The sequence below is a fragment of the Neofelis nebulosa genome, chromosome 6, assembly GCF_028018385.1.
Source record: "Neofelis nebulosa isolate mNeoNeb1 chromosome 6, mNeoNeb1.pri, whole genome shotgun sequence".
Classification (NCBI taxonomy): Eukaryota; Metazoa; Chordata; class Mammalia; order Carnivora; family Felidae; genus Neofelis; species Neofelis nebulosa.
The window spans coordinates 118,460,474-118,521,657 of record NC_080787.1 but is presented as its reverse complement, the minus strand read 5'-3'; the positions used below and the strand labels follow the sequence as shown (position 1 = coordinate 118,521,657).

The following is a 61,184-nucleotide window of genomic DNA, read 5'->3' as shown; positions in this document are numbered from 1 at the left end:
CAAATGTCCTGGCAGTATTAAGAAAAGGTGCAACAGGGCACTGGGGTGGCTCAGTCAATTAAGCGTTTCATTCCTGGTTTCTGCTCAGGTCGTAATCTCGTGGTTCATGAGTTTGAGGCCCGTGTAGGGCTCTGCGCTGATGTTCAGAGCCTACTTGGGATTCTTTCTCCCTCCCTCTCTCTGCCTCTCCCCTGCTCTTGCTCTCTCTCTCCCAAAATAAATAAACTTAAAAAAAAAAGAGAGAGAGAGAGAAGAAATGATGCAACTATTTCAGGAATTTTTATACTGCATATGCCAGAGATGGAGCTCTGGAAATGATTGATTCTGAAAAAAGTGTGTTCTTTATTTTCTGTAGTCCCTTCTGAGTGCTTTGAGTTGAGTTGCTTAAATATGTACATTAACAAACAAGACGCATTAAGTGATTATCAAAGGCTGGCAAATAGCATTTGTTCCTCTCTGAGGTTATCCAACATAATGTACCTTGAAAGTCCACAAGTCAGCTCTTTTAAGTTCATGTCGAAAGTACCTGCCTTAACCTATGCGTTGAAAATTAAGAGGGTGTGAGGGGCAGAAAGAAGCATATCAGTTTGCCTACTGGCCTCAAATGATTTCGTAAGGAAAGGGAATTTAAGAGTTTGTTTTTTGAAATATACCTGATAGAGTCTATTATTTCTTAAAGTCAGAAAACTCCACTTAGCATCTACTTTATAATTCCCTTTCTTGTTTTTCATGAACATGTGCAACTTTTGCACAATCCATCTCATTTCCTCTGTATCATTAACTCCCGGATAAGGAAAATAGACCTCAACTTTTTAAATTTTTGTTAATGTTTATTTATTTTTGAGAGAGAGACAGAGAGAGCATGAGTCGGGGGAGGGCGGAGAAAGAGGGAGACACAGAATCCAAAGCAGGCTCCGGGCTCTGAGCTGTCATCACAGAGCCTGATGCAGGGCTCGAACTCACAAACTGTGAGATCATGACCTGAGCTGAAGTCGGGCGCTTAACTGACTGAGCCACCCAGGCACCCTCACATACCTCAACTTTTTAAATAGAACAACTTAGGTGTCAGCTTCAGTCAGTCATTTAGAACTTCAGAGGGAGAAGTTAACAAGTCAGCAAAATTAATTTACTCTGGATTTTAGGTGACTCCCAGGAATCTGAGCTCCTATACCTTCTGAAAGGAATTGCATATCTGCTGAGGCACCAGGGCCACTGCATGGAGGGTCTTAGCATTACTCTAACTGCTTAGATTCCATGTAGGGAGAAAAGCCACAGTGAAGCAGCCAAAGGAGGTATTGACGGAAATTAAGGATCCCTCAGCCTTGGATGTCACAAATCTTGAGGTGAGAAAGCTTTTCAAGAGAACAAACTCATGTCCTCACCTTAGAGGGAATATAATTTGCTCATAAGTAGCTATTTGTTTGAAGTACTGATATTTGTAGAAAGTGGATAGATTCAGACAAGCAGGGTAAACTCAGAATAGATAAGAATGAAGTCATGGGAGTTTTCCTGTGCAAAATATTTCAATGGCAACAACATCAACAAAAGAATATAGTGTCAGGGCAAGCACAGCCTTGTGGGTACTGTGTTTTTGTCTCATGTGGACTTATTGAGAGGCCTTGGTGTGGGCCATGGGTCTGGGGGCTCCAGAGAGTGCTCTGATTGGGTAGGGGCAGGGCTGCACTGAACTGGGGCTTTTGGCCTCTCTGTCTATACCCTTATCTTTAGATTTTTTTACTGTAGCCTTCCCACACCATGATGTCACATTTCTTTCCACCCGGGCACCCACCCATAGAGCATCCTGTTCTGATCTTCCCTCTGTCTCCCCACTCCATGTCTTGTGAAACGGATTCTCTTCCCAGGCTGCAGTCAAAGCTTACCTATATTTATTTGTTCCTTCCAGTAGCTTCTGTGTTCTAGCTCTTCTTTTATGTGCCAAGATGTGACTAGCCAAGATGTAACTGCTTCTTCTGTCAATGAAATTTTATTAGACAGTCACAAACGGGAAATATAGTGCTACCACCTAATGATGATACATTGAACATTTGTGGTAGAAGATATATGTGGGCTAGCAACTCTCGGAGAAGGCGGGGGACTTATTGCTGTATCTTTAAATTATACTGGCTAAATGGCCTCTCTCAGCCCCCACAGTATTGCTAGAACTTCCTTCCAGAGAGAAGTGACTCAGGGCAGCCCTCTTGTGGTGGACCAATGTTCCCAAGGTTCTTTTCTAGAATAAGAGGTAGCCCTAGAATAAGAAGTAGTACTTTTATTATTTAGATTTTGTTGTCTTCATTATCAAAATCTCCTAGCTCAAGAATCTGGAAATAATATAATGAGATGCTAAAAACTAATTTTGAGAACAGTAAGCAAGATCTATCTCTAGTTTTAAATAGCCCATACTTCTAAAATGTTTTTGTGTTTTGTTTCTTCAGAATACAGACCAGTACTTAAAAAGAACAGATAGTTTAAAACTGTTTTTTTTTTAATATTTCTGTCATCTGGAAATGCTTGTGCATAAGCCCCATGACAGATCTGCTTGGCTAAAAACGCTGTTGACATGCCACCAGCCCTCAGAAAGAAGAGAGAGCCAGCATCCCATGATTCCAGAGGGAAGACATCCAGCACTGGGGAAATAAGCACATTCACTGAAACACAACAATCTAAATATGTAACTTTCATGGGTAATAAATACTCTGTGTGTGACTCTCATAATTTTATAAACCAAAACAGACTCTTGTATAAGTATCAAAATTATATTTCTATCACTAACACAAAATCCAAACTCTGTCATTCTAGGACTAAAATAATACAGGACCAAATTTGACAGAATTAGCTGTGGAACTTTAAAAAATTAAGAAACCTTGGCCTCATCACTGGATGACCTGATTCCAAAAATCTGAGGGCAAGTTCCAGCTTTCATAACTTTTTTTTTTATATATAATTCTCTGAGTGATTGCAGTGTCCAGTAAGTCTGGAAGTGCCACAAGTTTGTGGTCACCTTGATGGAACGGGGACCACCAGGAGAGGCTCTTTGCTTTCATTTGTAAGTTTATTTCAAGGTCGTGGGCTGCTCAGAATGTGGACAGTCAATGCCACAGGTTACATTTCAGGAATCTTCAGTGTTGACCAAGCTTGCTGCAAACAAGGATTTATCTCATTCTTCTTCTGGGCCTTAGGGTCCGACAGTATACCTGGCACAGAGTTGGTGCTCACAGATATTTGTTACACGGAATGCTAATTGGAGTGCCCAAGACCTCTCCCTAGAAATGGAAGATAATTTAAGAGTCAAGAGAGTCCTGCTAAGCAACTGAGACCCTATATCATAAAGTATTATGAAAATTGCAAAACGTGCATTATTCTAAAGGAAAGGATTATTTTAAATATGACATCTGTAAGAGCATCTAAATTTTAATATGCATTAGAATGGGTTCAGTTTTGTTTTTTTTTTTAATGTTTATTTTTGACAGAGAAACAAAGCATATGGGGGGAGGGGCAGAGAGAGAGGGAAACACAGAATCCGAAGCAGGCTCCAGGCTCCGAGCTGTCAGCACAAAGCCCAACGTGGGGCTCGAACTCACAGACTGCAACATCATGACCTGAGCCAAAGTCGGACGCTCAACCGACTGAGCCACCCAGGCGCCCCGAGTTCAGTTTCTCAAAGTCACCACTTTTCCAATTTTTTCCATCTCCTTGCCAAGGAAAGTAGAAACACAGTACCCTTTCAACTGGTAGATATGGTTCAAGAAGAAAAGAAAAAGAACAGAAAAACTACACAAGCAAGAAGTCAGAAGCCACCCAGCCTCATACACAACCATAGTTGTCACAGCATAAAGAGACTAAATAAATAACTACTTTGTGATGCTTCAAAATCATCACTTAGATGCAAACTATAAATTAAATGTGTACTGGCCTGCTAAAGGCAAAATTGGAGCGTCTATTTCCAGATTTCCTTCAACCACTAAATGAAAATCCATTTGTCTTTGCATTTTGACCCAAGATTTATATTATCTCAAGACACAGCCTCTTTAGACAAGCTGTCATCAAGGTAAATACTCTGCTATTTGATTCCTGTGTGGTATTTGGAAGATGGAATGTCATCTCCCTCATATGGACTTAACAGAAAACTGCACTTAAAAGTTGACAAGGCCAGAATTCAACCTCTCATGCCCCAACCCCCTATCCCTGGGTTCTGTTCCCTTCCCTTGAACTCCATGGAATTTTAAACTTCAAGGCACTCCACCAAGAATGAGAAGACCAGAATTCTATTCCTGGCTTTGCTAGTAAGTGGCTCTGTGACCTTAAGCAGATGACCTAACATCAGAGCCTCTTTCCTCAGCTATAAAATGAGAGGGTTGACTAGATGATTTCAGAGGTTCTTTCTGGCTCTAGAATTCTCTAAATGTAGAAACACCTTCAACTAGAAACATTTGTGTACTCAATATTCCTTTTAAACCCTTTCCAAAATGTTTTAGTTTGTGGCCTAATATCATTATGCATGTAGACCTTTTCAAATCCTTTTCAGGATTCTCTTTTATGTTTCTTGAAGCAGCTCATGTTGCTGCATTTACTTTACATTAAATATTATGTTATACATGTCCTTATCCCTTAGCTATACTTTGAATTAGGATCAGTATGTCACCAGATATGCATGATTCTTCCAAATTCTCTTCAATATACAGAGCAATTATTTGGGCCAATTTCATATTTGAAGGTGTAAATATTGAAATGGTTTAAAGTAATCTAGAGTATACAACAAATTGCATTTTTGCCATAATGTTTTCAGCCATTCTGATAGCTGCTTGAAAAAGTCAGGCACTTCAAGATACCTGAATATCATTAAAGGGCTGAATATACCAGCATCGGTCTTTTTAATCCATTCGTTTTACATACATACCAGTAGGAATGTTTCTCAAAGTTTTCTTAAAAGTTTTTAGTGGAAAGATTCAAAAGCACCTGCACTGAATATTTATTGCCTTTGTATGCTTTCATCTTCTGGGTATATAATACAGCATGGAAATTGAAGCTACTACATACAAAAAAATTATTCAACAAAAGGGTTGGTAAATACTAGAATAAGTGATATACCTGGAGTGAAATTCTTGTCAGTGTCTCTCCCTAGTTTTTGATTCTGTGTAATTTAAGGTCGGTTTTACCATGAAAAGAAGTAGATAGAAGCACCTGCAATAAATAATTATTGGGGCTTCCATGGAAGGGGGGCATTTGAATAGGTACTATTGAGTGATACTATAGAGTATAGCCCAACATCATTTCTCCCATACTTAGCTGCATATTATCTGAAGTTCTGATAGGATTTAGAAAAGTCTTGATTCAATTCACAAAGGACTCATGGAAATTAAGAGGTTTGGAATGGAAGAGAGTGTAGGGGGAACAATGTTATTAGATAATTCTGTAGAGGTCCTTTGGGGCAATCCTTTGCCCCACCCCAGGATTATCCTCCTGTCCTGGTAAGGTTAGAGGCAGAAATAAACCAACTTTTTTTGTGTGCTTGGCACTAAAAGTGTCCCCTCATACTCTTACAACAACCTCATGAAGTAAATATAATTATCCCTTTACAGACGAAACACACTTGAAAATTCACACAGATAAGTGGTGGCAATAGAATTGAAAGCAAGACCTCTGTGGCAAAATTCTCGCATCTCCAGTTAGAAAAACCAGTTCTGGGGAGCCTGGGGGCTCAGTCTGTAGGCATCTCACTCTTGATCTCAGTTCGGGTCATGATCTCACAGTTCATGAGTTCAAGCCCTGCATTGGGCTCTGTGTTGATCGTGCAGAGCATGATTGGAATTCTGTCTCTCCTTCTCTCTGCCCTTCTGCTGTTTGTGCTTGCTTTCTCTCTCTCTCAAAATAAATAAATAAATTTTTAAAAATTTAAAAAGAAAAGAAAAGAAAAACCAGTTCCAAGCTCTATTCCTCCACATGATGTTTTTCTACAAACTTCAGCAAGATACTTGACATCTCTCAGCCATGGTTTTATCAGTAAGATCAGGGTAATAATATCTACAGATATATTTGCTATGAGGGTGAACTAGGATAAAGATATATTCTAAGTACTTAGCCCAGAGCTTTGCAGAGAGCTGTCTCTCTATGAGTAATCACTATTATTGCTATAACTATTATTACTGTTATTGCTTTTGAAATTATGATGCCAGGCTTTCAAAACACAGAGCATGATTTCCTTCAATTGTACTATATGTACTAAAGTGTTACCATGGGCAGGTTACTATAATTAAACTTTTGAGGTCCCCATGAAATATTCATATGGAAGCAGGCAAAAATAACATGAAAGTGAATATGTAACATTTTAATGACCACACAAAGGAAATTCTTCAGACTTGAGGATAAGATCTTAGTATTTAAACCCTTAAATGGCTTATTTGCTAAAATAGACACAGAATTGTGTTAGACACTTTCTTTAACTCAGTTAAACCAAACATGAGCAGATGGATGCATGTACAAGTTCACATGCAACCTGCAAATGTTGCTGGAGAGAGGCATCTTCCCTGGCATTTCCAGGAGAGATCAATTTGGCCATGGTTTAGGGAGCCTCTCTATATACTTGGGCTGTGGTACACCTCAACTGAAAACAAACACATGGGCATCTCATTGGTTTTTTTCCCTCCCATAATAAGTGTTATTCTTTTCTATAGTCTCTGGTTTCCTCTGGCAGAAAGACATCACTATTGTAGATAGAGACAGCAAGCTGTCATAGAAACACAAAGAGTATGAGGCTGGTCTGTATATATGTCCCACTCCTACTTTATTTAAAGACAGAAGTTTGATACGTTTTCACAAATCTTTGGAGATTAAACATATTACATACATATACATATATGTATATATATATATTAAATATATTACATTATATATATGTGTGTGTGTGTGTGTGTGTGTATATATATATATATAATTGTTGCACATGTTGTTATGCCACATCCAGACACCAACTTCTCAAGGCACTGAAGAGTACATTCTGATTCTCACTGAAAAAGGGAAAGAGAGAAGTATGCAAGGAAATAATTCTTGACTATAAAAAAGGAGGTGACTTTTTCAAATAACCTCTAAAATTGGCCATTGTCATTGTGTGATATTAACACCAGCCCTTTTGGCAAGTTTGAAAATAGTGGGCTCCATTATAAAAGCTAAAAATGTCCTGGACCTGGAGTTGTTTACCCAGAGTATGAGCTGCTCTAAAGTTACAGAGCTCTGGTTGGAAGAGTGGCTTGAAGGCCGCCTCCAAGTATCTGACGTCACAGGAGTCTCAGCTGCTGCTGTGACACTGACCTGAGCGGCTTCTTGATTTGTGAAAGGAGTGAAGGTTTAAAAGGGATTTGCCAGTACTGCTTTCTTGCATGGTTGGACGTATTTTGCATTCCCATTTTCTGCAAAGAAGCAAAATTCACCGAGCTGAGACTTTTGTCTTTAAAAAAAAACCTAGCTATTCTTCCATTGCTAGATTGACCAAATGGTGGAACATCCATAGGATTTCTCCCCAGAGCTAAAAGGTATGTTTCTTCCTAACGCTTTGAAATCAAGTGATTCATTGTGGCAAAATATAGAGGGGCTACTGCTGATGTGTTTTAAACTATGGGCACTGTTTAAGTGCAAGATTATTTCAACATCTGCCTGTTCCAGTGTCTGCGTCTGGGCTGTAAAAACAGTGGGGTGGGGTGCATAACGGATTTTACTGACGCCCAGGGATGAGAAGGTCCAGCTGCTGTGAGTGGATTTCTCAACTCTGGACTGACAATGACATCCGCCCTCTGAAACTGTTTTTAAAACACTGCTTCTCAGTACTTTGAACAGCACTTTGCCTACTGTAGGATTTCACTAAATGTATTTATTAGAATGTTGTTTTTCATTAGGATGAAGACCTCTTACATTTGCAAGTAAAATTCAAAACCCATGAGGTTATTGGTATTTGAAAATTACAAAGAAAAATAAACGTAGTTCATTCAAGATGATGGCGTTTGCTCACTACATGAGTAGTGTTTCTGTAATTTTAGTGGAAGTGTGTGCCATGCATAACCGACTAATCTGTAATTAGAAGGGGACCTTACCACTACATCTTCTATTGTTTAAGCGAATTAATTTTAGATACTTAAAGTCTCTTTCAAAGCTTTTATTTTTTAAGAGAAGTAAAATCAGTACACCTATATTTTGGGTGTTTTCTAGTTTGAGTGTCTAACTGGGGGAAAAACAAGGAAGAAGAAGGTAATAAAATGAGAAGACAAAAGCATTTCTTCAGACTTGCATGTAGTAGTGTCTCTTTGACCCTTTTGGAACACAAGGAACATGTTGAAATAGCAAGAAATAGCAATAAAAAAATATTCCTTTTTGCCCTGCAATCAAATCAAATTGTTGTCTTTGGAAAGATGCATTTGCTAGTAAAACAATAGGAGAGGAATAAGGTCTGTTAATTAACTGAAATGATGCAAATGATTGATAGCCTGGAGGAAGAGCTAGAGAATCTTGATGCATAACTCTGATGGGTATAGGCATGGGAATTCTAAATCCCTCAAAGTTAGAAGCAAAGCATCTCTAGGACCAATGATTCTTCTAGGAATTTTGAGTAGCACGGTGCATAGCATGCCAACATTCATTTGTAACCTCCTACAAACGAAAAATCTTTGATGATAGGAAAAGTATGTGTAGAAAAAGGAGATGGGAGAGCAAAAAACAATACTTTGAACCAAAATCTCAGAAGAGAGAAGTACCGAGAGAGTCAGCTCCCGTAATGCTGATTTGTTTGGCTAATGTCCAGTTTCCAGTTGGGGAGATGGTGGGTAAAATGGTACTGACCCAGGTGTAGTGAGAATGGAACACTCCTCAAAGAAGTGTTCCTGTGACCACACTGAGGCTAATTTGAGAAATTAAAATAATTTATTGTGAGACTCCTAAGTTGCTCTTAAATGTTGCCTGCTAGTGGGGCCTAAGTAAGCAGAACTATTTTCCTCCCATCACCATACTCATGCAACCCACTCACAACCCAACAATTCTGACCTCCAGCCTCGGCCTCAGGGACTCCGAAGTAGGTTACACGGATTGTATAATGCTACCTTGGAGTTGTTGAGAAAAGAACGTGTGCATGACTGAGTAATGCAGCTCACTCTAAACTTTTACAGTTGCTGTAATAAATTTTTATTCTGAATGAAATTGTGCACGGAGTGAATTGATAGAGACACAGGGAGGGATGCAGATAGCAGTAATCCTTCCTTCTCTCCCACGTAGATGCCAATATCTGTGGGAGAAAAAGAGTGACAACTAGAAACAAAGAGAACTTTTGTATTTGCATCAGTAGAGAACAGTGAAAATGAGTTTTAGAATCTGCTGAACCACTTTACCCCATAACTTCTCATCATAGAACATTAAGTCCCTCCAAAGTTGCCCCCATTCGTTGATTTTTTTAATATTTAAGGAGAATTATAATAAAAACAGTTTTATATAAGATTTATCTATCCAAATCTTTGCTAACAATACAAAATTTTCTGAATATTCAACTTGCCACGTATCCTAAAATACTTGAAAAATAATGAGGGCAAACGAAAGTCATTGAAAACATGAAAGTTCACACAATTAGATTTGCTTCTATTAATTTTCTAAGTAAAAAAACGTGAAAATCTTCAGTTTTATTCTAGAGAAAGAAAACATAAAGAAGGATAATTGAAGGCAAGGAGGGAGGGAGGGAAGAAAAGAAAAAGAGGGAAGGACAGAAGGAAGAAACCAAGGAACAGTCATTTATTGAGCACCCACTATGGTTCAGAATGATGTGAGAGACTTTTATTAAGCATTCTCTCTCTTATGTTCATGTAATCCCTGCAGTGACTCTATGGACCCCATTTTACTTTTGGAGGAGAAAGCAATAAATCCAGTCATACTATATTTGACATTTATAACGAGACATAGATGCTAGGAAGGCAAAATAAATCCTCCCACAAAAATTGGCACAGATATTGCTCTATAGGAATTTTCTTTCAAAGGCTTGGTTTTGATCCATAACCATTACATTTCCTGGCACTAGATAGGGGTCTGGCCCTGGAGAGGGGAAGCTGTGTGGATTGGCCCTTGTCCATAGTAAATGATGAGTGGTCTTTGCAGTTAAGTGCAGGATTCTGTCTGCTTTGGGAACATTACCTGGGTTCATATATAGTGCTGTTACAAGGGGCAAGCCTGAGTTAGACTGAGTTAGACTGTAAAGAAAAGAAAAAAGAAAAGAAAGGAAAAGAAAAGAAGAAAAGAAGAGAAGAGAAAAAAGAAAAGAGGAAAGGAAAGGAAAAAGAAAAGAAAAGAAAAAAAGAGGAAAGGTCTGGCATCTTTTAACCTTTTAACCCTGGTCTGGAGTGGTTCTAGAAGAGTTAGCAATAGAAAGAAAAATTGGGGCCATTTGTACATAACTATGGGAGAAACTTTATAATGATTTCTGAACATTTACAGTGCTTAAAGACAGGATGAATCATGGGTGGTCATAGCACCTCTTTTCCAGCTAGCCTGAAAGAAGTATGCTTTTTTTCTATAATTTCCTTGGTTCGTTTCCAACTATCTCTTGTGGTCTTAAACCACTCATTCCACTCTTCCTAAGAAGTCCTAGTGTTAACTACCTGCTAGTGAGCAAGACAGTTTCAGCTCACAGTTAATTACATATGGTTTTAAAGCAGTCTACCAGTCTAAAAATAAGCACTGTCTGCATTTCCTGTGAATAATTATTAGATGAACTTAAAAGATTACTAGGTAATCAAGATTAATGACAGAGTCTCCAAAACAAACAGAAAACAAAATCATGTATATTCTTTACTATCTTCATTTTGTTAGGTCTTCACTGACGTATTTATTTTGGGCAACTAGCATTGGTAATGGCAGGTACATGTGGTCCCTGGCTCATTGGTGTGGGAGGTAGTCAAAGGAAGGAAGGATGACAGAGAAGATGGAAAATGGGATTAGAAAAAGAGCATGGCTAAGTGGATAAAATGAGACATGATAACATCTCAAGTGGCTAAATCTGAAATTACTTCTTTTTCTTGACTGGGTTAGTCATAGTATTGAGAGTGTCAAGAAGTAGGTAAAAATGACCAAAGTGTCTGTGGGAAATAGTTTAAGAGAAGAATAACAATGTAGATCTCAATGTTTTTAGGCTGTTTTTGAAGGTGGAGCCCTCATATAGCACTGGCATTTTTTATCCTTATTAGTCTGTTATAATTCACTGATAGATTGCAGCTCAAACTATGTTTGGAACAGTTTACCACTTGGATATGCATGCTCAGAACAGTCTGATAAAAATAAAATTAATCTTCAATGTTTATCTTATATTTGGGACACGAAATATGCAGCCATCTTCTGCAACTACAAAATGGGGCTTGCTGCCTGGTTATGTTGGCTTCATTCCACAGCACCAACATCCAAGCAGCTATAGACCCTGGGGGCACTTTGCTCATAATTAGCATAAGCCACTACCTGGTAAATTAACACATTTCGGTCATGGCCTAGAAACCTGAAGATATAGACTTTTAATAGACATGATTATCTTAGATGATGGTTTAAACATTTTATTTTTTTTTTATTTTTATTTTTTTTTTATTTTATTTTTTGGGACAGAGAGAGACAGAGCATGAACGGGGGAGGGACAGAGAGAGAGGGAGACACAGAATCGGAAACAGGCTCCAGGCTCTGAGCCATCAGCCCAGAGCCTGACGCGGGGCTCGAACTCACGGACCGTGAGATCGTGACCTGGCTGAAGTCGGACGCTTAACCGACTGCGCCACCCAGGCGCCCCTTAAACATTTTAAATATGCTTTTCTACCCACTAATAAATGTCTATGTCTTTCTTTCTTTTTAAGTACGCTCTACACCCAACTTGAACTAATGACCCCAACATTAAGAGTCGTCTGCTCCAATGACCCAGCCAGCCTGGCACCCTATGTGACTTTCTTAATAAAAATTATTTTTAGTAGAAGTGAGACCAATATCTTTTAAAGCAAAAAATAGGGAAAATGTTTAAAAATTTCAAACTATCTTGCATGCCATATGCCATTTAATCTTTATAACAACCCTGTAAGTATCTTCCATTTTAACATAAATAAACTAAATCTCAGAAATTTTAGATGACTTATAACAAAGTTACCAATGTGGTATTTTAAATTTCATCTTCAAACCCTATATACGCATACCCTAAAAGCTAGAAATCTATTTCAGTCACAGCCTAATGTGATCAAGGATATCCTTGCAAAATGAGCAAACCATTTTCTTCAGTGCTCTGTATTCTGTAGCCTAAACAGATTTGAATATATGGTCCATTAGAAGAAAATGAGAGATAAGTTTTAACATGTGGCTCCCAGGATAACTTTGTTGTTTTTACATTTTCCTTGATGAAGTAAAATAATGAAGATATTTTTATGATTTAGTTTGTCCTTTTTTGCTGATACATCAGTCCCAGATCAACTGCCAACTCAGGTTTCTTATTAATACAATAATCCCATTTGGCCTGGGCTTTAACTCTGAATATAAAATTGAAACTGTAGTCCAACACTGTTTCAGGACTTTAGTTCATAGAAACATGTATTCTGGTTGCAACAGAAAAGGAGTAATTCTGTTGCAGTAGAATTTACCACGGTTGTGTAGATACATGGCCATACAGTTGAATTTCATACTACCACTCTTAGTCACAGAAAAAATTCCATCTTTAGATTAGATAGTTAAAAAGAATGCTTACATATCATGTATGTATTTAATTTTGCTGTCTGATTTCAGAAAGGGGGAAAAAAAGTCTTTGGACAATACTTACTTTTTGACTGTGCTAGTCCTTCTTAAGCAGATTGTTAATCATCTCCTCTCTTCTTTTAAGGGCAGTGTTCCTATGGTTTGTTTATGTCATGGCTCTTAATAAAATGATAATGTGTTTTCAAAAAGCAAATGGATTTGGAACTCTTTCTTGTTATGTTTATATTAGGCTTTATTTTAAAGGCAAGTGGGACTGCTTCAAATAAAACAACTCCAAGCTTCCAAGAAACAGTTAAGAAGGCAGAGACAAGCAGAAATACCCCTTCACTAACACTCACACGGTTGCCATGGACCTGCATAAGCAGTGGGAGAACACAGAGACTAACTGGCACAAGGAAAAGATGGAGTTACTGGACCAGTTTGACAATGAAAGGAAGGAATGGGAGAGTCAATGGAAAATCATGCAGAAGAAGATAGAAGAGGTACAAGTTGATTTGTTTTGAATACATTGAAGCTTAAAGCTCAGAATGAAAATTCTGTTTCAAATTTGTGTTGTTTTGGAAACTATTTCTCTTTCCCTTATTCCGCCTAAGAGATGCATGTCTCAGTGATATTTGCTAGATCAAAAATAGCAGAACCTTATCCAGTGGTATCCAAAGGACTATGCTTTTTTATAGCCCTGCATGAAAATTAAGGACTTAAAATGTCAATCTAAAGTATATCAATTTATTATTTTCTGACTGAAGTGCCTTGGTATCAAAAGTGAAGTATGTATTTTGCATGAGTTTTCAAACACAGGGTCCAGGAGGAAAATCTAAGAAAGGCATAATTGGTGGAACATATATTACAAATTGGGCATTAAAATACAGATCTTTCTTGAGATGATTTATGGATGATATCTACTAAAGGAAATTACATATTAGATAAGTCAGTATAGTCAAAAGGAGTGCCATATATCAAACAGAAAATGGCAGCGGGCGTGATATTTAATCTGGCAAAATGTGCCGGATTTATTGGCACGTTTGTGAGGAAAGGGTTATGAAAAATGACGTGCCGTGACTCTGATACAAACAGCCATTTTATCCCCATTAACCATCCCTCAGCTTGTTGGCCCTGGAATATTTCCTCTAAGTGTTTACATTGATGTATTTTTTAAGCTTGTTTCAACTGAAAATTATTTATACTTACCTTGCTTTCTTCTAGTGACATCCATGGTATTATATGGTTTGTGCACATTGCCTAAGTGATTATTTTTAACAGACTCTTTGGCCTTTATTCATAAGCAATCAAAGCTGGTGCTTTATGTGTTTATAGCACAAATATTTTTTTCATTAACAGCCATGTAATTGGTTGTGAATAAAATATAAATTGGCACACTACAAGGAAAAATTAAAAGGGGTAGCTATTAAACTGTTTCTGTAACATAGAACTGAGAAGGCAGGTATGTAGTGCATGATTATATTAAAAGGAGACTCCACTGCTCATACCTCTATAGTTTAGAAAATGTGTTTTGCTTACTCTCTTAACTCGTTTACCCAAAGACTGAGATTGCATCAACAAGGAGATGTCTAAGTCAAATAAGAATCCAAAATTCCAGGGGCGCCTGGGTGGCGCAGTCGGTTAAGCGTCCGACTTCAGCCAGGTCACGATCTCGCGGTCCGTGAGTTCGAGCCCCGCGTCAGGCTCTGGGCTGATGGCTCGGAGCCTGGAGCCTATTTCCGATTCTGTGTCTCCCTCTCTCTCTGCCCCTCCCCCGTTCATGCTCTGTCTCTCTCTGTCCCAAAAAAAAAAAAGAATCCAAAATTCCAAACAGAAACCTGAAGTCATGGGTCATTAGTTCCCAAAGGCTTGGAAAGTCAGTTAGTAACACTCAGATAAGTCTAGCATCAAAGCAAAAAAATTTAAAGGAGTCAGGATTAGTCTAGCCTATTGTTTAAGCCATGTAGCTAAAATAATCTGCTGTCTGGTTAAATATTTTAAGGTCAAATAATTATTCTGAAAACTCTGTAAATTCTATCTATGGTAAATATTACCCTTTTGATTAGTAGGCATTAAACATATTTTAAAAATAGGATGATGGTTTGTAGAAATACTATTCCTTTCTGCATCAAGGAGATAGAAGGCTGTAATATTTTTTTCTTCATCTTGGATAGTAACTGTAAGCTATTTATGTCTTGCAGTGTGAAATATATAGCTCCATTACTGAGAATATGTTTGGATAATGTGCTTACCCCAGAATACTGATAGACAATGCTTTCTAATACCTGAATACTAACATTGTGCTCCCCTTATCATTCTGATATATATTTTTCTACTTCCAACTTTGTAGCCTGTGAGAATGTACTTTTAATACAACCATCTTGGAATACCTGGGTGGCTCTGTCGGTTGGGCAGTCAGCTCTTGATCTCGGCTCAGGTCTTGATCTCAGGGTCATGAGTTTGAGCCCCACATTGGGCTCTGTGCTAGGAGTGCAGCCTACTCAAAAAAATATATACTCATCTTACAGGCTACAAATGGGGGTAAAATAATTTTGATGAAGACAGGAGGAAAGTATTTTCACATGTCACAGAGAATCAAGACATTTTTTAAAACTAAAATTAATCGGGGCGCCTGGGTGGCGCAGTCGGTTGAGCGTCCGACTTCAGCCAGGTCACGATCTCGCGGTCCGTGAGTTCGAGCCCCGCGTCGGGCTCCGGGCTGACGGCTCGGAGCCTGGAGCCTGTTTCCGATGCTGTGTCTCCCTCTCTCTCTGCCCCTCCCCCGTTCATGCTCTGTCTCTCTCTGTCCCAAAAATAAATAAACGTTGGAAAAAAATAAATAAAAAAAAAAAAAAAAAAAAAAAAAAAAAAAAAAAAAACTAAAATTAATCAACACTTGAGGGGCGCCTGGGTGGTTCAGTTGGTTAAGCGTCCGACTTCGGCTCAGGTCATGATCTCACGGTCCGTGAGTTTGAGCCCCGCATCAGGCTCTGTGCTGACAGCTCAGAGCCTGGAGCCTGTTTCAGATTCTGTGTCTCCCTCTCTCTCTGCTCCTCCCCTGTTCATGCTCTGTCTCTCTCTGTCTCAAAAATAAATAAACATTAAAAAAAAATTAAAAAAAACAAAACAAAACATCAACACTTGAAAAAATTATATAACATGCCACAAGCATAACAGACTGTATTTGTTTAGCATATATCACTAGGTTCTGTGTATTAATTCAGACACAAGTTTTTAAGCCAAGTACTAGAGAATTTTAGATTCCCTAATGTGCACATGTAACCATAGTGATTCCAAGTGATATCTTCTAGTGAGAGGACCCAGTGTTGTGTATTAAGATGCTAATGATTCTTTGCTCAGCCACTATCCACAATCATTGCATTTGCTATTGCAGAACCAACATGTACGTACTTGGATCATTTGAAACCTGGACTAATCCAAATAGAAGCCCTAGATAGAGTTCTTATATACCTGGGATTTTTTTTTTTTAATCATGTTGCAATTTTTCCTATTTGTTGCCTTGTTTCAAATAATCAGATAACCATTGACAATTTTTTGGGTATGAAATAACACAGATTTCCTTATACAAAATAAATTTGTTTTTCATCAATAGCATGATATTATTTGCTTCTCCATACCTCACTTAAATCTCAAGAGAATTTAAGGTGGGATATAAAATGTTATATAAAGTAAAGTATTTCAAAATAAAAAAAAAAAGAGATGAAGACAGGAGGGTTTGATGTGAAATGCATGCAGCTAGCCTTTCTAGTAACTAACAGAAAAATTGTCAGAAACATATTTCGCAATATTCAGAACAAGCAAACCTATTTCCCAGAAATAGCACTTTTGTTCCTGATTTTGAAACTAAAGCAATTTTGTTTTTCACCCATAGCTCCTCAAAAAAAAAGAACAATGTCACCAATGTCATGATAAGCATCCTTAGATTCAACAACTAAGGATTCCCAACTTTTGTGGGTTGCTTCTTATGATATCTCTCAAGATCAGCCCAAATCATAATGCTCACAATAGCTCAGAACAAGTAAGTTTATGAGGGCTAAAACAATTGAATCATGGCTGTAATTTGATGTTATCCTGAGATTATCCAATGATAGATATGCAAGTATCCGTGGAAATAAATATATTGTATATCCTTCAGACACCAATTATGTTTAGTGCTTCCTTTATCTGAGATTTGGGTAAATATTGAGCAGCAGTAAATCTTTTGTTATACTCCTTGACTAAAAGATGTCTGTAGATATAGGTTGTGGCTATAAAATGTAGTCATTTGCTTCAATAGTTATCTGACAGAAGCCTTTGAAATTTGCCAAGCTTTCCCACAACTCAAGCCTGAGGAGAAAGCCACTTCTTCTATTTAGGGGTAAGCTGAGTGCATGCCTGCAGATTAAACTAAACTTTCATCAAGAAATAATTTGGGATGGGGGCACCTGGGTGACTCAGTCGGTTGAGTGTCCGACTTTGGCTCAGGTCATGATCTCACGGTTCGTGAGTCCAAGCCCCACGTCAGGCACCCTGCTGTCAACATAGAGCCCACTTCGTATCCTGTGACCCCTCTCTCTCTCTGCTCCTGCCCTGCTAGCAATCTCTCTCTCTCAAAAATAAAGAAACATTAAAAAAGAAAGAAAGAAAGAAAGAAAAACGAATTTGGGATCCACTCTAACATAGACTGAAAGATAATAAAGCCTTGGAATTCTAATATCACATAGCACAGGGTCACATTTGTTTTAATCAAGATAAGAAATCTTTTTTGAATGTGTATAGGCCTGCCATTAAAAAAATCTTAGTAATACCTAGCGTTATGCCCAGAATTCGTGATCCCCAAAGACCACCGGGGAGCCGAGTCCGATGCAAAAGCAAAGAGCCTTTATTCGAGCTAGCTCGAGCTCAATCCCCTACCTGCACCGACGCAGAGGTGAGATACCTGGGAGAGAGAGCGAGTTTCAAAAGGACAAAGGTTTTATTGGGGCCTAGGGGCAGTTGGTGAGGTAATGGCTGTGGCCTCAGCCGATTGGCTGGGGAAGGGTCAGAGTCCTGTTAGGCAGGTGAGCAGGAGGTTACCCCAGGGGAGGACGCGTGGTCAAGGTGAAGGACACAGAACAAGATGGAGTCGGCTGGCGTAGGCCCACCCTTTCACCTGGTAAATACCTCAGTAACACCAACATGACTTCCAAAGGAAACATCTTTTGATTTCACAATATCTACTTAGGCAATGAAATGAACTGACATACTATATGATATTGTCAACTATTTAGACACTGGAATGTTGGCATACAAGTGCAATCATGCATTTTTTAAGCATTAATATCAGTTAAACTCTTGCTTTTCTCCAAAAGCAGTTAGAGAGCATGACTTGTATGCTCTCTCTCTCTCTCCAAAATAAATAAACATTAAAAAGAAAAAAGAAAAAAGAAATACTACTCCTGAAATCATGATTACACTATGTGTTAACTTACTTGGATTTAAATAAAATTTAAAAATTTTTAAAAAAGGAAAAAAAGGGAAATAATGTGGGATCCACTCTAACATAGATTAATAGATGATCAAAGCCTTAGAATTCTAATATCACATAGAACAGGGTCACATTTGTTTTAATCAGGATGAGAAATCCTTTTTGAATGTGTATAGGGTTGCTATTAAAAAAAGTCTCAGTAATTCCTAGTAATACTTCAGTAGCACCAACACAACTTGCAAAGGAAACTTCGATTTCATGATATCCACATGATATTGTCAACAAGTGGAATCATGTATTTTTAAAACATCATTTTAATATCAGTTAAACTCTTGCTTTTCTCTGAAAGCAGTTAGAGAGCATGACCAGCAATTGATTCAGGACATTTCAACTTGGTAACAGTGCTTCTACATCATCATGATGTACCTCTATATACATTTATATAGATACAAGTTGTTTGTTTGTTTTTAATTTTTGCAGAGTTGATTTCTACACAAAGATACAAAAATTACCATCCATACCTTGACCTACTAAAATTAGTCTTTATGGTTCATCCAAGTTGTTCTGGCTAATCACATTTGAGAAGCACTACTCAGAGGCATGAACATTAATACCCCAGAGCAGTATATCATGAAATGGCAAAGAGAACTCAGAATGGTGTGCTTAGTATCAAAAAAAATTGACAAAGTAAACTAGGGGGAGAAAAAGTTTTATCTTTGCTTTCCTTACAGCTTTGCCATGAAGTAAAGCTTCGGAGGAAAATCAACATGAATGAACGTGCTAAGATCCTTGATCATGATAGTGAAAAAGCGATTCAAGATAAAGTGGTGGAATCTTCTCCAAATTACCCCAATTCAGGACAATGCAAATTTACAGGGATGAATCACGGGGATGATCTGGAAAAAGAAAATAAAACAGAGCAGAGCTTACTCCGTGAAGGAAATCAAATGTGTAAGGAACAAAAAGCAACAAAAAAGTCAAAAGTAGGGATTATGGATCCTTTGGCCACAGATAACCAAAAACAATGTGGAGCGGGCCCTGGCCTGAGGCCTTCCAGGGTAGAGGACAGGAGCTGTTCTGGCGCCCTCAACACAGTAAGTAGGACTGTGATTAGCCTAGAACTGTTTCTGAAGAAATACTTACATTTCAAAGTGCTAACATGCTATTGCTTATATGTATAAAGGCTCTGGAAGAACTTGCAAAAGTTAGTGAAGAATTATACAGCTTTCAAGAGGAAATCCGAAAGCAGTCTAACCACAGAAGGTATGCTGGTACATCTATGATTATTTCATATCAGAAAATCAAGAAAAATATTGTTTTCAGTTAAGGAATCCCAACTGCCTTTTCCTTACACTTTGTTAAGTGAGAATTAACAATGAGTTATTAAAGTCTGTTATCTTAGATAGGAAATAAAAACCTTAATTGAATATATCTCTGTTTTTGATTTTTAAACCAAATCTTCTCATTCTTTGTAATTTGACTGTTAAGAATATTGTACTCTTTTGGTATTTGGTTAAGATATACTATGCATAATACATTAACAACTATATTCTAATGTAGTTCTTTTTCATTTTGAGTGTTTGGCCAGTGGAAGAGCCTATAGCTGGGCTAATCCAGTTAAATACACCTGTAAAATATGTCAGACTTAACAATGTGGAATTTTAATTATATAATGATGTTCTACTGCAGTCTTTTATACCTAAGAGTCGTTTGTTTCTCTACATTTATTTGGTATATAATGGAAGCATACATAATTCTCAACACAACATATTGTAAATATGTGTACACACACATATAATGATATTTTAAAAAGCCGTTTCAATTTAGAAGCACCTATATAATTGTAAGTTTTCACCAAATTGAAAAATAAATTGGTATGCTCAACAAGGTAAGTAAAGATAGATTGTTCTAGGATCAATATTTATCTCATAGTGAGGGAATGTGCTTTTCTTAAAAAGCAACATCAATGTATACCCATATTTTTCTTTAGCTGTTAAGAAGCTCAGAAAGAGGGGCGCCCGGGTAGCTCAGTCAGTTAAGCGTCCGACTTCAGCTCAGGTCACGATCTCGCGGTCCGTGAGTTCAAGCCCCGCATCGGGCTCTGGGCTGATGGCTCAGAGCCTGGAGCCTGCTTCAGATTCTGTGTCTCCCTCTCTCTCTGCCCCTCCCCCATTCATGCTCTCTCTCCGTCTCAAAAATAAATAAAACATTAAAAAAAAAAAAAAACAAGCTCAGAAAGAATTTTTGTATTGACCTCAATAGATTTTCTCATATAACCATGTTTTATACATAATTTTGCCCTCTACCTGCCCATTTCACTTTTGCCTACCATTCTCTACTAATGAGTATTTATCTATACTTTATTGTAATCTGTTTCATAATACTTTACAAGTTGAAGAAATATAAATACTATCTATATTTATCAGTATGATCAATTTAATTGATATTGTTGAATTTATATTGTTGCTATATTTAGGTTTTTTGTTTTGATTAAACTTAGAAAAGACTCACCTGTCAATTTTCTTTTACAAACCACACCTGGTATACAAGTTCTCCTTGCTACTCCATAAACTTTACAAAAAAAGTCCAAAATCCTTAGTATGTAATTCAAATACATTACAATGTCACTTAATGTTTCTTTCATCCTCCACCCTCTGCTCTATGATCCATCCATACCAAAGTGCTCCCTATACCTTGAAGAGCCACCCTATTTTTATTGTGGCTCACTTTGCCCACATGATGCCCAAATGACATCTTCCATTTGGTAATACTTATGTTTCACTGAACTTTTATTCAGATTTCTGTCATACTTCTTAGCTTAGAATGTCATTTCAAAGTCAAGAGAAGGAACTTGAGCTCATGTGACATAATGAATAGGAGTTGAGCAGGTAGAGCAGAGGTATGGCTGGAGAGAACCCATAGAAATGGAAATCCCAGTAGCAGACACTCAAGAGACTACACAGTATAGTCTAAGTGTAAGAGACAATTTGAGAATATAATGGAAAGATAGTTTGGGTCAGACCATGTAGGCTGTGAGGGCAGTACTGAGAGGTGGACTTGATCCTACAGTAAAAGGACTTGGGGGTTTTGACTAGAGAATTTATATGAAAATGCTGTTTGGGAAGTTGTGAGTCCTTGTAGCAGAAATTCATTGCTTATGCCATGGTTTCTTTTGAGAACTTGTCCTAAATAAAGTTATCACTAATATATCTTGTTTTATAATTGTTTAGAATGAAGTCAGATTCTTTTCTTCAGGAAATGCCCAATGTAATTCATACACGTCACAGAGACCACATGATCAACGATGGCCAGGGCATTCTTCCAATTGATTTAGAAAAAGAAAAGCAGAAAAATAGAAAGAATCTGAGCTGTTCCAATGCGCTCCAAAGCAATTCTATGGAAAAATATGAATTTGATACAATTGATCTGCAAAGAAATGAAATTCCACCACTTCCTCCTCCAAGAAGCACATCTCGAAATTTTCCCAGCTCATTTTCTGAACAAGCTCATGAAAGTTTGAAGGACAGTTTAGACCACAACAGCCACGTGGCCCAAGAGGGTCAAGGTGAAAGGAACTACAGTCCTGATTTCCTTTTGAGGCTGTGTCTAAATGAAGGGAAGACTTTGAAAGATGGTATTATGTTCCCTTTGTTGGCACCCAAAACCAAAATAGATAACCAGCATCCATGTGATGAAAGTGTTGGACTTGGCATGTGGTCATATGACACAGGGACCAGTGCAAAAAATAGTCCCTCTACATTGTGGTATCAGAAAATCTGCTCTACTCCCAATAAGCCAAAATGTGAAAAGATGATTCCAGATCATTCTGCTAAATCTCATCCTGATCTTCATATAAGTAGTGACTGTAGCTCTTCAGTGACAGAGAGCAGCGGGTCACTTAGAAGTTTCAATTGTGACTTTAAGAGGACAACTAGGAATGAAAAGCTGGCAGCAAAGACTGATGAATTTAACAGAATTGTATTTAGAACAGATAGAAATTGTCAGGCAATACAGCAAAATCAAAGCTACTCAGAATCATCTGAAGATCCTAAGCCCTGTGATACCTTAATTACTCATACAGGTAACATATCAGAAAATGATGATGTGTCTGATATTCTGAAAACCAGTGTCCACGTGCCCGTGCCTGTGCCCAAAGAAAATGTGCCTGACAATCCCACCAAAAAATTCACAACAGGCCTCGTCAGACAAATGCAGGAACACATGAGTCCTAGCAGTTATCGGAGTATGCTCCAAGAGCATGACTGGAGACCAAGTAATTTGTCTGGCCGGCCAAGATCAGCTGATCCTAAGTCAAATTATGGTGTTGTGGAAAAGCTGCTGAAAACCTATGAGAAGTCAACAGGGCCTGCATTGCAAAATTCTAAATGCTTCCAGGATAATTGGACCAGATGTAATTCTGATGTCAGTGGTGGGTCCACATCAAGTCAGCATTTACAAATACTTCAATTAGAACAAGAGCTTCAGCAAAACACAGCTATGTATGGAGCACAGCAAGTTAAACGACGAGTAGATTGGAAAAAGATAACAGAGGTGAGAAAACAATTAACATATGTTGGTAGAACTGTGTCCATATTTAGCAGTGGCTCAGAGTTCAGTCAATTGCCCATTTCTATAAATAAAATGTAGGCACATATTTTGGCATCTTCTTAACTTTTCAACCCTTTATTTCTGAATAAGCATAAACCTTAGGACTGTAACTCAACATGAACTTCTTAAAATACAGTTTTTAAGACTGGGAATAGTACATGACAACTCTTTTAACATTCTGAAATGGGACAACATAAGTAAAATAAATGGGCTTAAGAACCTCAAGAAGATCAAATGTTTGTTTTAAGTTTCTTTCTTGAAAAAACATTCCAAAAATGCATGGATTGGTTTATAGAATTTTATTCTTCTAAAGTTTTTATATTTTTAAGAAAAGAGTATTGGAAATATTTTTAAAATAACTTTTCACTTCTTGGCCATGATTACTGCCGTCATTCCCAGCATTTGATTCATTTTCCTTCTCATGGGATTAGTCACATGAATGTGACTATGGGTATAACACATCATAAAATAGTGCCTCATAGAGTTCTCTTATTTGCGGAGCAGAAAGGCAGTACATGGAAATAAAATTATGTTATAGCTTAAAATTTTTTAAGGCCATTCTTATTTGTGTAAATCCTTAGCATGAAAACTGCTCCCCCAAAATAAGTATTTAAATAAACAGTTATTCTTTCTTTGTTCCAATTTGTTCACAAAAGAATATATTCTTTGTTAGTTATGGGAGAAAAAGAGGTTGAAGAGATTGGTGTTTACAAAAAAGAGCTCTCCAACAGTCCCTTTTTATGCATAATTTACAAAAAGTTACATGGTGACATATTGTTATCATTTGCTAATGCTTCAAAAAATCCTAGTTTTGCAAAGTGCAGTGTGTGTGCAGCATAGTTTTAAGCTATGCAGGTTGCCTTCTTCTGGTGTAAAAAAATTATTTTTATATGGCTTTCAGACTCCATAAAAATATCAGTTTGGGGGCGCCTGAGTGGTTCAGTCCGTTAAGCATCTGACCCTTGATCTCACCTCAGATCTTGATCTCAGGGTGGTGAGCTCAAGCCCTCCTTTCATGCTGGGCGTGAAGCCCACTTAAGAAATAAAGTTAAAATAAATAAAAACATCAGTTTTTATCTATTTTATCAGAAACCTTGCCTGTTTGTACAAGGTACAAATAATTACCCTGCTTTTGTATTTCTCTGTGTTTCAGTTGAGCCCATAAATACCTGGAAAGCCCTATAGCTTCAGACGGCAAAAGGAAACGTGTTGTAAAATAACCAGCCAAATATTGATCCGCTACATTTTTGCACTGGTCGAGAATTTGGGAGGGGTCCTATAGTGTAGATTCTTAAGAGTAGTTCTTCATCCCCTCCCTCACCCTGCTGCTGGTGGAAATTTTTAAAAAATAAGATTCCAAAGAGAGAAAAAGAAAATGCAGATTATTGTCATAAGAATAGAGACCATCCTCACTACCCATCTCAGCTGAAAGAGCACAGGCTTTGTTAAGAAGGTCAGTAATAATACTCTGGTATAATATGTGTCATGGAAGCTTTAAAAAAAATTTTTTTTAATGTTTGTTCATTTTAGAGAGTGCAAGTGGGGGAAGAGCAGAGAGAGAGAGGGACAGAGGATCCCAAGCGGGCTCTGCACTGACAGCAGCAAGCCCAGTGCAGGGCTAAAACTCACAAACTGAGAGATCATGATCTGAGCTGATGTCAGCTGGACACTTTGAGCCATCCAGGTGCCCCTTTTGAATTTTTTAAATATTTTTTTAAATATTTTTTAGTGTTCATTTATTTTTGAGAGAGAGAGAGACAGAGCGTGAGTGGGAGAGGGTCAGAGAGAGGGGGAGACACCGAATCCGAAGCAGGATCCAGGCTCTGAGCTGTCAGCCCAGAGTCCCAAGTGGGGCTCAAAACCAGGACCCTTGAGATCATGACCTCAGCCAATGTCAGACGCTTAACCAACTGAGGCACCCAGGCACTTGAATTTTTTTAATTGCAAGGGTCTAAGAATGTTTTTCTTCCATTAAAATAGAAAGAGAGAAAACAAGGAAGAAATGAAAGAAAAGAAAGGGAAAGGAAGGAAATGGTTTAAGTCTTCAGATAATGACCAATATAGTGATTCTTTATTAGCATTTATAATAAAACTATATTTTAAAATATGTTAATGATAACTTTGAAACTTGAGAAATAGTAACAACAGCTCTTGGAAAAAAAGATAGCATCAGATAAATCATTTGGTGATCTGTGTGCAATTTTGCTTATGATTTCTGAAAGTTCCAAAAACTTGACATAAATGAGCACAGTTTCTCCTGTAAATTATTATCTTTTGGTTTTTAAAAACACTAAAATATCCTAATATCCTTCTAAGAAACATTTAGAGCTCCATCATCAAGTTTATCTAACATAAACTTTTGAATCCTGAACTCATCGTTTTAAAAAATTGTTGTTTTAAAACAGTTGTATTAAAATTTGGCAATGTGAAAAGATCTACAAGATTATCAAATGTCATATTCCATATTAAAAATGAACTGCTTTGATTAAAACATTTAAGGCCACAAATATTAGACAATTACCCTCTTTAGTTATTGATGCTTTTACTTGCTTATAAATATGCTAATACATTAACCCTGTAGTTGGGATCCATAACATATTAAGCCCATTTTTTGTGCTTGTATAGTGAGATAAATGTCTTCCTTTGTCTCCTAGGAATCCATGGCAGTGAAATCTTCACCTGGAAAAGGATTTTCCCGACCTGCTAGACCAGCAAATCGCCGTCTCCCATCCAGATGGGCCTCGAGATCTCCATCGGCGCCCCCCGCCTTGCAGAGAACTACCCCCAGCTATACCATTTCTCTGCAATCTGCAGCATCGATGATCTGAGTCTCTGGCCTGGATTGCTAGATGACAAAAGTCCTAATTGCCAAACAGAGCATTCTGAGTGTTTACAGCCAATCCGGTCTCTTCTCTGTCTTTCAAGATCACTGGGACAGACAGTTTAAATCTTAACTTCCCATCAGTCTTCAGTGTTTTTAATCTATGGAATAATTATCTTCCTGTATTTTGATTTCTTAGATCAGAATTTTTTAATGCCATCTTCATTAATTTGCCAATATGATTTAAGTCAAAACAATGTACTATATTGTATATTCTATCTTTCTTGCAAGTGGCAGAAAGCAAGGTTATGTGCATGACCATGTGTTTGTTGGTGCATGTGTTGAAACAGGAAGTATCCTAGTATGTACTTAGATAAGAAAAACTTCTGTGCTAGTGTTGACTTTGAAATTATAATATGTATACCTATATATTCTTTGTGTTTATTTAAAATTTTTGAAAATATACAGTACTATTTCTATTTTGTATACCTTTTAATAGGTATCCACTTAAGGCATTTGAGGTACATATATTAACTAACCACTTTCTTGGTCCCAACTACATTGAAAAATAAGAATTATACACATTAATAACACTTGATAGATTTCTATATACAACTCATAGTTTCTTAACCAATGTAAGGATGGACTAATGCCATTGATCTCCTTGTTTATTCTTTTAATAAATAAAATTGTCACAGGTTTAATAGATCAGACTTCCAAAGCAAACATAAAATGTTCACAAAATCTTTTGTATATCATTTGGTAGTCTATTATGGCTTTAACCGTGTACTTGATCCCCAGAGCCACATCATGAGACTGCCTTAGAAACAACAGAACTTAAAAATGAACTTATTTTGTCAACTTCAGTAACAAATAATCCTTAAATAGGATATGAAAATAAATTCAGTTATGTTGAATTCTACTTTTTTGTTAAATTGTAGTAAGCTGTTAGTTAAGCTCCTTCATTTGAAGTCATATTTAGAGGTAAGTCATTTCCTTTTTTTTTTTTTCTAATTTTCTCTAAAATTAGTAGTAAAAAGCTAATTCATCTTTTTATTAACAGGGAAGATTAGAAATGATATTTCATTGAGAGCCAAATTATAATATATTTCTTATAGTGTGCTACATTAAAAAAAAAAAAAAAGCCTTAAAGTAAACTTTGGCATCCATGAGTAGGATAAGGAACAGAAATGTGTATTTTGGCCACAGTTTACACACAGTGAACATGTAAGATCTATGTTGAGAACTGAAAGAAGTATGAATGCTGAGGTGTTTGGAATTCTACATGGACGATCTTAGAAGCACCTTTGCTCTCTCTGGTCTCTCTATAAAACCAACTTCGTTAGTAGATACTTCTATGTAAGCTTTTCTTTTACTACCAGAAAGGTTAAGAAATTCCTGTGACATAAGCACCCATGACCTTCTTCTTATGATATATTCTAACAATTAAGAGTAATTCATTTCATTATACATCATGACTTGAGGTGAAGTAAATAATTTCCAAATCCCAGACTGCCTTAAAATGCTCAAGACTGTTGCTTGATGATGGACAGATTTGTACTTTCCAATAAGGAGATTTTATAGGAGTTGAGCTGAATTAAACTTCTAGAATGTGAGGATGGAGCAGATGGTAAGTAAAGGCTATAGATCCATTCTTTTTTGGAATAGTTTGAGAAGAACAGGTATAAACTTTTCTTTAGATTTTGGTAAAATTCGCCTGTGAAACCATCTGGCCCTGGACTTTTGTTTGTTGAGAGTTATTGGTTACTAATTCAATTTCTTTGTTGGTAATTGGTCTGTTCAAATTTTCCATTTCTTCCCTGTTTCAGGTTTGGTAGGTTATATGTTTCTAGGAATTTATCCCTCTCTTCTAGGTTGTCCAATTTGTTGGAATATAGTTTCTCATAATATTCTCTTATAATTGTTTATATTTCTGTGGTTGGTGTTTAGATACACTCATTTAATTCTTGTTTCTTTCAGGAATATCCTTTTCCATAGGAAACCTATCAGAGACAAGTAACCTAGATGCCAACTGATGTCATTTATGTTTTATGCTTTTCGTCTAGAAGTGGGGAAACACTAGGACAATGGTAGTTTTTGGCATACAATAATAGACCCGCTAGGAAGGTGCTGCTATGCCACAGTGGAAAGACTGCCCGAGAACTGGGCAACATCCCTGCTCCCCTCCATCACTGTATCCCAGGTAGTCTGATGTGGATCTGTAGTTCCTATCTTTAACTACAAGTCAGAATATTGAGGATTTCTTTAAAAAAAAAAATTAGATTCCTGACCTCATTTCATATTTACTAGAGCAGAATTTCCAAGGGTGCAGGGTGGGAATCTGGAGTCTTTAATAAAACAATAACAACAACAACAGCAACAAGAAAGCAAAATATCTAATGATTAGAGAGATTTGGAAGCAGTGACATTGATGCCCCAATAGATGGGTACCATTGGGTAGTCACATTGCTTCCCTGGGACTTGCTTTTGTTACCTATAAAAGGATTATATTATCAGGCATACAATTTTAAACCACCTTTTCTATTACCATTTGAATGAAACAGTGGGACATATTTTAACACCTTCCTATGTTGACTAAAATCATAGCATGGTAGAGTTTAAAACAAAAAACTTAGTATATAGTCCAACTCCTTGATTGTAACGATAAACTAAAACAAAAGTTATTGAAATATTCTGTTTTCTCTTTTAAAATATTTTATAATTTTTTTATGAAAAACCTATCAGGTAAATGGCAATTATCCTTGAAAAATATTTTTTTATGTATTGTGATTTTTAACTGGTAGTTTTTCTACTTTGGATGAGCATGTTCTTCCCAACAACATACCCTTCATTATGCTGTCATTGCTGGATTTAAGACATTTGTCAACATTTCAGAAATATTTGCTTAGAAACCCTTGTGTTAATAGAAGTTTTCCTGAGCAGACTATTGGGGAGAAAACTTACATTATTTCAACTGAGGAGTCTGCTCTCAGAAAGGAATAAGAACAAGGCAGAAAAAGTGCTTGAGTTTTTGTGCATGTGTGTGTGTGCACACAATCCTTGCACGAGTTCTCTATATTGCCTTATCACCAAAGCCAAATATAAATATGTACATTATGTTTGCATAATTCACTTTATCAAAAATTAACCTTAACTTTCATTTGTTTTTACGTAGACAATGAAGATGACCAGATATTATCATGCATGATTTACCTCTACATAGAGGATTTAGCCAGACTCCATGTCATTCTGAGAAAATATCTGGACCTAAAAAAAGAATCTGCTTCCTTACAAAGATTTTTAAAATTATTTCCAGGCATAGGCACATTTATTGACAAACAACTACTTGACATTAAAATCTCCTTCAGTGATTGGAAGTTATCAAATAAAATAGATATAGAAACACCTGCTGTGGCATGTACATACATTGAGAACATTTTGATTTTCCTCCTTTTCTATAGTGATCTCCAGTAAAGCCGAAAGTTTTATGAAGTCTAAAATCACACTTAAGCCTAGCTTCTCTTAAAATATCTCTACATAATAAAATCTAAAAGCCACGTCTGTATGAATTCCTGCACCTGGCCACACAAAACCCCATATGATTTCTTATACCGGACAGCCACTCTGCCCATTTAACCACTTATTGAATTTTTGTTTGAAAAATATTACTCCTTTGAAACTTGCCTTTACATGTGGAATTAGTTTAATTATTTTTAGATAGATTCAGATTTCTATTATAGTACTATTTTGCTTCCAATTCTGCATGTTTCTTCTTCAGTAGCAAGTATCATTATTAGAATTTACAACTATGACATGCTTAATATAGCACATAATATTGTCTTTCAAAAAAATTGGCTTCATAAAGTAAAAAAATTAAAACAAAAAAGAGTTGGGGGGTAGCTTTCATGCAAGTGTCTACTCAACATTTTTCATACAAGTGTCTACTCAACTGTAGGAATTTTTCTTCTCATAGAAAATAATTTTTGTTCCAGTGAGGGAAAAAACCAAAAAATTTAAAATCTGATACATATTGCAATGATCTTATTAATCCAAAATGTACAATTTGGCAAATTCTGAAAAAAAATAGTATGCTTATATGAAGCTGTGATGTAATCTAGAAATGAAGGAAGAGTCGAGAATGGGAAGGACCATAAAAGTCATGCAGAACAATCTCGTGGAGATGGGAGAAACTTGAAACTCAGAGAGGTCTGTGTGCTTGCCAAGGTTATAAGGATGGGCAGCAACCTGGCCTCCAACACCAGTGTCCTGCCTTCCTTGTACACCTATGTGCATCTATGACTTGGTGGTTCACAAAGCACATTTATATTCCTTGACTTGTTTACTTACAACAAACTTCAGGCTGGCCTCTGTGATTTCTCATTACAGTTGGAGAAATTAAGTAATGAAGATAATAGAATAAATATTTCCCAAGATAATACTGAGAAATATATAGGTGGTTGCCCAGACTCCTAATGCAAGTTCTTTCCCAAAAAAAGAGGAAGAGGAAGAGCAGTTCTTTTCCACTTATGTTTTATGCATGAAACAAGTTGTTTATTTTGCTTTCATTGAGAGTCTCTCTTAATTTTGCCTTTCAATTTCTTAATCAAGGTTCATCATTCATGATTTATATGGTTTCAATGGTTTCAAGAGTTAGTATTAAAGAAGTCATGAAGAAGGCTCACTTTATCAAAAAATTTTTTTTCATTTTTTGATGCCTATCCTCTAATATTGTATACATTTTGTATATGGGCCAAAATGTTGAAGGTAAACTAATAAGTAGCCAAAGCAATCCTCGTCTATAGTACCAAGTGAATCCTGATCTCCTCAACCTTCAAAAGAATCATAGAAAAATTTTCATACTATAGGACTTAAATGTACTACAAAATAAATGAGAACTTTCCCTTGAAGCTTGCAGTTATTTCCAATTTATAATCTTACTCTGAAATAAATTGTATCTGCCAATTTCATTTTGAGGCTTTATCCTCTAATTACTTATGTAATTTTATAAAAATCATTAAACAAATTCAATCCAGCTATTTGGGATCTGTAGATTTTTTTCCTATATAATGCCGTTCAGCCTCAAAATAATGCCAAATTATCTAACCTGAATTATATACATTTTTTAATCTTTGCACAAAATTTTGTGTTAAAGTTAACCCAGTAAAAAATTCTCTGAATTGATACCTGGAGTGAAATATTCAATATGCAATGAAGGCCAGAGAACCATTTATAATATTTTTTAAAAGAAGTCACATGTTGGAGTAAAAGTGGGCAATATAGTCTCTACCTGCTAAAATTCAAGAGGTAAATTGTTGGGAATAAAGATTCTTCCTAGGAGATCCCAGGCAAGGAGAGAGGAGCTGAGACAAGCATGTCACCTTGTTAAAAAGGAAGCTGGTCATGGTGCAGCCCAGGGAGCAAAAACTATATGAATTCATAAACTCAACTCAGCAAAAGCAAGCACTAGACTTTCCCAGGCAAATCGAGGGTCTGGGGAAAGCTCAACATCAAAGACTCCAATGCTTAATCCATGCTTAGGATTCAGGCAAGTGGTCATCTACAAGGAGATTCTTCATAAAGCAGCTAAGACCCAAAACTGATGCTTGGGCCAAGGTAGGAATGAATTGACTCTGGAAGGAAACTGTCAAAGGCAGGACTCTAGATCAAAGAGTGTTGTCCTAGGGACCAACATGTAAGAAATTGAAGAGATGCTGCTACAGGTAGGGAGGGGTATTTCCATTGGAAATAGGAATGGAGAGGTCCTCATCAGCACACCAAATCTTTACTGAAGTTGGGAGTCAAGGAGACTTGGATAGCAAGTTAAGGACCCAGTAATTGCTAGCAGACAACTAGCAGTGTAATCGCTGCAGAACTGAAATAAATGGAGCTTCAGTGCATCTTGAGCTCTCATCCGGAATATTTTTAGGAACTAGAATTGATAGGAGGGCATCAGAAGACCTCACTATGAGGAATTTAAAAAGACAGGTAAAGATGATTACGTGTGGACTGATACTCTTTTCTCTCCACCTTTGCTTTATTGCTTTGACTGTATTGGCAAAATCTAAAAATTTTATCCAGACAATCGGATAAAATAAGCCACTTATACCTTCATATAATAGACCATAAGAGCAAAATAGGTATCCCAGAAATTGGAAGCGGTATTTTTCTCCAATAGTAATATAAAACAGGCACGTAATCAAAGAGTAAGACCTTTTTTTAAACTTAGAAAATCACTAAAAATTGTCTGTATACATGATGGGGGTAAGCATAGGGAACACCCAAATTGCATCTGAGAATAGAATATTGTCTCAAAGAAAAAGAAATACAATGCAATTAAAACTAAAGATAAAACTTAACTACTCCAGGGGCGCCTGGGTGGATCAGTTGATTGAAAGTCTGACATCAGCTCAGGTCATGATCTCACAGTTCGTGGGTTTGAGCCCATTGTCAGGTTCTGTGCTAACAGCTCAGAGCCTGGAGCCTGCCTTGGATTCTGTGTGTGTGTGTGTGTCTCTCTCTGCCCCTCCCCTACTTGCGTGCTGTGTGTGTGTGTGTGTGTGTGTGTCAAAAATAAATAAACATTAAAAAAAATTACTTACTCTAAGCTCTGTCTAAATGGGAAAGACATGGGCTTCATGGAGCCAAAGAAAAGGTAGCCCTAGAGAAGAATATTTAGTATTGTTCCACTGCCCTCCAGTGGAAAAGGCCCAGGTCTGAAAAGATGAAATTCCTGGCCATGGCCGATTCTATTCTGGTCATGGGAGCAATAGGTTCCCCCAGAATGATCTGTGCCACACAGATATCCTTCAAGGTCCCCCAATACCCGAAACTCACTTTTCCCACTCACACTCAAGGAGTATCAGAGTCTCAAATTAACTATCTAGGGGGGCGCCTGGGTGGCGCAGTCGGTTAAGCGTCTGACTTCAGCCAGGTCACGATCTCGCGGTCCGTGGGTTCGAGCCCCGCGTCAGGCTCTGGGCTGATGGCTCAGAGCCTGGAGCCTGTTTCCGATCCTGTGTCTCCCTCTCTCTCTGCCCCTCCCCCGTTCATGCTATGTCTCTCTCTGTCCCAAAAATAAATAAAAAACGTTGAAAAAAAATTAAAAAAAAAAAAACAAAAACCTATCTAGGTATTCAAGGAAGTAAAAGAGCATCTAGACCAGTGTTTCTTGAATGTTTCAGAAAATGCTATAATAGCAGAGAAAGGAAATAGGTACCCAAAGGTCTGGGATGGTTTCTACAATTCTTGAAATGAGGGGGTGGGGGGAGTGGTTATAACCTGAGCATTATTCAGCTCTTATTTTTTTATTTTTATTTTTTAGCTGCTTGACTTTCTAATAACTTTATTTTTATTTACTTATTTTTTTCCATTCTCATCAATTTTACATATTTATTTATTTTTAGCCTCCAACCCTTTTGCTTCTCTTTTCTTTTTTTAATATACTGTATTGTCAAGTTAGCTAACATACAGGGTATACAGTGTGCTCTTGGCTTTGGGAGTAGATTCCCATGATTCATTGCTTACATACAACACCCAGTGCTCAACCCAACAAGTGCCCTCCTCGAAGCCCATCACCCATTTTCCCCTCTCCCCCACGCTTCCAATCAACCCTCAGTTTGTTGTATGTACTTAAGAGTCTCTTATGCTTTGCCTCCCTCTCTGTTTGAAACTACTTTTTCCCCTTCCCTACCCCCATGGTCTTCTGTTAAGTTTCTTAAATTCCACATATGAGTGAAAACATACATCAGTCTTTCTCTGACTGACTTATTTCACTTAGTATAATACCCTCCAGTTCCAACCATGTTGTTGAAAATGGCAAGATTTCATTCCTTCTCATTGCCAAGTAGTATTCCACTGTATATATAAACCACATCTTCTTTATCCATTCATCAGTTGATGGACATTTAGGCTCTTTCCATAATTTGACTACTGTTGATAGCACTTAAACATTGTGCACTATAGCACTATAAACATTGGGGTACATGTGCCCTGTGAGTCAGCACTCCTGTATCCTTTGGATAAATTCCTAGTAGTGATATTGTTGGGTCATAGGGTAATTCTATTTTTAATTTTTTGAGGAACTTCCACACTATTTTCCAGAGTGGCTGCACCAGTTTGCATTCCCACCAACAGTGCAAGTGGGTTGTCATTTCTCCACATCCTCGCCAGGATCTGTTGTTTCCTGACTTGTTAATTTTAGCCACTCCAACCAGTGTGAGGTGGTCTCTCATTGTGGTTTTGATTTGTGTTTCCCTGATGATGAGTGATGTTGAGTCTTTTCATGTGTCTGTTGGCCATCTGGATGTCTTCTTTGGAAAAGTGTCTATTCATGTCTTCTGCCCATTTCTTCACTGCATTATTTGCTTCTGTTTCTTGGGTGTTTGAGTTTGATAAGCTCTTTATATAGTTTGGATACTAACCCTTTATCCAATATGTCATTTGCAAATATCTTCTCCCATTCTGTCAGTTGCCTTTTAGTTTTGTTGATTGTTTCTATTACAATTCAGAAGCTTTTTATCTTGATGAGGTCCCAATAGTTCACTTTTATTTCTTTTATTTTATTTCTCTTGCCTTTGGGGACATGTTGAGTAAGAAGTTGCTGCAGCTGAGGTCAAAGAGGTTGTTGCTTGTTTTCTCCTCTAGGGTATTGATGGTTTTCTGTCTCACATTTAGGTCCTTCATCCATTTTGAGTTTATTTTTGTGTATGGTGTAAGAAAGTGGTCCAATTTCATTCTTCTGCATGTTGCTGTCCAGTTCTCTTAACACCATTTGCTAAAGTGACTGTCTTTTTTCCATTGGATACTCTTTCCTGCTTTATCAAAGATTAGTTGCTCATACATTTGTGGGCCCAATTCTGGGTTCTCTATTTTATTCTATTGGTCTGTGTGTCTGATTTTGTGTCAATGCCATGCTGTCTTGATGATTACAGGTTTGTAGTAGAGGCTAAAGTCCGGGATTATGATGTCTCCTGCTTTGGTTCTCTTTTTCAACATTACTTTGGCTATTTGGTGTCTTTTGTGGTTTCATACAAATTTTAGGATTGTTTGTTCTAGCTCTGAGAAGAATGCCGGTGCAGTTTTTATTGGGATTGCATTGAATGTGTAGATTTCTTTGGTTAGTATTGACAATTAACAACATTATTCTTCCAATCCATGAGCATGGAATATTTTTCAATTTCTTTGTGCCTTCTTCAATTCCTTTCATAAGTTTTCTATAGTTTTCAGCATACAGATCTTTTACATTTTTGGTTAGGTTGATTCCTAGTTATTTTATCATTCTTGGTGCAATTGTAAATAGGATCAATTTCTTGGTTTCTCTCTCTGTTGCTTCATTATTGGTGTATAGAAATGCAACTGGTTTCTGTACATTGATTTTATATCCTGTGACTTTGCTGAATTCATGTATCAGTTCTAGCAGACTTTTGGTGGAGTCTTTCGGATTTTACATGCAGAGTATTATGTCATCTGCAAATGTGAAAGTTTGACTTCTTCTTTACTAATTTGGATGCCTTTTATTTCATTTTGTTGTCTGACTGCTGAGGCTAGGACTTCCAACACTATGTTAAACAACAGTGGTGAAAGTGGACATTCCTGTCGTGTTCCTGATCTTGGGGGGAAAGCTCTCAGTTTTTCCCCATTGAGGATGATGTTACCTGTGGGATTTACATATTTGGCTTTTATGATGTTATGTTCCTTCTATCCTGACTTTCTCGGGGGGTTTTATTAAGAAAGGATGCTGTATTTTGTCGAATGCTTTTTCTCCATCTATTGACAGGATCATATAGTTCTTATCCTTTCTTCTATTAATGTGATGTATCACATTGATTGATTTCCAAATATTAAACCAACCCTGCAGCCCAGGAATGAATCCCACTTGATCATAGTGAATAATTCTTTTAATATACTGTTGAATTTGATTTGCTAGTACCTTGTTGAGAAATTTGCATCCATGTTCATCAGAGATATTGGCCTGTAATTCTCCTTTTTTTGTGGGGTCTCTTCTGGTTTGGGAATCAAGGTAATGCTGGTTTCATAGAATGAGTCTGGAAGCTTTCCTTCCATTTCTATTTTTTGGAACAGCTTGAGAAGGATAGGTGTTAACTCTGCTTTAAATGTCTGGTAGAATTCTCCTGGTAAGCAATTTGGCCCAGGACTCTTATTTGTTGGGAGATTTTTGATAACTGATTCAATTTCTTCAGTGGTTATGGTTGTATCCAAATTTTCTGTTTCTTCCCATTTGAGCTTTGGTAGTGTATGGGTGTCTAAATTTGTCCATTTCCTCCAGGTTGTCCAGTTTGTTGGCATATAATTTCTCATAGTACTCTCTGATAATTGTTTGTAGTTCTGTGGTGTTGGTTGTAATCTATTCTCTTTCATTTGTGATTTTATCTATTTGGGTCTTCTCTTTTCTTTTTGAGACGTCTGGCCAGGGGCTTATCAACTTTGTTTATTCTTCAAAAAACCAGCTCTTAGATTCATTGATCTGTTCTACTGGGTTTTTTTGGACTTTATATTGTTTATTTCTGCTCTGATGTTTATTATTTCTCTTCTTCTCCTGGCTTTGGGGTTTCTTTGCTATTCTGCTTCTAGTTCCTTTAGGTGTTCTGCTTCTAGTTCCTTTAGGTTTTGTATTTGGGTTTTTTTCTTGTTTCTTGAGATAGGCCTGGATTGCAATGTATTTTCCTCTCAGGACTGCCTTTGCTGCATCCCAAAAGGTTTGGACTGTTGTGTTTTCACTTTCATTTGCTTCCATAGATTTTTAAATTTCTCCTTTAATTGCCTGATGACCCCATTCATTCTTTAGTAGAATGTTCTTTAACCTCCATGCTTTTGGAGGCTTTCTTGTGGTTGATTTCAAGTTTCATAGCATTGTGATCTGAAAATATGCATGGTATAATCTCAATTCTTTTATATTTATTGAGGGCTGTTATGTGACCCAGTATGTGATCTATCTTGGAGATTGTTCCATGTGCACTCAAGTAGAATGTGTATTCTGCTGCTTTTGGATAAAAAGTTCTGAATATATGTGTCAAATCCATCTGGTCCAGTGTATCATTCAGGGCCATTGTTTCTTAATTGATTTTCTGCTTAGATGATCTGTCCATTGTTGTAAGTGGAGTATTAAAGTCACCTGCAATTACCATATTCTTATCAATAAGATTGCTTATGTTTGTGATTAATTGATTTATATATTTGGGTGCTTTCAAGTTGGAGGTATAAACATTTATAATTGTTAGCTCTTCTTGATGGATAGACCCTGTAATTATGATATAATGCCCTTTTTCATCTCTTATTACAGTTGTTAGTTTAAAATCTAGTTTGTCTGATATAAGTATGACTACTCCAGCTTCCTTTTGACTTCCAGTAGCATGATAGATGGTTCTCCATCCCCTCACTTCCAATCTGAAGGTGTCCTCAGGTCTAAAATGAGTCTCTTGTAGACAGCATATAGATGGATCTTGGTTTTTTATCCATTCTGATATCCTGTGTCTTTTGATTGGGGCTTTTAGTCCATTTACATTCAGAGTTATGATTGAAAGATATGGATTTAGTATCATTGTGTTATCTGTAAGTTTCATGCTTGTGGTGATGTCTCTGGTCCTTTGTAGTCTTTGCAGTGTTCCACTCACAAAGTGCTCCTTAGAATCTCTTGCAGGGCTCGTTTCATGGTCATGAACTCCTTCAGTTTTTGTTTGTCTGGGAAAGCTTTTATCTCTCCTTATATTCTGAATGGCAGCCTTGTTGGATAAAGGATTCCTATTCAGCACATTGAATATTTCCTGTCACTCCCTTCTGAACTGCCAAATTTCAGTTCACAGGTCTGTTATTACCCTTATGTGTCTACCCTTGTAGGTTAAGATCCGTTTGTCCCTAGCTGCTTTCAGAACTCTCTCTTTATCTTTATATTTTGCCAGTTTCCCTGTGGTATGCCATGGTGAAGACCTATTCTTGTTGAATCTGAAGGTCATTCTCTGTACCTCCTGAATTTGGATATCTACTTCCTTTCCCAGATTAGGGAAGTTCTCAGTTATCATTTGTTTAAATAAACCTCTGTCCCTTTCTCTCTCTTCTTCCTCTTCTGGAACTCCTATGATTTGGATATTATTACATTTCATTGAATCACTTACTTCTCTAATTCTCCGCTCGTGGTCTAGTATTTTCTTATCTTTTTCTTGGCTTCATCTTTTCCCATAATTTTATCTTCTATTTCACTTATTCTCCCCTCTGCTTCCTCCATTCTTGCTGTCACTGCACCTATTTTATTTTGCATCTCACTTACAACATTTCTTAATTTGTCATGATTATTTCTTAGTTCCTTGATCTCTGCAGCAATAGATTCTCTACTGTCTTCTATGCTTTTTTTCAAGCCCAGTGATTAATCTTATGACTATTATTCTAAATTCTTGATCAGGTATATTGTTTATATCTGTTTTGAGCAATTCTCTGTCATTTCTCCCTGGAATTACTTTTGAGGAGAATTTTTCTGTTTCATCATTTTGGGTAGTTCTCTGTCCTTTACGTATTTTAATAGCTTGTTATGTGTCTTGCACCTGTGAGTGCTACTATATTAAAAAGAAAGGGGTTATACTCTGTCCAGGCCTGTCCCTTCAGGAGGTATTTTTGGAGTATGTTGTGTGCTTTCTGTTGTTTTGACTCTGGTTTCTTTAATTTCCCTACTCATAGTGGTGGTTTGGATCTTCCACCAAGTGTGCTTTAATTTGTTCATTGAAGTAACCCTGGAAAAAATTTAAAAAGAGGACGGTGGTGGAAGAAGCCTTATCCCATACAAAAAGAGAAATGACAGGGGTGGGAAAAAGAAAAGAAAAAAAAATTGATCAGGCAGAGAATCAGAGAAACTATACAGCTTAGTCCAGAGAGAGAGAGAGGAAAATAAAGAAGGAGCTACAGAAGAGATGTAATAAGAATAGATATAAAATGTCTGCTTAAACAAACCAACAACCAGAATAGAGAAGGGAAGAAATAAGAGAAAGAAGAGGAAGAAAAATGAAAAAATATATATATGTCTACATAAAATAGGAATTGACCAAGAATCAAATCAGAAAATGCAAAACAACTGGACAGATATTTGATGGTGCCTTGGAACTGTGACTGCGGTGGTTTGGAGGAGGTGCTGTCTGGTTCAGTCAGTGTCAGTCTCATTCTGGTAGAGACGCAGTTTCCAGACTTGGAGAGGTGGGGTTTGGTGTAGGTGAGTCCACCTCCACTGTGGGCCCCCTAACCTGTTCCCTGAGGCCCCACCTTGTTGCCAATGAGAAGAAACATGGCGACACTGCAGTCTCTCCTCCCTGGACCGGGTGTCCCAGACCACTCTGTTCAGGCCATCCTCACAGTGCAATGCAAGCACAAGCAGGCTGGTTCTGTTCTGCTCCACTACCTCCTGTGCCTCCCAGGTGCTTGGCTGGAATTCAAGCCCTGATGTCTTAAAGGATCCTGCTCTGTTCCCCCTGGTTCTGGCATAGTGCCACTCTGCCTAGTGCTGACAAAGCACCTCTGGCTGGAAAGCACCTGCAGGGTCTTTAGTCTTTGGAGGGGCCTATATACCTTCTTCCCACAGCACTCAAGGGAGGGGATTACTTTCTCCAACTGTGCCTCTCAGCTCGCTCTGGAGGCTTGGGCTATCCCTCCTCCCCACCAGGCACACATGCAGGATGGCCTGCCCCAGTCCGGACAAAGTCCCACAACCCTGGATCTTTTGCAAGTTAAAAATTGGTCTTTCTCTGTTTTTTCTGTTCCCCTGTCCAAGGGAACTTTGGATCACCCTACTTGTCCACATTTGGTTCCTATCCCCCACATTTTTTAGCTCTTAAACAGGGACTTTTTCTGCTTTTTCCATTGACTGTGCCAAACACTTAGAAAAGTGTCAGCAAATAGTAGGCTCGTAAATATTTGTTGACTACATTAATACAAATTTTAAACACTTCATAGTTTGATATCAGGAAAAACAAAAAAGGTTTTCCTCTCTGCTCCCTATTTAATCACAGCTGGTAATATACTTATTTTATAAAATCGAGCCAATCTGAATTTACATTGTATAGTAACTTCTTTTCCTGTCATAGTGTCATTGTCTTTTGAGACCATGAACGCGTTTAAAAAATGTACACACAAATCAAAATAGTTTAGGGCACCTGGGTTACTCGGTTAAGGATCCAACTCTGGTTTTAGGCTTAAGTCATGATCTCATGGTGGTGGGATCAAGCCCCCTGGGGGGGTTCTGTGCTGGTGGTGGATTCTCTTTCCTTTCGCTCTGCCCCTTACCTCACACATGCGCATGAGTGCACACTCTCTCAAAAAAAAAAAAAAAAAAAAAAAAAAAGAATAATTCTTTTCGCTGTTTTGCAAACTTTATAAGCATAGTAAGTATGATGACCAGAACACTATTAAACTGATAGTACACTGGAATATTTGACATGATTACTGATGAATAATTTAAGTATCTTTTAACTGAAAAGTCAAGCGACTCATGTCATAGAAAATATTGTAAGGATGTCTCTTTTCTTGTCTTAAAGGAAGAATAGTTGAAAGGCCTCTTTTTTCTTTTCTTTTTTTCTTTATTTCTTTTTATTTTTTCTGGGAAAAGCCGACTGCTTCATGCCGTGCCTCATTTGCATGTGTCTGGAGTCTTGGAAGCTTGACTACCCTACATTCTCCTACAAATGGACCTTGAGAGCTTGCTGGAAGGTTTCAACAGGGGAGCACAACTACTTCTATCCCATTTATGGAAGACCCATCCTCCTCTATCATGGAAGTTCCTCCTCTTTGACCCAGCATGCTGCCTTGGGAGGGACGCCCAGGAGTGCTGAGGGTGGAAGGGGACAGCTGCCTAACCAGCCAGATGAGCCAAACAAACCCTGGTGATCCATGGGGTAATGGATGTCACCCACACATCCTGAAGGCCCTTTTCATAGGAAAAACAAAATAACTTTTATCAATGTAATTGAATTAAGTTTCCAAAATTTCATTGTCAATAAAATCAACTCATTATCGCTCTCACACTTTAATTCTGCTGTGTCTTGTCACACCCAGTGACAACGTGATTTCCCATCTACAAACAATTTACCTTTGAAGTGTTTTTGCTGAGCAAGCCAACTCTGAGAATTGTTTATAATTAGGCAAAAATGTAATTAGTCCTTTTAACCCATGTTTTAACCCCTGTTACAACGTTTTTAATTCTCCACTAAGAAAAGTATAATTTCACTAAATTGAAAATTCAATCAGCATTTTTCTCTGTCTAAATCAGCACATATATATGTCAAAGAGCAAGTTTTCAAACTCACTTCCCATTTCTTTACAAATTTATCTAAAAATATAAGCATCTAAATAATTATTTCTGCAAATTTACAACAAAAACCAGCATTTTTTTTTTTTGGCAACCCATTAATACACAAGGAAAATCAAGAAACAAACTCTTTGAAAGGAGATATTATTGATGGGCTGGTCCAGGGCTGATGACTCATGCAAAATACAAAAGGGTGACTTCTCCACCAATGTCGGCATCATAGTTTTTTTTATTTTTCTCTGCATGCATCGATCAATATGTGTTTTTACCTTCATTAAAAGTAAATATCCTATATCTTTTAAAAATTATTTGTACTGGCTATTATACTATAAAGTATCCTTTTAAAATTAGGGGAAAAAGTCAATAGCTGATCAAATTGCTAAATTATTAGTGTCCATCTTTCCAACTTAAGATAAAGAGCAAAGTTAGCGTTCATCTCTCAACCAGTACATTCTAAGATATCCTTCTGAAGTGTTAGAACTATTGAGCACCAGTCAATAAGGGTATCATTTTCACCTCTTTTTAAGCTCCCAATAGATTTGACCATAACTGTGGCATGGAGTCTAATGAAGATTTTTTTTTTTTTTTTTACTTAAATAGACTTTGGGGCAACTGCCCTGGCTCAGTCAGTGGAGTCTGGACTCTTCATCTTGGGGTTGTGGGTTTGAGCCCCACGTTGGGTAGAGATTACTTAAAAAATAAAACCTTTAAAAACAAAAACAAAAACAAAACAAACCTATTGAGCAACAGCCAGTAAGGGCATCTTTTCCATCTCTTTTTAAGCTCCCAACAGATTTGACCATAACTATAACATGGAGTTTTAGCAAGTTTTTTTCTTTTTTCTTTAAATAGACTCTAAATTGATCATCAAGCACTTTTGTCTTTTTAGTTGTGCTTTCCATACCTAGCCAATATTGTTGTTTCCTTTATTGGTGCAACATTTTCTGGTTGTTTGAATAGTTCATTTTTAATGTTACCTAAAAGAGCAATGATGGCTTATTGCAATTATTCTCAGGGTTGTATCCACTGAAAGATATAAAGGATTAGACTCTTTGGCAGTGCTACAATATCACAGCTCATATTTTAAATATGATTCTAAATGTATCCTACTATTTTTAGTTGACAGCTACCTACTACCCATTCACTAGTGGTCTATGATCTTTTTTACCATCAATGTCACTGGTAAGGCTGACTGCTGACTTCTGGCTGTACTAAAAATTTTAAATAACCTTTCCTATTTTACCCAATATCCAGCTTGTGGTCCAAACTTCCTGTATTAAATCATATATTTCTTGTTGGAAATCTAATTTTAAAATTATTACACTTTAAATGTATCAGTGAAAAAAATGGTAACATCACACACATAGTACAGACCTTTGGGGTACTTATTTGCTATTGGCAGGAAGAAGAACTAAAAGAAATTAAGCACTTGTAAAACAAAATATATAATGAGAGTAATGGTTACAAATACTTAAACTACATTTTGGAATCAGTGACTTTCCGGGCTGGGGTTGTGGGGTGTGGTGGTATAATCTAAAGTTTAAAAACCAAACACTGATTCCTGCAATTGCCTGTGCAGGTCTCTGAGGACACATGGGGAAATCACACTTTTCAGCTTTTTCAATCTAGCAGCTAGTGCCATGAGCAACTTTAGCACGTTCTGTTCGAGTAGCGGGTCCGGACCAGTTTATTGGAGCTGCAATATTGACATCACTTTTTTTTCCCCAAGCACAGAGGTATCACATTTTTCAGTCAATAATTGTGCATAAAAATGTTATGCTTTCTGGCCTTACATAAAATTGATGAAATATTCACCAACAAAAAAAAATGTAGATTTTTCTTATTTTCATTTTTTTGGCAAGTAGAAAACACAGTTTTTTATATTTTTTATTTTGAAATAATAATAGACTTATGGGAAGTTGAGAAAATAGAATGAGTCCCACGCAGGCTTTATCCAGTGCCCTCGATGATGACATCTTATATAATAAAGCTGTAGCATAGTCATTGGCATTGATATATTACTGCCTTAAAATCTGCATTCATTTGTGTGTGTTTGTGTGTATGACTGCATGCATTTTCCATGTATAAATTTGTGTAATTGTCATCACAGTCAAAATACAGATTTTTTTTTCTATTATCACCAAAGAACTCCCTGTGTTACCTCTTTGTATTTGTATCTACCTCCCACACTACACCTGTCCCTGTGTGCTAGCAACTGCTAAACTGTTCATCTCTGTAGTTGTGTCACTTCCAGTATGTTATATGAATGGAATCCTCGATATGTAACATTGTGAATTTAACTTTTTTCACTAAACACCATGTCTTTGAGAGCCACCCAGTTTGTTGCATATATCATTATTTCATTACTTGTTATTGCTGAATGGTATTCCATTGTGTGGATACACACCGCCACTTAAAGACATACAGCCACTTAAAGACATTTCAATAGTTGCCAGTATTTTACTATATAAACCACCCTGCCCATTCATGTACAAGTTTTTGTGTGAACATAGGTTTTCTCTGGGGTAAATGCCCCAAAAAAGTACAATTGGTGGGGTTGTATGGTAAGTGCCTATTTAGTTCTGTAAAATCTGGAAGACTATTTTCCAGAGTGGCTGTGCCATTTTATATTCCCAACAGCAATGTATGAGAATTCCAGTTTCTCCACATAAAGTGGCATCCAGCCCACCTTATACCACCTTGGCCTACCTTGATGTCAGGTGAGGGTGGAGGCTCGGCTCCCACTGGGTCCTGATGACCACAGGGTGGGTGGAAATACAGAGTAAAGACCAGCCCAGCTGGCTCCTCCTCATTCTACTTCACTGATGCCAGGTTAAGATGGAGGCCTCCTCTCAGCTGGACCCCAATAACACTACTGTGGCAGGACTAGCAGATCATTGCCACCTGTATCCATTGAGTAGGAGGTAGAATTGGCTCCCCACTCATCGCTGCCAAAACCATGGAGTGTGTGCTGTGGGTGAGGTGGACAGAGTATTGAATGTTGATTTTTTGCTTGAGTGCAGTAGGTATTGTCAAAAAGGTTTTCTGTTCTGTTGGGTTTTTTTCCTGGTTCTTTGACCAGGGTAAATAGTCTTTCCTTGCAGTTATTTTGGTTCATGCCGATTGATGGTTCAGGTTGCAGGCTTCCCCAGTGCCCTGTCTGGGATGTATGGAAGGCAGAAAGAAAATCCAGGGAACTCAACCCTGTATTGTGTCTCAAGTCCCAGTAACCGGTCACTTTTCTGTCTTCATCCCAGTTTTCAGAGACTTCAGATATTTGTTTATAGTATTATTTATGTCCAGGGTTTTTAAAGAAGAAAGACCTGGAAAGAATTGGGCTATTTCATCTTAGCCAGAACAAGCAGTCTTCCCCAAATGATTTCTTTTTTATAATAGCTTTATTGAGATGTAATTCATATGCCAGACAATTCATTATTGTAAAATGTAAAGTTCAATGGTTTTTAGTTTATTAACAGAGTTATACCACCATAACTAGTATCTAGTTTTAGAACATTTTCATCATCCCCAAAAGAAATCATAGGCTAATAGCAGTTAGTCTACACCTCACCCCCAACACACACAAACATACATGCCTCAGCAACTCTAATCTACTTTCTGTCTTCATAGATTTGGCTATTCTGGAGGTTCCATAGACATGGAGTTATATGCTATGTGGCTTTTTGTAACTGGCTTTTTTTTTTTTTTTTTTTTTTACTTTGCATAATGTTTTCAAAGTTCATTCACATTGTAGCACACATCAGTACTTCACTTCTTTTATTGCCAAATAATATTTCATTATATGGATATATCTTTTTTCCATTTATTAGTTGATAGACTTTTGGGTTGTTTCTATTTGGGGGTTATTATGAATAATGTTGCTAAGAACATTCAGAAACAAGATTTCATGAAAATATGTGCTTCATGTCTCTTGAATAGATACCTAGGAGTGGAGTTTCTGGGTCATAGGTAAATCTGTTTAACATTCTGTGGAGCTGCCTGATATTTTTCCAAAGTGGCTTCATCATTGTAAAACGATCCCTCCAACAATGTGCAAAGGCTAAAATTTCTTCACATCTTTGGCAAACACTAGAAATTATCAGGCTTTTTTATTTTAGCAATTCGTTTTGAATTCACATGACTGGATGTGAAGTGGTATCTCATTGTGGTTTTGATTTTTATGTTTCTAATGACCAAAAAATTTGAGCATTTTTCATATGCTTAATGGCTATTGGTATGTCTTCATTGGAGACCTGTCTATTCAAATTTCTCCCAGTTTATAATTGTGCTGTCTTTTATTGTTGACTTCTAAGAATTCTTTAAATAGGCTGGATATAAGTGCCTCGTTAGATATATGATTTGCAAATATTTTCTCTTATTCTGTGTGTTGCCTTTTTATTTTCTTAATGGTGTCCTTTTGATGTGGTTTTGGAGTGGTGGTGGAAGCCCGGAGCTGATGGCCAAGAATTCTTGAGACATCTTTGGTGCAAAAGGTGATTTTACTAAAGCACAGGGACAGGATAGTGGGCTGAAAGAGCTGCACTGTTGTTGTGAGGAATGGCTGATTATATGCTATGGAGTTGGGGGAGATAAAGGCAAAAGGGAAGTTTTCAAAAGGACTTTCATATGCTAAAGCAGACTCAAAAGATAGAGGCCTAGCTATTGTCAAGCTAAGGTGGTTTTTCTGTCTAGCAAAGCATTACCTTTAAGACAGTAGGGAGTTATACTCCTCCATCTTAGGTATTTGTCAATGGACTGCAGGTTATAAGAAATTTAATTCTATCTACCATTGCCTTCTTGCCTTTGTTTCCCACATCACCATGGAGTGGCCCCCAGGCCACAGTTTCCAGGGCCCCAGGAAACTGAATCTATGGGTTTCTCGAGGCTAGGCTATTGATAAGAGTGACTTTTTCTTGTAATTTACAGTATTAAACTGATGGAGACTCAAGTCCTGTGTGACTGTGATCTCTATCAGTTAACCACAGGTTTTTCCCTTTCCTTTGTTCTTCTGCAGCCAGGAGTGACTGAGGAATGTCATAGGTATCCCTCCGAGGGGCAGTGGTTTTCGGGGTGTCAGTTTGCCTTATGCTCCCTCTTCGCTTTGAAACACAAAAGTTCTTAATTTTGATGCAAATGTCCATTAAGAGATTATTGTCTTTTAACACTTGTGCTTGGTGTCATATCTAAAAAACGATTGCCTAATGCAAGGTCATTAAGATTTAATTCTATATTTCCTTATACACATGTTGTTTTAGCTCTTACATTTAGGTTTATTATTGATTTTTAGTTAATTTTTGCACATGATGTGAGATGGGGTGAAGAAGTACATGATTTTGCATGAGAATACACAATTTCCCCAGTATCCCTGATAAACATTAATTTCTGGATTATCAATTTTATTCCACTGATCTGTATTTCTTTGTGTCAGTACCACACTCCCTTGATTACTGTAGCTTTATATAGTAAGCTTTTGAGTCCCTTACATTTCCAGATTAATTTTAAGATCACCTTAGCAATTTCTGCAGAAGAATGCAGCTGGGTTTTTGGTAAGGATTGTACTAAATCTGTACTAAATCTGTACTAAATCAATTTGGAGATTATTGCCATCTTAACAATATTACATCTTCTAATCCATAAACATGTGATGTCTTTCAATTTATTTAATTTCTTTCAATAATTTTTTTATAGTTTTCAGTGTATAAGTCTTGTACTTCTTATGTTAAAACCAGTTCTAAGTATTTTATTCTTTTTGATGCTGTTGTGCATGGGATTGTTTTCATCTTCAAATTGTTCATTATTAACGCACAGAAATGTAATTTATTTGTGTATATTTTTCTTTTATTCTGTAATCTTGCTGAATCCATTTGTTAGTGCTAGTGTTTGTATGTGGGGGGAGGTAGGATTTTCTACATACAAGATCATAGCATCTGCAAATAGACATAGTTCTACTTTCTTTTCTTATCTGGGTGTCTTTTCTTTCCTTTTCTTCACTAATTGACTTGGAAATCATCCAGTATAATAGTGAATGGGAATGATAAGAGTGGACATTGGATAGTTTGAAAAGTTGATCTCCATGGGAGACTAATGGAGCTCCTAGTTGTAGCAAGATGGTACTGATATATATTTTGCAGGCTAAAAATTCTACAATCTGCAGCTCAGAAAAAATGGAACAGTGTCCAAGTCAAAAGATTTTGAGCAGAGAGGAGCTTATAGCTTACAGTAGGGTAAATCATCAAAGTAGTTACAAACTAAGAACAAAAAGATAAAGAAATCATCCTTTAGGAAAATGAAAGCTAATTATAAAATAAAATAAAATATTTTTCCATTGCAAGCATAATAAAGCTCATTACATAAAATTTGACATTGTTGGGACACCTGGGTAGCTCAGGTTAAGTATCTGGCTCTTAATCTCAGCTCAGATCTTGATCTCAGGGTCACGAGTTCAAGCCCCAGATTGGGCTCCGAGCTAGGTGTGAAGCCTACAAAAAAAAAAAAAAAAATTGACATTGTTGAAGAAATATAATTTAAAACACGATGTTTTCCCAACCCAAAACACTAACAGAGAAAGAAAGCACTTTTATTACTGAATAGGTCTTAAACCAGAATGCAATGCACATCAGAGGTAATCTGCTAAGAGACTGCAGAAACAGAAAGGAATCTCACTCCCTTCTATAGCAAAGCTGATTCAACTCATTTCATAGATGTTATGTAAAACAACAGTAGTTATCAAGGTGACAATAACTAGTCCTTAGTAAGAGAACTGGATAGCACCATTTGTCACACGTTATTTTGTCCTAAATTCACCTGGTAATGGAGTGGCCATATGTAGTAGTTAACCAGCCTTATCCAGAGCAAAAGCAAACCTCTTATATTTTTATAACAGAAGGTATTCTTGCAACTTGGAACAAGGTGCCCACTAAAAGTGAGTTTCCTGCCTTCCCACTGGGGTGCTATCTTCTTTGATGTTTACATTTTCTTTCACCTGCACGGATGGGGGTGGGTGAAGGGGGAAGGAAGGTGTGGTTTAAAAACAATCATGTATTTCTCACAGTTCAAGAGTATGGAGATTGGGAAGTCCAAAATCAAGTCGCCTGGCAGATTCCCAGTCTGTTGACAACCCACTTGCATGTTCATAGACAACCAGGTTCATCCCCACTGTGTCCTCACTTGGTAGGAATGTTTGATGTTTACATTTCAAAGTGATGGTTCTCAGATCCCTGAGAGAGATGTTCCAGGGTCACAGAGCTGACAAAAGGCCTTTCAAAGAGAAGACAAAGTATTTACAATTACAAATTTTCTAAAGGAAATGTTCTGAGAAAAAGGAGGGGAGGGAAATTTCTTCCCTTAATTTCAACAGGAATAATTAGGCCTCTTGTTTTCAAATTGTATTTGTCCTGATATGATACACAGGAAAGTTAAGGAGCTAACTTGATACTGTCTATACCTAGATATAACCCAATCAGCATTTTGGTATATTTTCTTATGATATTGTACATATCATTTTGTTTATATTTTAGAGCTTTAATCATACAATATAAACATAATTTTATGTCTTCTTTTCCTCTTAACATTATCACATGTTATTATAAATATCACATTTAATGTCAGTATTATAAGAGCCACATTATAGTTCATTTATGTTAGGTAATATCTTGGTGAATAAACCTCTAATTCTTATTATTTCTTTTGGAAAGATTATGAAGAATTGGATTTCTAAGTAAATACAAATAAATATTTTAAAAGTTTTGATGTTGCTGAATTGCTAAAAGTTAGTTTTCTAAGTAGCACAAAATGGTCTTATTCAATAGTTTGTCTTCTCCTTGTTCCTCAAGCAATTGTAGGTTCCTATGATTTTTTTAAGTAATTTTTTAAAATTCCTTCTTCTTGTTCGATTAAATAGTCCGAAACATTCAAAATCATTGGGAGTCATGGATAAGAATGTCCCTGTTATTTTTCCCCTCCTTTTAGGGAGAGCCCAACCCTCTTTGCCATCATTGGAAGCACAGTGAGCCATCACCAATGACCCAATAGAAGCCATCAAACATAAGAGGAGAAGGAATACTTGGTGAATCTGTGGCTGCCTTCAACTTTAAAGCCTTAATGGACACCTGCGATAATGTATAGAGAAACAGATTGTTCAACTTTGTATTAATAACCAAAAGGTAGCCTTTTAAGTAGTATACTGGCTGTGTTACATATTTTTCTTGCTCTGCTCCAGACTGTCACATTTCCCCTAGAGACCTGCTAAATTAAATCCTGGCAACTCCACTAACCTGAGTCTCTGAAGCAGCCACTGATATCCTGTAAGCAATGGATTAAAAAAAAAAAAATACGGGGGCGCCTGGGTGGCTCAATCAGTTAAGTGAGAGGCTAAGAGAAAAATTACCAGGTGTACTCACAACTGCAAAGAAATGATCTTTCTCTTCCGCCCTCCCCCCACCCCCCCACCGTTTCTGAAACCAGCCAGGGCGCGCCCGGTCATAGTCTGACATAAAGGCGGGAACCAATCAAGTTCTGCTGAATGGTTTGAAATAAAGGTGGGAACCAATCAAGTTCCGCTGAGCGTTCAAATTTAAATGTCAACCTATAACAGCTCTGTAACCTCAGAAAAAATCCCTAACTTGTTTATGCCTGTCTATAAAAGAAGCTGTAAGATCCTTGCTCGGGGCCTCTTGCGTCACCGGCAACGAGTGCGCGGAGGACCGGGTTCGAACCTGCAATAAACGACCCTTGCCGCTTGGCTTTGACTCTGGACTCTGGTTGTTTGTTTTCCGGGGGTCTCTTGAATCGGGGCATATCATAAGCATCTGACTTTGTCTCAGGTCATGATCTTGCTGTTTGTAACTTTGAACCCTGAACCCGGAGTAGGCCTCTGTGCTGACAGCTTGGAGCCTCGAGCCTGCTTCAGATTCTGTGTCTCCCTCTCTTTCTCTACCCCTTCCCTGCTTGATAGCACTCAGTCTCTCTTTCTCTCAAAAATAAACATTTAAGGGGCGCCTGGGTGGCGCAGTCGGTTAAGCGTCCGACTTCAGCCAGGTCACGATCTCGCGGTCCGTGAGTTCGAGCCCCGCGTCAGGCTCTGGGCTGATGGCTCGGAGCCTGGAGCCTGTTTCTGATTCCGTGTCTCCCTCTCTCTGCACCTCCCCCGTTCATGCTCTGTCTCTCTCTGTCCCAAAAATAAATAAAAAACGTTGAAAAAAAAATTAAAAAAAAAAAAATAAACATTTAAAAAAATTAAAAGAAAAATAGATCCCTAAAACAAAGTATCTTTTCTCTTTTTCTCTACCCCATCTCAAGCTTTTCCACTTTTTTTTTTAATGTTTATTTACTTTGAGTGAGAGAGTGGGGGAGGGGCAATGAGAGAGGGAGGGAGGGGGAGAGAGGGAGAGAGAGAGAAAAAAAAATCCCAAACAGGCTCCTCCACACTAACCCATGAACCATGAGATCATGACCTGAACCAAAAGCAAGTCAGTTCTACAGACACCAAAGGCTGGGTCCTGGCTTTTAAAAACTAAAACAGTTGGGGCGCCTGGGTGGCTCAGTCGGTTAGGCAGCTGACTTCGGCTCAGGTCATGATCTAGTGGTCCGTGAGTTTGAGCCCCGCGTCGGGCTCTGTGCTGACAGCTCGGAGCCTGGAGCCTGTTTCGGATTCTGTGTCTCCCTCTCTCTGACCCTCCCCTATTCATGCTCTGTCTCTCCCTGTCTCAAAAATAAATAAAAACATTAAAAAAAAAAAACTAAAACAGTGAACAACAGGTGACATTTGATAAAATTCAGCCCTGGTTTTCTAGTAGAAATGAAAAGGAGGGGAATGTAATATTTTTACTAATGTATACAACATAGCTTTTCTTTGTCACAATGATTGTTTTAAATTATCCCAAATCCACTGTAATTAACAATTACAAAAATGAATTAAGCCCTATATAATGAATAAGATACCACATGTGAGCTACTCTGGCAGCATTTCATCACCGTATCAAATCCAGGCCACCAGTTGACAAATGTTTATGTTCATGTAGAGCAAGAAGGATACCTGGCCAGACATGTTAGGGACACAAAGTATGAGAACTATACAGCACTCTCAAAGATTTTAGGCTTTAGATGGATAAATAAGATAATTACACATAGAATGATAACTAAAAATGATATATGATACTGAACAGAAATTATGATAGACCTAATATTTTTATAACTTCGTAGGGTTTAGAAACTTTAACCTTCACAACAACTCTGTGTGTTTGGTATTATTATGCCATTCAACAGATGAAGAAATGGGATTTAGGGAGACATGCCCATCATTCCACTTCAATAAAAGATAATTCATGATTCTGAAGGCAATTAAATATCTACAAGATCAAAACTGGAGCATGGCCCTATCAGGGGAACATTTATGATGGATGCTGGATTTGACTGGACCTAAGCACATAGGTCGTGTTAAGTCCAAAACAAGTTTGTTGCAAAGGTCTGGCAATGGGAATCCTAGAGGCCTACATTGGAATTTGCAGAAAAGTGAGTAAAACAGCTTGGCTGGAGGGATGCTTCAGGTGAGGCTGGAGTGGTAAGGCTAAAGTTATTATAAACTTTATTATAAATAAAGGCTATGCTTTATTAGGTATACCAATGGGTAACTAAGGAAAATGAAAATTTTAGAATAAGGGATTGACTTTTATCTTTGAAGAAAATGACAATAGGCATCAATAAAGTACATGAGTTTAAAGGTTTTTCCTTTTTTTAAATTGAATTATTTCTAGGAACTCAGGACTGCCATACTATGACAGAATAAATTTTCAGACCACTTAATCTTGGCAAAAATTGTGCAGATATCATTGGGCTGTCAAAATCCCTTCACAGATACTTTCACTCTGTTTGATACTAGCTAAAAGATGCCCATGTAGGCCAACTGTTTCTTTGTAACAATGCCCAGATATTCTAAGTATCATTTTTTTGAAGAGAAAACTGGGGCCATTATCATCTCTAATAAATAGCCTTTGATTCAAGGACTTAGAACATTTTTTGAGGCACAATGTTGTTTCTTAAAAGCCTTGAGATTTTCTAGAAACAGGAAAGGCATGGCAGAAAGGGAGTGAATGACATCACAGTGACACTGGTGTGGAGTCCATGCAGTGAGGTTTTAAAACCTAAGGGTAGATTCAGATTTAGAGTAGGGAACATTGCTTCTGTGTCTTTCCCTTCCAGATCAGAGCTGAACAGTTAGCTTACATTTTGCTGAGGCAACAGAATAAAGGCCTTCACCACTGGTACTTTCTCTAATAGAACTTTGCCCTTCTTATAAAATTCTTTGTTGGTGAAGCATGGAATCTATGGGTTTGGAGGATTCACTAAAATTGTTCTTATGAGCATTATACCAATCAATTTTATAACAATATATGGAAGCATGACATACCAGGATGAATAAAATTAGTGAGCATTTTCAAAATGCTCTCAATGTTTAAATAATTGAAGATAAATTATTGAAGATAATTAATAAATTGAAGATAAACATTGAAGCAATAAAATAGAAAGTTATCTTTTTGTTTATTCCTTTCTTTCCATTCTCTGATGTCACATATCATGATACTTTAAGGACATGCAGGATTTATTTGTTATACAGATCTTGAAAAGCTTGCTATAATTGATACTCATGGATGATGGTTATAATTTCTATGGCATTATTTGACTCTCATAGTTAAAAGACTATCATTACTGTACCAAGTCAACCTATATTTACTGAACCTCTATGCACACCACCATTTTAGACATCATAGAAACCTGATCTTTGATCCTCAAATATTAAAACTTAGTTATAAACAAAAACATACATGCTTTGAAGCATTTCCAAAGTTAGCAGCCAGTGAGCATAAAACAATATTCAATATTCAATAGCACAAATTCAATACACACACATAAAATAGAATCAGAGCAGAAATAACAAACTAGACAGATTGGGGAATAATATTTCTGACTGCAGACAGTATCTATGTCTCATTCAGCAGATGGAAATTATTTTCAAAGCCTTAGGCTTTGACAAGCCCATTCTATGACCTAGAAGTAATAAGTCATTTTTATTTAGTCAGACTAAAACCCTGTTGATATTGCCAGTCCTGAAAAGGAAAAAAATAAATAAATAAGTGAAGCTCTAGTATTGCAACCCAAAATGCTCAGGGGAATGAAGAAATTTATCGAGATTTATAGAGATTAATCAGAAGATTATAATTTCCTTAACAAATGAAAACATCCAAAGAAATTCTATGCTCAATCACCGGAGAATAAAAGACTTCATTTTTTTCACTCAACAAATATTTGTTGGGCACATGTATGTATCAGGCACTGTTATAGGTCCTGTAAAATAGAACCATAAGCACAAGTGATGAAGTCTCTTCCCTTGGTACTAACAGTCTAGTGGCTGAAGAGAGACCAAAAAGAAACATATACATAAAAGACATAAGATGCTATGTGGTGATGAGTAGTATATTGAAAAATGAAACGGGAAGAGGAAAGGCGATTCTATTAGAATAGAGTGACCATTGAGGCCTCTTTGAGAAGAAGATACTTGAGCAAAGATCATAAGGAGGTTTGGAGGTGAGCTTATAGGCATTTGGAAGAATTGTCTAGGCAAAGGGAACAGCACGTGGAAATGTCCTGAGACAGCAGTGTGTCTAGTGTGTTGGAGGCAGAGGAAAAAGTCCAATGTGTCTAGAGAAGAGTGAGAGTGTGTGTGTGTGTGAGAGAGAGAGAGAGAGGGAGAGAGAAGAGACTAGGAGGGTAATGAATAAGGGTTGTGTAAACCTTCTGAGATGTTTTAAAAAAATTATGCTTTCACTCCAAGTAGAACAGAGAGCTATTATAGAGTTTTAAGCAAAAGAACAACATGATATTACACATGTTTTAAAGGGGTTTCTCTCACTGCTGTGCTGAGAATTACAAGTCTAAACATGTAATTCTCCTTTGCCTTGGAAATAGAGAATCCATAAAAGTATTATACATGAATTGAAAAGGAAAATGTCGTGTCTTTTGTACAAAGATGTGGCTGATTCATCCTCATTTAAGTATATGGCTAAAAAATGGTGGTGAAGTTGGAACTGGTCCATCCACCCTCTCTAACTTTGCCACCCTTGTGACCGGTTGTGCACACCAAGGAGACAGCTGGCAGTTTATGTGCTTCCTGCCCACACTGGGGAATGAAAGGAAGATGTGGGCCTCAGGAACTTATTACTGGCACATGCAAATTGCATTTCTTATTTCTCCTCCTGCTCCTGCTAAGATGAAAGTCAATTTGCTCTCAACAGCAAATAAACAGTGAATTTATTAATAAAAGGTAAGACTTCTTTACTTCAATTACTTTCTTTAAAAAATATAGCACATACTAAGTGACTCTTGATCTTGGGGTTATCAGTTCAAGCCCCACATTGGGTGTAGAATGTACTTTACAAAAATATACAGCACATCCTCATCAGAGTAAAATGCAAACTCCCAAACCTGACATCTAATGCTTCATCCACACAGCACTGTTCTTTACCACATTTTCTATTTTTCCTGAACATGGACAGTGAACTTTAGCCAAACTGAGCAGCTGTTGTTTGCTTATGCTGTTTGCTCTGCCTAAAATGCTTCCAGAATTCCCCTTTCTCCTGTTTCCTTAAAGATACTCAAAATGAAGCAACAGAATGAAGTAGAAAAATCAAAATGTTGCTAAACTTTGGTCATGTCACTTAAACTTGCTCAGCCCATTTCTTTATCTGCTATTACCTACCTCCCAGAGTATGTTATGTATCACCTAGATGATGCATGTGAAAGTCCTTATAGATTGCAGATATAAAAACACCACATTAATTTACATAGTCAGTAAGTACTTCTTTCATTGCAAGGGAAAGGTTAGGGAGAATAGGGGGAATGTGGGAAGGTAGTTAGCAATGAGAAGCGCAGTGGTAAGTGCTATCACAGAAAGAGTCTATGATACTCATGGATTCTGGTCATAGGGTGAGAGTAATCAAACCTAACCCTAACATTTATGGGGCTTGGGGGCAAGAGATCAGGCCCCAAGTGCAGGGAGCCTTTGGGACTCTCTGGCTCTCTCTCTCTCTCTGCCCCTCCCCCACTCACACTCTCTCTTGCTTGCTCCCTGTCTCTCAAAAATAGATATATAAACTTTAAGAAATTAAAAATAAAAATAATTACAAATACAGACAAACACAATTAATAAATTATCATAGATTCCATTTCACGTACTTTTCTTGCCTTCATTTTGACAAAACCACTAATGTGCACACAGAATACACCCAGAATTTGAAGATTTGTTACCAAAAAAAAGAATGTTAAATATCTCATTAATCATGTTGGCACTGATTACTTATTGATATTATAATATATATTGGATTAAGTAAAACAGTACTGAAATTTAAAAAATATATATAGCTCCCATTTACTTTCACAGGTTTCAGATAAACCTGGGTACTAGCTAGTCTAAAGCTAATGTGGGACAACCGCTTTTCATTTTATTTCTGCAGCAGGACAGATAATAGAACATTCTTAGGGATCATTGCTCCTTCAATCTTTTTCTTGAACAGACATAAGAAGAATGAGCCTAGAGGTCAAGAAGATCCTGGCTGATGATCAGGAAGGTTAGGTGAGTCAAAGCCCACCTTTTGCTTGCTGTGCCGTGATTTCTCACTCTCAGTTACCATGAGCTTGATTTTTAGACTGTGTAAATGGGAGGTGGGGAGGAATCTGAATCAACATTGGCTCTGTGAACAGGAAGAGGCCACAGCACCTGAACGTGGCATGACCGAGCCCCAGAAAACCTTACCCAGAAACACTTCCTTCCTCACAGAAATTTGAGATCCTGGAAAGAATTGCTTTCTAACTTAACAGAAGACCAAGGGGGAGGGGGAGGGGGAAAAAAGTTACAGAGAGGGAGGGAGGCAAACCATAAAAGACTCTTAAATATTGATAACAAACTGAGGGTTGATGGGGGTTGGCTGGGGGAGAGGGGAAAGTGGGTGATGGGCACTGAGGAGGGCACCTGTTGGGAGGACCACTGGGTGTTGTATGGAAACCATTTGACAATAAATTATATTAAAAAAAAAAAAGAATTGCTTTCTAAAGTCACAGGAGGAAAGGAACCGCATCCAAACCACCTCCCATAAAACTGTATTTCATGGGTGATGGGCATTGAGGAGGGCACCTGTTGGGAGGAGCACTGGGTTTTGCATGGAAACCAAATTGATGATAAATTTCATATTAAAAAACCTGTATTTCAGGTTTTACAAGAGTCAATGAGCAACTTGTGAAATCAAGGACTTAAAAGTTCGAAGAAATACCCTTAGAATTGAAACGTGATTGTAAGTGATTTATTGTCTGTCAGATAGATTCTATATCTGTAAGCATAGCACTGATATGAATTATTATCTTGCTAATTCAAGTAAAAATAGCAGATTCAGTAAATATAGCTTTAAAAAGGTAAATCTCTCTTTAAAATCTGGGTTATTTAGAGTATGTTAACAACCCAGGGATTTAGAATATTCAGGTTTGATCACAGAGGCAGGTGAAGCCTCCCTGCCAGAAATAGAGGGCTTTAGGGAAACATGCTGAGGAATCTGTGTGGCATCTGTTTTTCTCATGGAGAAGGTTGAGAAGCAGAAAGAAGAAAGGTTGAAGGTTGATGGGGCTGTGCGGTTGGGGGGGTGGGGAGAATGGGTGATGGACATTGAGGAAGGCACTTGTTAGGATGAGTACTGGGTGTTGTACGTGAGTGATGAATCATGGGAGTCTACTCCTGAAGCTAAGACTACGCTATATGTTAGCTAACTTAACAATTAAAAATAAATATATAAATAAAGTTCTCTTCTCTCCATGTCTGCATGGCCTCAGAGAAGAGTAAGATTAGCATTGAGTGGGAGAAGGTAAAGTCATAACAAGAGAAAAGGCGGGAAATCTACTTTCTTTCTCAATGTCTTCCCTCCCCCGCTTCCAATCCATAAACACATATACACACCCAGCTCATGGGAGAAGTACTTCCTGAGAGTTTAAATGCCAGGACTGTATCCAAGACACAATTTTATTTTCACCTAAAGGATATAGGTTGAGAGGACTTCCCCTTGCCCTTACAAAAGTGGTAATGAGGTACTTATTATTTTTTAATGTTTATTTATTTTTGAAAGAGAGACAGACTGCAAGCGGGGGAGGGAGGACACAGAATCTGAAGCAGGCTCCAGGCTCTGAGCTGTCAGCACAGAGCCTGACGCAGGGCTTGAACCCCCCAACCATGAAATCATGACCTGAGCCGAAGTCGGTCCCTCAACCGACTAAGCCACCCAAGCGCCCCAGTGGTAATGAGGTAGTTAAAAGCTCATGGTGGAGTCCACAAGAGGTGACTAGAGATGTTGAAAGCAGAATTATCAGATTCAGGGCTCAGTGGAGTCAGTCAGTCAGGGATTTTGTAGCAGGCCAGGTCAGAGCCCAGGAGGTCAAGCAGCCAAAGAAGTAACAGAGAGAGAGAAAGCCTGCTGGCAGTGAGTTGGTGACCAACTGTATAAGAGAATGTTGTTTGCCTAAGTGGGAGACAAAGGAATAATACAATTGGCCTTCTAACAGGTGGGATGCAGGACTCTTCTTCCTGAGCTATTAAATTCAATATGCAGCTCTAGGCAGGTAGAGACAATTGAGAGGAAAAAGATCAGATTAGGAGGGATTTAAGAACCTCATCCAAAGTTGAGTTAAATGTAACAAAAACATCAACAGATGTTCATTGGCCTTTTTCTTCTCACTAGATCACAATGAAAAACGAAAACACCAAACTTTCTAATTTTGACTCATCTTCTTACCATATCTTGTAAAAATAATTCTTCTAATCAAACATTTCTAAAAGAGATGATATTTGCATGAGTAGTTTTTGAATATGGAGATTATTTATTTTGCTTTCAAATTCCAGTCTAACAGAACAATTTGGAAAACTACTAAAAGCATTTACAAGGTCATGTTTGGGCAAAAGATACTTGATAATTATCCAAGTAGCCATAAGAGAGGTATGTAATTGAGAATATAGGCTACTCTGCACATTATGAAAAAAAAAAAAAAATGAGAGTTCACCTACCCATCATTCCCATAATTTGAATTCTTAACTTGAATTTTCCATGCCTGAGACATAACTTTGTCACTGTAAAAGGTTATTTTAAATTAAAAAAAAAAGTCCTCATTATATAGTATTTTCATTATATAAAAAATAAAAACACAGTAAAAAGACATAAAAAGACAAAAAGACATATCAAAGTGCCACTGGTGTGTTTCTTTGATGTGGTATGTTCTTTCCTCTGTTTTCTAAATTTTGGATTTTCTTCTATAATTTAAATAACGATCATAGGAGAGAGAAGTATCCTGGTCATGGCACCTAGCCATTCACCTAGAAAAATCCACATCTATACCAATCCAATAGTTTCTTTCCTCTCATCTAGTGGGACTGCTGAACAAATGAAAGGAAATCCTACACCAGTCCAGGCTGGTCTGTATATTGCCACATGAGGCAATCATCAAGTTCACCTGGGCCTCAGTTTTTCTACTGAGGCACTACTCTGGTTTTTCTGTTATGTCCCTTCCATTACACTATGAATTTCAGTCCTCCACTTTTCCCAAGCACTCTACTTCGCACCCTCTCCTAGTTTTTGACAATTTACCTCACCTCATTTATAACTGAAAACAAACAAACAAACAAACAAACAAACAAACAAAAAAACATCATTTGGCAAGAACAGGGTCATGTTTCCCCTCCATGCTCATGCCAGACACTCAACCTTAATTCCCTCCTACCTCAAAGGTTGGCTTTTTCCTGAGTCCTAGATGCTATCTCCTCCTACTCCCTTAGGGACTTTTCCTTCCCTGTTGATATATCTGAAATCTTTCCATCTTTATAATCTCTGTCCCTCAAGTCTTTAAATATACTCGCTCTAAAACACATCCCAACTCAATATGCCCCATGCCTCCAAGCCATATTAGCTCCATAAAAGTATCTTTTCCCAGGGTCATCAATGATCTCCTTTTTGGAAATAATTTGAAAAGTTCTAAAATTATACTCCACCCCTTTTGCAGCATTTATTTTATTAAAAAAAATTTTTTTTAATGTTTTATTTATTTTTGATGGGGATTCAGAGAGAGGGGGGGGAATAGAGGATCCAAAGCAGGCTCTGCACTGACAGCAGTGAACTGGATGCAGGGCTCAAACTCACAACCGTGAGATCATGACCTGAACTGAAGTCAGACACTCAACCAACTGAGCCACCCAGGCACCCCTGCCCTGTTTTTGCAGCATTTAAAGCACTGGCTGTCCTTCATCTTGAATGATTCTCTTTCCTGGCCTCCATGACATACAGCTTCCATGTTTTCTTTCCAGACCGCTGGCTTCTCCCATTCAGTATGCTCTCTTCCTCAAATCTTCCCTTAAATGTAAATGCCCTGAGATTTTTAGTTCTCTTCTTTTTATACTTTTTTATAATTTTCCAGGGAATCTCACTCACCACTGTGAATTTGATTAATATTTTAAATCAGTTAATTTTTTGATTGCTCCCTATATATTCACAATGCCACCTCGCTGTAAAGATATTTCCGCACACCCCAGAGGCACAGGATGGGACAGCAGATCCTGCAACTCAGCAAGCATCCAACTGGGTGGGTGGGTAGTCATCCTATGAGAAGGGACAGATGAAAGGAGAAAGGAGAATTTTCACCCTAAAAAAGCAACCTCTCTTGCAGTCTCTAACCTAGACAGGGAGATTGAAAAGATTATACTCTCTGCTGGAAAGTCCCTTGTTGGCAAATCTCATTGTGAGACTATCTAGTGTCATTTGTTCCCAGACAAGAGTAATCCCTACAGTAAACACTCCCAGGACAAGAAAGGGTCTCAACAGGCACAACACCTTCATGGTATTCATTAACTTATTTAACGAATATTGAAAGTCCTCAAAAATGTTTACGATCAAGTGGGAGAACACATATTAAACCATAATTACACAGATAATTATTTAATTATATTCTATTAACTGCTCTGAAGGAAAAATACAGAATGTTGAGAGTATGTAACAAGGAATCTTATGTAATTGGGACATTTAGGCTTTCTGAGAAAATGTTTGAGAAGTAAAGGATGGGTAGGAGTTAGTTAAGCAAAATTGGTGGGTAAAGGGCTTCATAGGCAAAGCTTGGCATGAAGATTAATAAGCTGTAAGAGTTAAAGTAGGTCAGTGTGTCTAGAGTTTTATTAATCAAGGAGAAGAAAGGTTAAAGAAGGAGCTTTATAGGTATGCTTGAACCAGATCTTGAGGAAGCCTATTGAGGATATTAGATCTTACCCTGTAAGCACTGGAAAACCATCTGAAGAATTTAAATTGAGATCGACCTTATTTACATTTTTTTTAAATGCAGATTTTAGATTTTTTTGTTACCAATACCAACTAAAAATGCATACCATATTCCAGGCATACATTTACTATAGTGTTGTTTCTTCCTTCTGGTTATCTAAATCTTAGTTGAATGCACAGCTCGCCATTACTTCCTCAATGAAGACTTCCTTGAGCATTTTAAGGTTCAGTGACCTACATCCCATGAATTTTTAGAGTCATTGCAACCATATCGTCTCCTTTCAGAATATTAGCTCTAGGAGGGCAGGGATTCCTGTCTGCTATGTCCACTGATATATCCTAATCACATAACAGGGCCTGGCATGGTTTGTAATCAGTAGATATTTGTTGAATGAAAGAATGTACTGTCCCTTAGGGAGGTTTTGGGATTCAGGGCTTGTAACATCCCTTTTTAGAATGAGTTATGTTAATTTATTATTAAGCATACAGTGGCTGAAAAAAGTCAAAATTTCCAGCAAACTTAAGTATATTTCTTTAATATATAAATGTTTATCTTTTCATAAATGTTCTACTTTACTTATAATTTATATATATTTACATATAATGGAGCAAATTATATATATACTTTAAATATGTAAATGTATTTATTTAAAGCAAAATGCTTTACAATCAGATGCTAAATGCTAAACAATCAGATTCCAAGAAATACAGGAACTAGGATATCTCTGGGGGTGTCAGCTGCAGAAACCCTCAAGTCTTTTTAGGTAGGGCCCTGCTTTTTGTGCTTGTGTGATTTAAATTCAGATTTAGATTTTAAGAGATGGTAATTGGTACAGTTTGAAAAACATGTATTGCTTGCCTGTCTACCCCTTTGAATTTGGAATGAGGAAGGAACAATTTCCAAAAAGAAGAGCAAGCTGCCATTAACAGACATCAGAAAAA

The 61,184-nt window shown here is 37.4% G+C and overlaps 1 protein-coding gene across 1 annotated transcript; it reads left to right on the top strand.

Annotated features, from left to right (window-relative positions):
- The first annotated feature begins 13,079 nt into the window (after positions 1 to 13,079).
- On the top strand, positions 13,080 to 30,639 carry KIAA0408 (KIAA0408 ortholog). The gene is made up of 5 exons (XM_058735189.1): positions 13,080 to 13,214; positions 18,910 to 19,272; positions 19,362 to 19,441; positions 21,409 to 22,729; positions 25,441 to 30,639. Exons 1-5 carry the CDS (start codon positions 13,080 to 13,082, stop codon positions 25,612 to 25,614), a joined length of 2,073 nt encoding a protein of 690 aa, XP_058591172.1. The 3' UTR covers positions 25,615 to 30,639.
- The last annotated feature ends 30,545 nt before the right edge of the window (positions 30,640 to 61,184 follow it).

Coding starts and splice junctions, on each gene's coding strand:
- KIAA0408 (XM_058735189.1), top strand. CDS start 13,080: ATGGACCTGCATAAGCAGTGGGAGAACACAGAGACTAACTGGCACAAG. Junction 13,215..18,909: donor TGCAGAAGAAGATAGAAGAG/GTACAAGTTGAT, acceptor CTTTCCTTACAG/CTTTGCCATGAAGTAAAGCT. Junction 19,273..19,361: donor GTTCTGGCGCCCTCAACACA/GTAAGTAGGACT, acceptor ATATGTATAAAG/GCTCTGGAAGAACTTGCAAA.